This window comes from Hydra vulgaris, chromosome 12 (assembly GCF_038396675.1).
Source record: "Hydra vulgaris chromosome 12, alternate assembly HydraT2T_AEP".
NCBI classification, from domain to species: domain Eukaryota; kingdom Metazoa; phylum Cnidaria; class Hydrozoa; order Anthoathecata; family Hydridae; genus Hydra; species Hydra vulgaris.
The window spans coordinates 3,627,554-3,699,642 of NC_088931.1; the positions used below are offsets into that span (position 1 = coordinate 3,627,554).

The 72,089-nt window shown below is 29.1% G+C and overlaps 4 protein-coding genes and 2 long non-coding RNA genes across 11 annotated transcripts in view; 3 read left to right on the forward strand and 3 right to left on the reverse strand.

The window, feature by feature from the left end:
- Window positions 1–5,776, reverse strand: part of LOC100208405 (DNA-directed RNA polymerase III subunit RPC1) — a 122,025-nt gene extending 116,249 nt beyond the window's left edge. The window contains exons 1-2 of the mRNA XM_065811256.1: window positions 5,559–5,776; window positions 4,752–4,887 (exon numbers count right to left, since the gene is read on the reverse strand). Of these exons, the coding sequence (XP_065667328.1) occupies window positions 4,752–4,887; window positions 5,559–5,602 (180 nt within the window). The 5' untranslated portion in view covers window positions 5,603–5,776. The remainder of the gene's footprint in view (window positions 1–4,751; window positions 4,888–5,558) is intronic.
- Window positions 5,777–24,953: 19,177 nt separating this feature from the next.
- On the reverse strand, window positions 24,954–28,158 carry LOC136087886 (uncharacterized). The gene is made up of 3 exons (XM_065811505.1): window positions 27,874–28,158; window positions 27,489–27,564; window positions 24,954–27,372 (listed from the first exon to the last, which is right to left on the reverse strand). Exons 1-3 carry the CDS (start codon window positions 28,103–28,105, stop codon window positions 24,954–24,956), a joined length of 2,727 nt encoding a protein of 908 aa, XP_065667577.1. The 5' UTR covers window positions 28,106–28,158.
- A 4,028-nt stretch (window positions 28,159–32,186) lies between these two features.
- LOC136087781 (uncharacterized) lies at window positions 32,187–36,306 on the reverse strand. Its single transcript, XR_010642061.1, has 3 exons — window positions 34,152–36,306; window positions 32,663–33,322; window positions 32,187–32,356 (listed from the first exon to the last, which is right to left on the reverse strand). It is a non-coding gene; the product is annotated as an uncharacterized LOC136087781 (long non-coding RNA).
- Window positions 36,307–37,190: 884 nt separating this feature from the next.
- Window positions 37,191–45,013, forward strand: LOC100203148 (clumping factor A). Of its 6 annotated transcripts, XM_065811260.1 has the most exons (11): window positions 37,191–37,423; window positions 37,597–38,386; window positions 38,480–38,556; window positions 38,638–38,916; window positions 39,477–39,893; window positions 40,454–40,675; window positions 40,784–40,893; window positions 41,114–41,172; window positions 43,270–43,332; window positions 43,443–43,582; window positions 44,166–45,013. In XM_065811260.1, exons 3-11 carry the CDS (start codon window positions 38,481–38,483, stop codon window positions 44,927–44,929), a joined length of 2,130 nt encoding a protein of 709 aa, XP_065667332.1. In that variant the 5' UTR covers window positions 37,191–37,423; window positions 37,597–38,386; window position 38,480; the 3' UTR covers window positions 44,930–45,013. The 6 variants fall into 6 exon arrangements, with proteins under 6 accessions (XP_065667332.1, XP_065667335.1, XP_065667330.1 ...); XM_065811263.1 differs by lacking the exon at window positions 39,477–39,893; XM_065811258.1 differs by lacking the exon at window positions 37,191–37,423 and having other exon boundaries at window positions 38,252–38,386; window positions 38,626–38,916.
- Window positions 45,014–50,570: 5,557 nt separating this feature from the next.
- Window positions 50,571–51,539, forward strand: LOC136087887 (uncharacterized). Its single transcript, XM_065811506.1, has one exon. It carries the CDS (start codon window positions 50,571–50,573, stop codon window positions 51,537–51,539), a length of 969 nt encoding a protein of 322 aa, XP_065667578.1.
- Window positions 51,540–51,591: 52 nt separating this feature from the next.
- On the forward strand, window positions 51,592–58,695 carry LOC136089035 (uncharacterized). Its single transcript, XR_010642729.1, has 3 exons — window positions 51,592–51,856; window positions 58,095–58,163; window positions 58,513–58,695. It is a non-coding gene; the product is annotated as an uncharacterized LOC136089035 (long non-coding RNA).
- The last annotated feature ends 13,394 nt before the right edge of the window (window positions 58,696–72,089 follow it).

Here is a 72,089-nt window from a genome sequence, read left to right on the forward strand (position 1 = left end):
GGAAAACAAGACTCTGATAAGCACTTGTTAAATAGTTTTGAGAGTATAAACGACAGCTCTGAAGAACACTTCTGCAAGACAATAACAGGTATGTTGTCCAGGCCACAAGCTGTAGAAGAGTCTAGGCAGGAAATCACTTTAGATACAGATGCTGGAGTAATATGAATGTCAAGCAATGGATCACCCTATTTGTTGGCAATATCAGATAGAACGCAACTAGTGGAATCAAGAGATGATATTGATGAAAAGTTTTTAACAAACAATTCAGCTTTGTCTTTAGATGAGGTAACAAAGTCTGAACCATACAAGAGAGGTGGAACTATAGATTTGCCCTTATTATTGATATTATTAAAGATTCTCCAGAAGTCACGAGAGCCTAACTTTTGAGATGAGATACGAGATTTCATGACCTGAGAATAGCGAGTTTTGGCGTTAGACAAAACCTTTTTACAATTGTTTCTTGCAGTAATAAACAGATGTCTGTTTTCTGGAAAATTGTTTTGCTGATAAATATGGAAGTAACAGTTTCAATTGGCAATTGCAGCAGCACAGTGTGAGGAAAACCATGGAGGAGAGTGAGGCTTGACCTGGAATCCTCGAGAGGGAATAAAATTTAGTGTAAACATTAAATTAGATCATCTTTAAAAAATGATACAAAAAAGCTTCAAATTGAGAATATCTTTTTAGGATGTGTCAACACTTATGCAGCCCCGACCCAGGCTATATTTTATCAAAATATAGCCTGGGTTGGGGTTAAATTTGACCAGCCCAATCCCAGTCATATTTCAATCCAGGTTGCTTAAATTCCTGAAGCCATCATCACACTATCAGGGGTGTACCTTCCAGTTTTTTACCGGTTGCCCTGCAGGCAACTGAAATAGATTTTATATCTTACTAGAATAGTCCGTTATAATAATTAGTAGTCTGGTATAATAATTTTAAAGGGAAACTTTTTCTTAGGTGAAAATACTAAAGAAAAAAAATTGCAACGTCTGACTACTAAAAAACGACTAACAAGAAACGGCTAAATTAAAAGTAAATTAATTAATAAAAAAAATTGAAATGTTATAAGCTGTTAAAAATATTGGTAAGTAAATTTAGTTAAAAATATTGTTAAGTAAATTTAATTTTCACGTGCATTATAAAGTGCATTCTAATAATGTCTTTTATTAGCTTTTATTAATAATTTTGTTTGACAAAGTAAAAACAAAAATTTATTTTACTAATGAAAAACAAAAGATATTATGTTATTGATGTTTCAACTGCCAATTCACGTGATTTTTAAATTTGAAAAAAAAATAATTTAAAACTTATTTTAATAAGAAATGTGCTTTAAAATGAAACAACGTTTAAAAAAACAGTACAGTTGCACTTTGAAATATTAAATTGTGTGTCAGCTTTTTTCTATTATGTTTAGTAAAATTATTTAACGCATCGTAGTGCACTAATGCTTTTTAAAGGTTTCTTTTAAATAATCAAAAGAAAGAAAATCTTCATATTCAAAGTATAATTTTATTAATAAACACTCTTTTGTAAGTAAAAAACTGTCTGGTCATCCTGCCAGGCTACTGACAAGCATTTTTTTAAATTTCACCTTTCAAGAAAATGAGTCGTCCTGTGCCACCGGACAACCATGACGGTACACCCCTGACTATATGAAAAAATCTTGATGCTCTGCAAATCAACTAGTACTCTTGGGAAATCAATGCAGAATACAATAAGATGGCTTTCTTGCTTATAAATATACTTTTAATTTGAATACTTTCTGTATCTTTAGAATAGTAGAACAACCTCTGAAAACTTCAACAGAAAGTACTGGGAGCATGTAGTGTAGTGAATTTAATAGAAGGCTTTATTCTTAGAAGGCTTTATTCTTAGAAGGCTTTATTCTTAGAAGGCTTTATTCTTAGAAGGCTTTATTCTTAGAAGGCTTTATTCTTAGAAGGCTTTATTCTTAGAAGGCTTAATACTTCATATAATAATATGTACACTAAAATATACAAACAGATTAGTTTTAGTATACATATAATTTAACTCAGCAAGGATAATAAAAATTAAAAAAATCAGTACATTCATACTAAATAAACAAAATAAGTAAATGAGTTCAAATGGTTCAAATATAGTCATTTAAATACTTAGGAGGATTCCAGGATCTCCATAAACAACGAGGGACTGACTCTTCCATAGAAATTCCATTAGGATTTGTTGGAGAGAGAGTAGAAAAGTTTTGAGATATTTTCGGATGAAGAGGCTTAGGTGAAGGGATTGTATCAGGTTCATTAGAGTTATCTTTGTAGTTATTATTTCCACCATTATCACTGATTATATCAGCCATAGGTGCAAGATTTCCTGTAGCAACAGTAGTCTCACGTTTATCAGGCATTCTTACATGAGAATATTTACTATTAGCCTCTAAAAGCTCAATCTCTTTAACCAGAGGTTCATATTTGCTGTGCTGAACATGCCTTTTTAGCAATACAGGGCCAGAATTAGTTAACCATGTAGGAACAAAATGTCCAATAAAAAAAGGTTAACTGAAACCGAATAATCGTTTGTGAGGTGTTGCGTTAGTAGTAATTAGTAGTAGTAGTAAGTGCAAAATAAGGAACGCATTGAATGAAAGACATCGGGTAATACATGCTCCCAGCTCATAGTAAGTAAATTCTTCGATTTGAGAGCAACAAAAATTTTTCAAACAATGCCATTATATCTTTCACATTGACCATTACCCTAAGGATTAAAGGAGTAGTTCTCCTCTTGGTTGACCCCTCTAGAATTAAGAAAATTGTGGAGCTCTGTTGACATGAAGCAAGTGCCTCGAACTGAATGTATTTAAGCTGGCATACATAACTACGGTTAAAGTAGAGATATCACGACAAGGAAATGCAAAGGAAAATCTTAAAAACCCATTAACAACTGTTAAAAAAGTATTTGCTGCTAGATGAAGACGGAATAGGTCCTTAAAAATCCATGGTTAGTTGCTCAAATTGCTTACATAATACTTAGGTTTTAATTCGGCACAAATTTGACACAAAGAAATGTTTTTTTTTACAGCATCAATTAAAAAAGGAAGATTTTTCAATTTTATAAAATATTATATTCTGGTGATTCCAGGGTGGCAAAGAGATTCATCTAGTTCCTTAAAAGAGGGTCCGTTTATAGTCATAGAGCAACAAGATCTAGAGAATGTATCAGCAACAAAATTGTTAAGTCCAGGGCAATAAACTATATCATAGTTGTACGAAGCGAATTCTATCCTCCATCTCAGAATCTTGTCATTCTTAGTTTTTCCACTCTTGTTATTGTCAAACATGAAAGAGACAGAGCGCTGGTCGGTGTTGACCAACAAAGTAGTGTTTCCATTTTCGAAGTGATTTATCAATGACCATGAGTTTCTTATGTCTTTTATTCCTGGTAACAACTATTTGTGATCACCCAGGAGAGTTACTGGGTTCAATTATATCTAGTTCCAAAAGCTTTTTAGTTTCTTGCTCAATAAATGCTTTGCCCTCTAAGTTGTATCACATAGAAGGTAAAGCATCTACATCTAGACCGATCTACATTCTGAATATAGAAAAGAGTGCTAATAGATTTTTAAAGAATCTTTTTTACCACCATGATTGATATAAAGACTTTTGTGCAACTGCTTATAAATGTGTCAGAGCTTCCAGTATCAAGAAGAGCTCTTACCTTGACCCTAGCAATAATGAAGTTGAGTGAGTTGATAGAAGAGCAAGTAATCGAGGCTAAACTTGGTGCATGGAAGTTAGCAGCAGCAGATGTGACAAAGTTCTTTGATGATTTGCATACTTTCTTGAAATGTCCTTTCGTATCACAATTATTACATTCTGCGTCTCTGACAGGACATAATTGTCTAGGGTGACATTTACTTCCACAGAAATAACAAAGTCCACTAGGCTTCTTTACTGAGTGTACATAAGGCCTGCAAAAACTTATCAATAGATTCTCCGATGATTGTTTACGTGAATTAACTGATGTCTGGAAAATAATTCATTTTTAGGTTTTACAAATAAGTTTTCCAGGATTTCTATAGCGCCCTTAAATGATTTAATGTCAGCAATATAGTCGAACACAAATGGAGATGAATAGTTAATAAGGACATCTAATTTATCTTATGTTTGTATAGTTTTCATGAAGTTTGTAAAAGTTCTAAACCAATGTGACCATTCTTCAGAAGCTGATGCAGAATTGGGATTGCTGTCAAATCATTCCAGTATTAAATATTTATCCATTAAAACATGAAGAATAAATTGTAGTGTAGTGAATTTAGTAGTCTATAATTAATTCTAAGCCAACATAGAAGGCTTTATTTTTCATATAATAATATGTAAGATAAAATATACAAACAGGTTAGTTTTAGTATACACATAATTAAACTCAGAAAGGATAATAATAATTATAAGAATCAGCACAGAGTTGCAAAGAGATTTAGAAGTCAGAACTCTGGACATCTTGTGGAACACAAGAACCACTTCTTGATCAAATATCATGCTTATGCAGTCACTATACATAAGGCTGGGCTTGATAAAGTAACTTTTTAAAGATAGTTGGCAATGGCTTTTGGATTATTTATGTTAATGAAAAACTTCTTCCAGTTATCTGATGAATCAGAGAAAAAAGAGTTAGTCACAACTTTAATATTAGATTGCAATGTAAAAATTGAAGTTTATTAAACAATACAAATGTAATTTGTATCCTTAACTTCAACTAAATATGTAATAAACACTTACAAGTTTTTTATCAAGGACACCATAAGGAACTGGTGTTCTTGCCGCATCTTGAGAATAAAGAGTTTTGGTAACGCATTGTACAGTTGACAATTGTTGAATTTGATCAGCAGAGAACAAACCAAAACTGATGCTGCCTCTGTAAAAATTACAAAATTGTTTCAAACAAAATATAAAACTATATCAATATCAATCAATCAATATATTTTTATAATAAAAGATCTTACAATTGAGGTCATTAACAAATATTTAAAAACTAATCTTAAGTAAATACCTTGAAATTTTATTAATAATACAAATAGTAATGGTAATAAAAATGATGATAAATTAACAATTATAAAGTTAATAAGAAAATTATATAATAATAAACCAATATCAATTTTAAAACAACAATTTAATATTAAGCACAGACAGGAAAGTTAGAAACAGTTATATACCTACAAAACGTAACAACCTACCATATAACTAAAACAATTAATGCATAAAAAGTAACAATGATTTAATAAATATAATAATCCTAATATCAATAACCATAATAAAAACAATAAAAGTAATATAATTATTACATTAAAAAATAACAATAAATAAATCTATAATTTGATTACTAAAATTATCTCATTAGTAAATAATAAAGATAATACAACAATAAATTTGTTCTTAACAGATAAGAAATTCTAATATTATTAGTAACTAAGTATAAAAGTGAAACATTCTTTTACTTCAAAACTAATTACACATTTACTTCACAACCAATTTTGTATGTGGATAATTTTCACCTATACAGTAATATAAATAAAAATGAAAATGTACATTGTTTTGCCAACAGCTGCTTCTCTATACTGCTCTTTTACCATTCTCTGAGGCAAAAATTTAAAATTTTATTACAGTAAACATAAAAGCATGGCCAGTTTTTGTTCAGTGCAAAGCGGAATTGCAAGCACCATTGCAAAAATAATACCGCGAGTTCAAATATAAAATCGCGAGTTCAAAACGTTTTCGGAACGCATTCGTTAAGATTTTTCATTAATGGACTGACTGAGCCACTGACAAAACTAATAACTTGTCATATAAAAAAGATTTATGAACCATTTTTCCACTGTTTACTAATTTGTGGATAGCGGTTTCAATAGTGACATTAGTTTTAATTTGGGGTTGCTAGGGATAATAGAGGCAACCACCTATTTTATTAATTTTTATTTTTTTATTTTTTTTTATTTCGTCATTAAAAAAAGAAAACAATGCCGTTATATATAAATAAAATTTACATGACCGGGGCTAAAAGAAGACAAATTTGCCATATCACTACGCCCCGACGCACAGTGAGTCAGAAAGGTGAAAAACGGCAAAAATTATATAACTATCATATATAATTATGTAATAGTAATAGTAATAGTAATAGTAATATATTTAAATAAGTCCTCGTAGATAAAATGACAAATAATTAAAAACCAAACAAACAAAATTATACAAAAATTTATGGTTTGTGAAATATAAACTTTAAGTAAAAAAAAAAAGCAATTGTTGTTCATAGCAAGTAAGTTGATATCAAAATTGGGAAAAGGGAAAAAAGATTGCTTTCATTTAATTCAAGTATCTATGACAAATAGTATCTAAAAAGCCAATATTTGTAGCTGCTAAAGCACGAATTAATTAATAAACGTGTAGCTCATCTTCAGTAAAAGATGTACTGTTTGCAGCTGGAGAAAAAAAATACTTGTCAATTCTATTCTTAAATGCGTTAACTGACGGAACCTTTTTGCATGCTGACGGCAAGTTATTCCAATCATTGACAATACGATTTGTAAAAAAATTGTGACGAGCATTATTATATGTGAATTCACGCATTAGGACATTGGAAGATGATCTGCGAATCGGTGGATTATGCAAAAAAACCGTTTTCTAGCTTAAACTGTTGGATTAAGTCGCCACGTCTCCTGCGAGTTTCCAAAGTAATAAAATTGAGCCGACGACACATTTCAGCGTAAGGTAATCCTATTAAATCATGAGGCACTTTTGTTGCTTTGCGCTGAATTTTTTCGATTTCTTTGATGTCACCTTTTAAGTAAGGACACCATACCGGAATAGCGAATTCCAGGTGCGGCCTAACATACGTAGTGTATAACTTACTCCAAACTTCCATATCTCTTGATCTAAATGTCTTTTTTAATAGGCCAAGTATCATACTCGCTTTACGTGTTGCAACCTGTATGTGTTGATTCCATTTTAGATCATTAGATATGAAGATACCCAGGTCCCTCTCAATATCCGTTGCCTCAAGAGTAAGTGATGCATTTCCATCATTTATTACATATTCATGATTACTATTTCCATAACCAAGGTGCATAACTTTACATTTTTGAACATTTAACTCCATCAGCCATTCCTTTGACCATTCTGTGACAATGTTTAAATCATTTTGTAGGATCAGGCAATCAGCATCGTGAAACTCAGGTCTTATTTCTTGTAACAGTTTAGTATCGTCAGCATAGATTTTATGAACTGATTTTAACTCATCCGTTAAGTCATTTACATAAATGATAAATAATGTTGGACCAAGTACAGACCCTTGAGGAACTCCGCTTAGAACATCGGTCCAGTCGCTAGAGTGTTCACCTAAAACAGTTCGCTGTTTTCCACTAATCAAAAATGACTCAATCCATTTTAGAACATTGCCATTAATCCCATATGCTTTCAATTTATGAAGTAGTCTACGGTGAGAAACTTTATCAAACGCTTTCGCGAAGTCCAAAAATGCAATATCGACAAAATTTCTTTTACTTAACGCTTTCGTGATGTAGTCGACACTCTCCAATAAGTTAGATGTGCATCCTTTTTTGGACATAAATCCATGTTGATTATGTGAGATGCTGCTCGTTTTTTCAAGATATTTAGTTATCTGTTCTCTGATAATCTTTTCCATTACTTTGCATGGGGCTGATGTGATAGACACTGGTCTGTAATTAGCGGCATCAAGACGACTACCTTTTTTTAACAACGGTGTGACGTGTGACTGTTTCCAAGCTGTAGGTGTTGAGCCTTCGGACAGTGCTTTATTGTAAAGTAAAGTAAGAGGGTAAGTCATTTGAGCTGCGCATTCTTTAAGTACCTTTGGACTAATGTTATCAGCACCAATAGATTTATTCGGGTTCAAACCTTTCAAATAAGCTAGCGTCGCTTCAAAGTTAATAGTTATATCGCCTAAGTCTTCTTGATAATGCCTTCTCTCAAAAATAGGTAACTGACTACTTTTACTATCATCTACAAAAACTGATTTGAAGTGCTCGTTAAGTCTGTTTGCGATATGTATTCCCTCTGTTAACGTTTCACCTTTTGCATTAGATGTAGCACTAATAGATACATGAACATTCTGTTGCGCCTTAGCATAAGCGTACACCCTTTTAGGATTACGTTTATCTGATGCTATTTGTGCTTCAAATACTCGAACACGACGTTTACATGCTTTCTGCACTTGACTTCTTAGTTTCCTATATTCACGAATCAGTGTCGCTGATCGCCAGTTAGTCGCAGATAAGTAATTGCCCAGTTGTTTTTTTTGCTTTATCATAGCCAGTACCTCCTTATTCATCCACGGCGCATTACGGGTGGTATGGACTTTTTTTAACGGAATAAATTGCTTGCTGAGTTTATTATATTTATTGCAGAAAAGTTCATAGCACTCATTAGTGTTTTTATTTTCAAATAATTGCTTCCAGTTAGTTTCCATAATCTTTTTACCGAAATTTATATAGTCACCTTTATTAAAGTCATATTTTTTGTTTGAGAAAGTAGTCTCATTTTTAGAAAGGACGACATAATCCCAACTCAGTATGCGATGACCTTGTGACGAATTACCTAACGGCAGAGAGCTAGATAAGTTGATTACTCTTGTTGATAAGTCTGTAATAATTAAATCCAAAATGTTTTTTGCTTTACGAATGCTTCGAATGTTGAGAAATCAACTAATTGTTCTAGGTTATGATTAGCCAAAGTATCAAGAAAAACACTTGCCGCACTATTTTGACCACTTAGTAATTCGATCCTGTCATCATCGTGCCATTTGATTTCCGGAAAGTTGAAATCACCTGCTAGTAACATACAACTATACGCTTTTCTATCAACAGCTTGCTTAGCCAATATAATTGTTTTATTTATATCATTTATATTCGATAAAGGTGGTCTATAGACACAACCAATAAGAACAATTTCGTTACCGATTTTAATTTCACACCATATTTGTTCGGAGTTGCTGTTGTTTAAGATCTCTCCTAGATGACAATCAGATACCTCATTCACGACTAGATCACGCTTGATGTAGATAGCAACACCTCCACCGTGACTAATTCGATTTTTCTTTACTAGTGAGTAGTTGTTCAATTGAGAAGCAGATATTTCAGTAAACCATGTCTCAGAAATAAAGATTAAATCATACATGTTTATGATACATCATACATGATACATGTTTATGATACATCAATATTATCGTATTTTGGGTCAAAAAATTTAAATTTTCCATTAAAAATAATTTTTACGCGTACCTATGACGCGTAAGGCGCGCGCATACGCGTGTAACTGTCTTTTACGCGCGTAAAATATAACCTAAATAAAAAAATCGAATTCCTTGATCCAAAATACCATATAAAAGAATACCACATATTTTTTAATCTAAATATTTCTTGTGCCTAAGGCTCGTACTACTTACGCGTATACGCGTTAGAGACTTTTACGCTTACAATGACTGACTTAATTTTAAAAGATTAAATTCCTTAAACCAAAACATTTATTAATTAAAAAGAAAAACTGGTTCGAAAAATATTTTAATATTATATAATATTAAAATATATTAAAAACAAAATAAATATTTATCTTATCTAATTTTTCTTTCAAGAAAACAAAAAAAGAAAACCTTATACTAATAAAAAGGCTTTATTTCATTATTACAGCATTAACAAAGATAAAACTTCAGGGTTAACTGTTTTTCCATTTTCAACCTTGCATTTTTTAAAACAAGTGTTTGATATTACAGGATCACTTCTAATCAACAAGTATTGGAACTGGTTTTTCATAACATTCTTTCTAGATATCTTGGCTGTATGGTTTAATCTAGCTTTGCGAATTTCTTTATTTTAGAGCCTCTTGTGACTCTTCAGAGAAGTAACCAATTGGCAGTTCTAATACCTCAGATATCTGCACACCATGTTCCAAGATTTTATGAACAGTTGGGGAAATCACATACCAGCAATAGTTTTTGAGTATAAGAGCTGTAGTTTCATAGCAATACTGGCCAAAACTTTCAGAGTTCAACTCATAACAGGAGCATACTGCTATTAGGATTGTCCTCAATCTAATAACTACATCTACTGCCACTCCCGTTATATCAGCAAAATTTTCAGCATTTTCAAATGCTCTTCTGGCAGTGTTTCCATCGTTAGTGTTGCTAAAACTCTGTTTGGGCATATCAACTATAAGACTTAGCTCTTCTCTAAACCTCAGTTGAATGTTCGTTTTTTTACTTTTTACTAATGCTTTTTCAGCATGGGATTTGGCAAAGTATTTTTTAATGTCTAATTTATATTCTAAATGTAAAATATATTCAAAACATCTGAGCCAGCAATGCAGAGTAGAAAGACCCAAAGATAAAGCTTTTTCATTGATTGGTTTAGATCTGATCATTGCTGGGTTATTAAGTTTACTGGGCTTAGCTCCGCAAACATTACATGATTGCAAGGACAGAGTGTTAGTGAGGGCATTAACCACTTTACCATCAAACATGGTTAAATCTAGTTTGAACTTAAATGTGATAGTCGTATCCGGTTTGCCTTCCACTACTTCTAACTTTACTTCAAACTTGACTAGTCTTTTTATTTCTGCTTTTAAAAGTTCATATTCATTTTTTATCAATTATTCCGTTTCTTTTTGATATTGGAGATGGAGGGGTCTACAGTAATGTGTACTAGAGGGCTTTTTATTTAACCATACGTTTTTGTTTATGATGGTTAATTTAAGTGGAACAACAGCTGTCTGGAAAAGACTTTGTTCATTAACTTGGGCTTCACCAATATTTGTATTTTTTTGTTTATAGACACTTTGACTCGAGGCACCATCAAAACCACCTTTAAAATGAAGTAGACCTTTAAACGTCCCCCCAATTTCAGCAAACATTCTCATAGAGTCTTGGCATTTCGTAAAAGTTAATATCCTTGTCAGAGTATGATTAAACATACCCTGTAGCGAAGTTGAAGCAGATGTTTCTGTCACAATTAAACCCTCAGGATAACATTTGTGTCTCTCATTCTTAATTTCATGAAGTGAAGGATTGATATCTGCATTACGTATTATCGATGAATTTCAAATAATTTGATACTGTTCATCAGAAAGGTCACACTGAATTTTAAAGCTCAATGCATCTTCGGTTTTTATTTTTATCGGAAAATTTATTTTTTTGATTTTATATTTTTCAGAGTTTGTAGCACTTTTCACAAGATCAACGAAGTCTTTTTTGCTAGGATCTCTAGTGGCTTTTTTTATTGAAGCTAATGCCAATGCTTCAGCAGGATGTTCAGCCAATTTGGCAACCTTAAACAAGATAATATTTAATATTTAAGCTTGTAAACTATTTTTTTAACTGGGTTGAATTTAATTTATTTATTAATACCTTAGATCTTCTGCTTCTATCACCTAAATCTTCTCAGTTCTTGCACTTTCTACCTGAACTTGATGCAACATTTTTTTTGTTAACAGTAATATCTTTGTTCAACCAAGTTCGCTCGTGTTCTAAAAGTCTAGAGAAGGTTCTTGCATAATTCCGCAACTTTGATCGGAATTTACATTTAAATATTATTAGAGTTTTCTTTAGATTTATCATTTCAGGTTTTTCAATACTTTCATAGTATAGACCCTCCAGTTTACAAAACTCACGTAGAAGAGCCTCGAGTAAGTTTTCATGATTAATTCCTAACTCTTGAATTATAGGAACTAAATGTATTCTTTTCATGTTGAATGTAAGCAATGAACTATTTTAAGTTATTTTATACACAAGTTTTAATTTTAAAACGTGCACTATGCCATCAAACGTTGCATATATTTATTATTGGTTTTTGAGGTTTGATAATTAGCACCATCTGCATGAGCATGAGTTTTTTTACTAATAGGAACTAAATGTATAATTTGTGTAATGAATGAAAGCAATGAACTAATATTCGCTACTTTATACGACAAGTTTTAATTAAAAACGAAAGAAAAAAACACAAAAAAATCGAAGTATTTGAAAGGTCTTATTTTAATTAGGGCAAGTTTGGGCAAATGATTTTTATTTTTTCTGCTTTCATATATACCTATTAATGGGAAAATATTAAAACTCATAATTAAACGAATTTAAAAAAATCAATTTATGACACATTTTTGAGATCTCAGTAATGAAAAACTAAAAACAAAATTTATTGTCAAAAATGTTGTTAGTAGTTGCCAAACATCTTAAACATATGACTTCAAATTAAATTTTGAACTGTTTTTACCCATGTCAATCTTAAAAGAGTGACACAAAAGCTAGATTTTTTTGAACGAGTTTTCCGATAAATAAAATAAAATAAATAAGTCTCGGAAAAAGGCGTATAAATTGGTGAAATCTTGAAAATTGTTCACAAAAAGGTTAATTATTGACTTTTAGTGGTATTTAGTAACATTATAATTAAATTAATTAATTTCCAGCAATACTTTTTTTATGGGGGGTTTTTTGCCGTTTTTTATGGATTTTGACTCACTGTGTGACGTCCCGAAGATAATGGAATGGGGGGGGGGGAGGTTGAAATAAGACTTTTTGCCGACTAGATCGACATTTTATTAGAAAAAGATATAAGAAAAAAAGCCCTCGTTTATAAATATTTGCCGACTGAAAGTCTACATTTGCCGACAAGGTAGATATAGCCAATATTTGCCGACATGTTTTTTATTGTCGGGGGGTTAGACACCCCTACGCCCTCCCCCCCCCCTTCTTCCTTAGGACGGCCCTATTAGTAACTCAAAAAATATTTTTTAAATAAATAAAAAACTTTGAAAATTCTTTTAAAAAAAAGTTTTTTATTCGACAGCTTTTTTTTTTCAATTTTTTTTTTTTGTTTTTTTCTTAAATATTTGATAATTTATACAATGAGATAGTTAATATAAAAATCGTTATTCAATAAAAAAATATAACAAAATATACAGGTATAAAAACAAAAATAAAAAAAAAGGAACGCGGAGACTCGCAAAAGACCTTCAGGTCTTATCATTAAGAAATATAAAATAAAAAAACAAATCAATGTTGCAGTAATAAATAGCGAGAACATAAATTTCGTAAGAGTATATAAATAAAATTCTTGATACTTTTATATTATCATACAAAAATATTTAAAAAGTACTGTTTATAATCACATAAGTTCTGGATCAGATATACTATTAAATATTTCCTTATGTAATAAGGTAATATATAATGAGCTTCATATTCATTTTCAGAAGAATTTAAAAATGTAAAAACTTGTCTTAAAATGATAAAATAATTTCTCTTAGTTTTTTCTTGAATGAAAGATAATTTCATTCATGGGAAAAATTATAATTTTTCAAAACTGTTACAAAGAAAAGCTCCTCGAAATGAAATACATGACTTTCCAAAATTTGTTAGAGAAAAAGGTTTGCGAATTAGATTATTATTTCTTAATTTATATTTATTTTAATATTTTAAAGTATATAGATTATGAAAAGAAACAGGAGAGGCGTTGGTTTTACATATGTACATATAGTAAAGTATATAAAAAATATTCAGCTGATGAATATTAAGAATTTTTATTTGAAATAACAATGGTTTGGCATGTGCAAATCGATCTTTATAATTGATAAGACAAGCAACATGCTTCTGTTGACGGTAAAGAGGTAGCAGTTTAGATTTATTGGTACTACCCCATGCAGTATTTGCATAATTTATATGGCAATGGATTAAAGAGAAATATAAATATGTTAAATATGTTTATTTAAAGCATTTCTAGCTTTTTTACATTAGAGTGTCCCCAAAAAAAAAGTTCTCTACTGATTCCCATTCTATATTAGCTAAATAAGTCCTAAATAAATTTGACGGTTTATTTTGACAGGAAGTGCTAGATGTAAAATCTGAGTTTGAATGTTAAGCTGGCTCAACATTAATAGAAAACACAATTTTTTTACATTTCAGAAAGTTAAAACAAAACAATTAGATGCGTATAAATCATTTTCAATTGTTTTCGCTACTATTTAACTTAACAGACTATATTTATGAATATGTAAATACCAAAAAAAAATAGATGAAAACTAATACGTATTAGCAAATTTAAGACTTTATTGCGGTGAAACATTTCTCAAAAAATACAACTTAGAAGCTGAAATAAAATCTTTAATGAGCTTAATGTTTCTTTCTTACCCATCATTTACAACAGATGTTTTTGATCCACACAATAAAATCTCGCAACTGAGGATGGTTAAAAACATCTATAGCATTAAGACTATTATTGAGCCATTTTTTTAAACTTGCTCTTGATATTTTGAAATGTTTGATGAGAAGGTAGCTTTGCTCGGAAATCAGCTCAGGTAGCTCTGTAGTCTCTCCAATTTGTACATTTGATGGTACTGAAATCATTTGGCTCTTCGAACTCAATCAGAGCTAACAGCATTTTTAGCTTTGTTTTAGAAGGAACTTCATTATCCCCAAAGGACAAAACACAGAGTTGCGGAGTTAAGTACCACGTATGGCTTTCCATGCTGAGAAGTAAAGCATTTCCAATCTTCTTACTGACTTTTCTCAATGCATAGGCTGTCTGAATAGCTTTCAAATCATTGTAGGGAGCCAGAAATCCTAAAAAACTTTTCAAAAACCATGGAACATAGCAAATTGCAATCAACAAACTTGCATTCTTCAACTGCAGCACTTCTTTATCTGTCAAGATGTTACTGATATTATTGGTCATATAAAGAGTAAGGAAAATCGCATCAGCAAAAAACTTTGCCTTATGGCTTAAAAAAACCATATCAGTAGTTGCATAAGTCAAAAGTATCTTAACTTCCTTTGCAACAGTGCAAAGAATAGAGCCAATCTTCAGATCATCTCTTTGTCAGTCCAATTTACATAAATGTTTCACTTTATTAACTTTCTTGCAGATTTCAGGCCACTTGTTCTATAGCTTAACATAAAGAGCTTTTCTTGAACCTTTAGTTTTCTCACCAGTAAGAGCAGCCATATAGTAAGATACATGTACTTCATATATGTGTCTCCTACACATTATTCACAATATTGGTAATTTTTAAATATCTGTAAAAATTTGGACTGCTTCATCGACTCCGCCTGTATTGCTTGCTGTTGTATCACAGTATATGCAAATGATCTGCTCTTTACATTCATAATGTTCTAAAAAATTGTGCACTTGTTCTGCTTGGTCAACTCCCTCTGAAGAGAAACATTAAACAACACCTAAAAGATGGTCTTCCATAGTATCTTCATCTGGGGAGCTCACTGAGACTGCAATTTGCTCAATTGTTTGAATAATTTTAAGCCCAGTGGTAATTTGTTTCAACAGTTTGGTATCAAAATGAAAAATAAGCCGTCGGCCTTTAAGTTGGTAAAATCTTTGTTCAAATCTCCTTCAAGTTCTACACATTTAAACTTTTTTCTATCAAGTGTGCTTTCTGAAAGCGGTATATCATTAATTTGTATACCTCCAGCTTTAAATATTTCAATTAAAATTGCCAGATGAGGTCGTACACCAACATTGAACCTTACTGCTGGAATAGCAGTACATTTAATGACCCTTTCAGCATTCACTGCTAGAACTATTCTTTCTCCAGATTTGTACCTAGGAACCTAGGAGCCTAGGTACCTAGGAACCTAGGAGCCTAGGTACCTAGGAACCTAGGAGCCTAGGTACCTAGGAACCTAGGAGCCTAGGTACCTAGGAACCTAGGAGCCTAGGTACCTAGGAATCATTTTTCAATACTTTTCTACCTATTTATAATTACTTTTCAATAAAACTTTATTTTGTGAAAATTACAACTATGCTACTAAAAAAATAATATACCTGCGTTACCTAGGAAATCTTCTCCCTCGCTGATTTCAGAGTCCTAGTTTGACTTTTCTTCCTCACTGCTGAATTGAATCTCTTCTGTCATGGAGTTATGTGACAACAAAACATCATTGATATCTTTTAAGTTTTTCTTTCTCTCTAATTCTTTATTTCTCAAATTATCTAGCTTGCTCTTTCTCCTATTTGCATCCAGTACTCTCCTACTGTAGTCTCCATCAACTTTTGTTCCAATATATCCTTTCCTATCCAACTTCTGGTATTCATAAAACTAAAAAATATATTTAAATTTGTTAAGACATAAATAAATCAATAATTATTCTAATTTTTCTTGGAAGATGACCAAACCATGGAAAGAGTTAAACGTAAATAATTGAACGGAAATAACATGCTATTACTTAAGTTACTTTATATCGGAAAGAAAATCTCACTACTCAAAAAGTGTTATTTAATGAACTTACTTTATATCTTCCAGCTTGGCATCAATTGTTCTCAATCTATCAGCAAGAATATCTTGGAAATGCTGAAAGGATTCTGTGAGAAAATCTTTCTTTAACTTTGATTGCTTATCAAGACTGCTGCCCCAGTTTAGAGAAGACAACTTAATCAATTTCTTGTATTTTAAGTTAAGTTTAATGACTTTGGTCTTTATATTGTACCCAGAAATCATAAATATTTGGGTACAATATAAAATGTCAAACCCGGCATTATCCCAAATTTTTTTAATCCTAGTTACCAAGCAAGAGTTATCGTTATTCCCTCTCATAGCATATTTTATCTAAGTTTATCGTTACGGCTTTTATAAACGTTTACACAAGAATTCCTTCATGCACAAACTAAAATTCCTTCTTGCACAAATAATTCCATTTATAAATTTTTCCCTTCAAAAAAAATTTTTTTAATGGAATTATTTGTGAAGCAATCCATGGGGAATTATACTAACTAATAATATTGTCCAAAGGGAATTATTTCAATCGCTTACAATGTTCATAGGAAATGATGCCAATCTTTAAAAATGTCTTATGGGAATTATTTGCGTACCAATTATTACATCATATTAAATCATATTGAAATACTAGATAGTGCTGTTTTTATGCAAGTACACATATGCGTACAAAACCGTAAAACTATGAATTTACATCACTTCTAGTTATTAAAAAATTTAAAAAAGGTTTTGCATTTAGGACCTATAGAATGGGAATCAGTTGAGAGCACATTGAAATTTAAAATAAAGTGTTTTTTGGGACACTCTATTGTTCATTACTCTTAAGTTTCGAGCAACTTTGTTGCACAACAAATCAATGTGGTACTTCCAATTAAGGTTTTCATCAATATTGATTCCTAAAAAGTTAGTAGTTAGTTCTCGTTTCATTTGAATTATGAAAATAAAAAGTAAGGGCATGACAGGAGGCAGTAGCTTTTTTTTTGAAGTTTGATGAAAAAGTATCCATTTAGTTTTCCCAACATTTAGTGACAGCTTACTCATTTTAAACCAGTCAGAAACTTTTGTTAATAAAAAGTTTAGCTTAGAAGCATACAGCATAATAATTAAACAAAAATATATACATTTTATAAAAGCTGAATTTTTAAGCTATAAAATGTAATATAATGTAATTTTTAAAGATGTTTTTTTTTTTTTTACTTTTGTCCACAACTTGGCCCACAGTGCAACGTTATGAGATTTTTGGCGCATTCCGTAAGCTGTGAAAAGTTTAAAACCAAAAGAAGTTATGGAATATTTATAATTGTTTGTAAGTGTTTTAGTAACAAATTCTAATCTAGTGCTTTCCTCCCTTTTAAAAAAGCAAGCATATTTAAAGATAATATAAACTAAATCACTAACAGATTTAAAATTTTATTTATAATCCTTTTAATGTTCACAATTTTATGAGGGCACCTAAATCTGCAAATGGGCCCCTTAGATTTGCTGCCCCCTCCCCAATTGGGGGTGTGGAATAGCCTAGCCACGGCTCTGACAATAAGTATACAGACTTAGTGTCATAGTGACTGTATAACTGTTAAAAACGTGGCTGATTAAGTGCGAGTTTCATAAGTGAAAATCTGCCATAAGCACAAAGCAGTTGGAAAAACTGGTATAAATGCATATGTTTTTGGTATAGCTGCATTGCATTTATGAAGAGTCACACTTATGCCAGTGTTTGCAACTTCTCTTAATGCACTTATGCCAGTTTTTACAGCCAACACAAGACCAACAACTAAATTTAAGTACTATGTTTCAGGCTAAACATAGTACTACAAAAGCGTATCATAAATGTTTTCAGTTCAAATTTCAATTTCACTGCTGAATTTATATTTTAATTTTATTTATTAGTTTAGTTCCATACTCAAATTTGGTATATTAACTAATGGTAAGATGCAGTTATCTGGCTCAAATGTTACCACTGGAAGCAGCTCACATGCTTTTAAAGATTTTTCCAATGTAACCGGTGTAGGAAGTAGGTACGGAAGTAGGACCTTCAAGGGATTCAAACAAGTGGCGAAGAGGCAATTCGTTGAAATGCAGTTGACAAACAACCCATTGCATCGATCTCCCAATTTTCAGTTCAAGACAACGCAGTACCTCATTATGAACTCCAGTATTTACAACCGTTCTATCACACCCTATAACAAGAACATTGTTTAAACCTTTGTTCAGTTTTTTTAAAATTAAAAGTAAAATTGGTAAAGAAATAAATAAAACATCTATTATTAAAAAATAACAAGAAGCGCTATTTACTTAAACATATTCTTCTAAAAGCACGGAAAAGTTTGATTTTTTAATATTATAAAATCATAAAATTAATTTTTATTATTATTATTTTCCTTCTAAATATTAAACTTCAGATCACAAAACCAAAGTCTAATGATCAAATGTAAAAAAAGAATAACAACACATATTAAACAACAAAAACATAAATAAATTTGAAAAGTTACTTTTCATTTAATTGATAGTTCAATCATAAAGATATTTTGCATTTTAAGAAAAAGTTTTGTGGTAGATCATTTTTTAGTAATAACTGACTAAGTTTAGCCTTAAACTCATTTAACATTGTAAGAGTTTTAAGTTCAGTTGTGAGTATTTTATTCCATGCCATTGGTCAGGTCTGCTGTGATATAGTTATGAATACTTTCAGCAGTGGCTAGACTTGTTCCTGATGCTGGAGTAACATGGCCTATGTAGCTAGATCCTGGTTCTTTCACCAGGAATAGTGCTTCTCTATAGTTTCTCTATAATCTTCTATGTATTTATCCTTTTCTTTTTCTGTTGACAATGTTTTGTCACGTCGGCCGTCGAAGTAAAGACCTATTAAATGATCCTTATCAGAGTTTGAACTTTCACTTTTAAGAATGGTTCCGTGGTTTGATACTTTTCTCTAGCCATTTTATTCTTATCAATCACTAAAGATGTATCTAATTTATTGACTAGGCCTACGTCGTGTAGTACGCTAGTAGTTATGGCAACCATGGCTTGAAGCCATACCCTATTTCTTTGACTTATTGAGGCGATGTTAATAAGTTTTATTTTAAGCGCTTATATTATGCGCTTTGTTCTCTGATTGGCAAGAAATGTTTGTTCTTTAAAAGGGATCTTGGATTCTTTTGGGCTTTTGCAGTCTATAAACGTAGAACACTTACAGCCTACTATATCAAAAAGAAAGCGTGCTTCTTCTTTAAACTTCTCAACTCGTGCTTTAGTTGTCATGCTTTTCTCTATTCTTTTATAAACAGGCTTGATATCGATATAAGATTTGTGATACGCATCAATCATACCAATAACACGTTTCTTTGAAATTGTCGGAATGGAAGCATCAGAATACAGCAGTTACAGTTTTTCACTAACGAAATGTGATATGGAAGAAAATGTGGGTTTCTTATTACCAATTGTTTCAGATCCAAGACGCCACCTTTCGTAAATTAAACATTTAATAACATCTTTTATTGTTGGAAGTATCCGAGCAAAATCTGTCGGTGATCCGACAAATGAGGCAGTCTAATGCTCTTCGCTTTGAAAACTTTTAAGATTTTGCCAAGTTTTGTTTCTGACTGCTGTTTTCTTTCTTACTCACAACCTGAAGCAATAACTTATAATAATTTATTATTTGTGAATAATTATTGTTTTATTAATTAAAAATAATAATCTGAAAAATAATCTGCTAAAATAATAGTTATTACCGTATATACTCGCGTATAAGCCAAGAAAATTTCAAGACAAAATAGCAACTTCGACATGTGCAATGATCATAAAAAATACAAGTTAATTTTATAACTTTAATTTTATAATATTAACGTGCTTTATACTTGCGTATAAGTCAAAAAGCTACTGTCTCAAAAGATTAACAATATTAGAACAAAAGAAATCGAAAAAAGAATAGAAACAGCTGCACTTATTCCAATTGAAATATGTACTTGGTATTGAAATCGCGTTAAAAAAATTGACTTTAAAAAAATAATAGTATAATAAAATAACAATGAATTTTGTGGGTAACTTCCACTGATCTATATTATAACTGGATAGCGCATCTCTGATATCGAAATTGAAGCCGAAAAAATATTTTGGCGGCCATATTGTGAGGACCCACGATTTGTTATGATGCGCTTGAAATTCTAAGAAAAGAAACCAAAAGAAAGAAGAAGAAAAGAAAATGATTGAAAGCATAGTCATAGTATTTAAATAGTCTGGAAACGCGGGTCGTCTTCTATGGATTTCCTTAAATAACTTGAACATTTAAGGGTGACCGGACTGATCAATCAATCAATCAATCAATCAATTCATATATATTCTGAAATAGTTGTTACATTCACGGAAGTTTACAAATAGTACATGTACTAATCTTAAGTAAAAACCTTGTAAATAAATGCTACTAAATATATTGTTAATGTTAATAGTAATAATCGTCCACAGCTGTAACAAAGCAAACATTAAAAGTTAAAGGAGTAAAATACTAATAATGATAATAATAAGAGTGGTAGTAGTAACAATACTAACAATACAATGATAAGAGTATAATGATAATAATAAAAATAAAATGACAACAATAAAAATAATTACAATAATCATAAAAAGAATAATAGTCATTTAGTATTAGTCACACACATACACCTTTTATTAATGTGATTTATATTATTATCATATTTTATTAATGTGATTTATACTATACTGTGATTTACAAACTCAAATAGATAATCAAATATATTAATAAAGTTGGTTATATAAAAACCTTACACGACAGTAATTATGAAAATATTAGAATATAAAATTATGTTCATACACACATTATGTTACATACACACATATATAGACACATATATATATACACACACATACATACACATATACATATATATACATAGACATACACACATATATACACACACACATATATACATGCATATATATATACATACATACATACATATATATATATACATATACACATATATATATATATATACATACATATACATACACATACACACACACAAATATATATATATAAATATATATACTTACATACACACGCACACATATATATACACATATAAATATATACAAACATATACATACACACATACACATCCATGTATACATATACACTTACATACATATACACTCACACTTATTCACATGAGCTTATCACAAACACTTATACATATATACGCATATCATTGGATTTATAAACTGTATTTGATTAGGAAGGAATGGAATAGGTTACTCTTAAAAACATAAATTGAATGAAGAGCTTTTAGGTCATAGGGAAGGTTATTCCAAGATTTTATACTTTGGTTTTTTATGGACTTATATCCATAAGTAACAGAACGATGATTTAAGACTGCAAGATTGAGATTATCAGTTGATCGAAGATAGTATCGGTTATTTGCATTTTTTGGGAAGAAATTGTTGAAGGTAAGCGGTAGGTTTTTGTGTTGGTGGTTCCAGACAAACTGGCAATTCAAGAATTGAACAAGGTCACATAGTTTAAGGATCTTAGAAGTAAGATAAAGCACATTAGGATTGGATTTGTAATTCTGAAAATGTATTATTTTTAAAGCTTTGTTTTGAAGATGAGATATCCTTAAAACTTCTTGCTGTTGAGATTGTCCCCATATTTGACAAGCATATCGTATATACGAGCCAAAAATGGCATGATATATGTTTAACAATGCTTTCAGATTGACATAATGGCAAACTTTAGCCAGCATTCCATTTGATCTGCTCAATTTTAAGGCTAAGTCTTTGAGGTGGGATACAAACGATAGGTTGGAATCAATTATAATTCCAAGATATTTGATTGAGTTTACAGGAATGATTTTCTGGCCACTTAATCTGAAGTTTAAATTTTTATTGATTTTTGTTTTTTTAGATTTGAATATGACCAGTTCAGTTTTGTTACAGTTGAGGGAAAGCTTATTTGAGCGAAGCCACTGAATTAAATTGGCAAGATCATGATTAATGTATTTGTTAATTTTTTTTAAAGATTTGTTGATAATGAGCAAGTTAGTATCATCAGCAAAGTGGTAAGGAGTTGCATACTTAATTGAGTTATTGAGGTCATTAATATAGAGAAGAAAAAGTAGTGGTCCTAATACTGAGCCTTGAGGAACACCGTTGGAACATTTTATTTGAGTAGATTTTGAGTCACCGACTGAGACAAACTGAGATCTGTTGTGAAGATAGGAGGTAAACCATTTAAGAGGTATTCCTCTGATTCCATAATATTCTAATTTCTTGAGTAGGATAGAATGATCTACTGTATCAAAAGCTTTTTGTAGATCTACAAAGACACCGCATGCAAAGTTTTTATTATCAAGAGCTTTTCTAATTGACTCGGTTATTTTTATAAGTGAGTGAGTCGTGGAATGATTAGCACGAAACCCATACTGGTGTTTGTAAAGGCATTTAAATTTATTCAAAAATGCATAGAGCCTCTTATGCATAGCTTTTTCGAAGAGTTTGCTTAGGTTTGAAAGAAGAGAGATAGGTCGGTAGTTAGACATATCCATTATAGAACCTTTCTTAAATATTGGAATGACTTTAGCAACTTTGAAAGCATCTGGGAATAAACCTTTTTGAAATGAGTTATTTATAATAATACTGAGAGGTTTAGAAATTATGTCTGGAATAAGTTTAAGAAGGAATGTAGGAAGGCTATTAGGACCAAAGCTTTTTCCAGTTTTAAGAGTGGTTTTAATAAGACCAGAGATTTCATTCTCTGTGACAGGATCAATAAAGAACGTATTAGAATTTGGAGAGTTGAAATAGTCAGTAAATTTGGATGTTGAAGGTATGTTTTTGTTTTGAAGTTTGTTTTGGATAGTAACAAAAAAGTTGTTTAATATATTTGATACAGTAGTTGGATCTGTTATAATATTTTCTTTCAATTTAAGTTTGAGAGTTGAACTATAGTAGGAAGGTTTTATGTTAATGATTTCTTTTGAGAGTGCATCACTGAGAGTGAGATCACTGAGAGTGAGAGACTGAGAGTGCATCAAATAATTTTAAAATGACTTTTTCTGCCGCAGTTTCTAATAATTTAGATGAATTTGATGCTGTTTTAGCTGCTATTGATAAAGATTTGTTGGAGACTGATCCTAATTTTAGTTCAACTGTTGAGTTAGCTGTTGGAAATATTTCTAACGCAAATGAAGAGCGTGTATTTTTGTGTTTATATTGCGAAAAAAGATGTTTATCACAAGGTGGTTTAACTCGTCACCTCAATGCCAAGCACAAGGACAAGCTTATTGATAAACAGTTTAGTAAAGAGAAAAAAATAGCAGAGCTTATTCTTCATTCTAATTGCTTTCAAAATTACTTGATTCAGAGTGCAGAAAAGCTTGCCATAGATGAATGCTACCCTACTAAAATAAGAACTGAATTTAAAAATTTTAAATTGACATGTATAGAGGAGGTCAATACAGCTTATTCTTTAATAAAAAGTATTATTGAATCATTTGATGGAAATGCTGAAAATTTTTACCCAGCTTTCTACAAAATATTTTCTGAAGCACCAAGTCCTTTTAAAAATCTTAGCCAAAACTGCACTCTTCTTTTAAGTTTTGAAGTTGCTAATCTTGTCTTGGCTCATCTGACTGGCGCCTCCTTTAATAATGATGTTTTAACATTTAAACATGAATCTTATCAGTTTACTGAAAAAGAAAAATCTATTATCGCTTATCTTAGTGGTTATGTTTTTGGTACCTTTAATTGTAGAATTAGATTTAGTTCTAACATGTCTAGTTTGTATCATAAACAGTGTTTATCATTTTTGCTTGCTGGTAAATGTACAGGAGAAACGATTTCTTTGCCAGAGCATAAACATGTTAATTTGCATGATAGGGGTGGTTTATGGAAAGTAAGTAAAGAGGTTATTTGTATCTTTACTACTGCAGAGTACCATTTTATTTCTATGGCAAAAAAGTCATCTCATACTATCAATTGCAAAGAAATAGTGGATACGTTAATTAAAGACTCTTTTGTGCTTGTTAACTTTTCAAAAATTATACATAGTTCAACTGATAAAGTTCAAAAAGAAATAGCACTTAATTTATTAGAAGATCTTCTAACTCTGTATTTACGTGTTCGTACATTTTCCTATGTGAAAGATAAGTTGCAAGCTTTCAAGATTTCTAAAAGTCAAACTAAATCAAATGCATTAAGAACAGCAATTAAAAAAAAAGTCTCAACTTTGGAACAGGGACATTAAAGAATTGGCATGACTTGGACTTATGAAAACGGCTATTTTCATAGCCACATATCTTTTAAAAATATTAATGGCATATTACTAACTACTCCTGAAGTAGTAAAATGAATGCTTAATGACTTACTTTTATGATGTATAAGTTTATGATATATTTCATATTGATATTGTATAAATCAACTTTGATATATACAATATCAATAACAAAATTAATATAATTGTTTTTTCAATTTTAAATCAGCAATAACACATCTAATACTTTATAGTGTTACCATTTTTTTAAATTGTAAGATAAATTTTGATATAGACAGATCTTTAAAATTGATTATTTTTGACCAATACATTTATACCAAAAAATATTTTTAAAATAGTGTACTACATTTTTAAAAAAGAAAATAAGTCGAAATCTATATATGTTAAATTTTAAGTGAAAAATATTAATAATTGAACTCATCAAAAAATATTATCTTATGTTTAATACAGTTTTTACTTGGTTTAAATTTTTTTAAACACGATTTAATACTATCACTCGTATTATCTATATAGCTAATTACATTTCCAGTTACAGGAAGAAATACTTTCTGATTTCTTATCATGTTATCATTGTAACCAAAGTCATTAACAGATGGATTATCTTTTCGTGATCCAAGTGATCGTTGGCGTCCAAAATAATTTTCAATTGGATCCTGACAAAAGCGTTCAGTTAAAACATATTTTACATTTTGCTGCAGTAAAAACTGAACAGATTCTATAATTAAATGAACTGTAATCTTCAAACCTTCATATGTTTGATGGGCAATGAACATCTTTGATTTTGAAATTTTTGAAATATCTCCAGGATGCTCTTCAATAGATTTTAACCAATCTTTAAAATATTGCAAAAAAACACTTTGTACCCAAAAAAACCTACCATCATTTAATGATGAGAATGGAGCTAGATTTGGTTTTAGATCAAATTTATGACCATTTAAACTTCTTATATTCATTATATCAAAGAAGCTATCCATTAAGGCACAAAACTTAGCAGTGCCTTCAGCTTCAGGTGGTCCGTAATGTAATAAAACTTTTGATACAGTAGAACTTAGCACTTGAGCAGCAAGTTTAACATTCATTATTGAATATGGCGTCAATTTTATATGTTCAAAAGTGAGTTTAGGCAAAATATGTAAGCCACATTCTCTGTCCTCATAAAATATATCAGCAATATGATTCCACAATATGAACATACCACCATTCCACATATATCTTGTTCCTTCTGCATTTTTTGAGTTAGATAAACAGTTACGAACTGTCTTAATTAAATGTGGTGGGTCAGATATAAAATAAATAAATCGTTTTTCTAAACTAAAATAGTTAAGGGTTCTATATGTGACATCAACATGTGGATTCATATCATCATTGCGTGTCATGGTAAAATGCATTTTAAACAACTTGCGATTTGCAGAAGCTCCATCACAAGTTACAGCAATAACTTTTAAGGAATTTAATTCACAAATTCCAATTGCTTTCCAAAGCAATGGAAAAATTTGACAAGCGGTGGCTCCAGTTGTTGCAAAGTTAGCTAAACTAAATTTAAAAGGATTGACAATACTACGAACAAGAAATACTAAGCAAAAGGTAGCAAAATCATCTACTTTTGGCAAAGTTGCTATGTTAACACCAGCATCATCAAGATCAACATAACCCACAATCTCCCCAGTGTGCTTGTCCCAAACTAAGTTTTCCTGAATTTTCATTTCATCCATTAGAATGACAATAAATTTTTCTTGCTCAGAAAAATCTTTGGTTTTTTCTTTTAATTCATCAATTATTTCCTTATTAAATCCACGTTTAGGTTTAATGTAATTTTTATAATCACGTAAGCGACGACGACTTGGAAGGACAAGAAAACCTGTTCCTGATTTCTCATTGTAACGTATATCATCATACATTGCAGCAGACTTTGATGCCAGTGAAAGACAGTATCGAATTATTATAGGATGATATCTTACATTAGTTGGAGATAACCTCAAATATTTTTGCTGCTCCTCCCAAAATAGCTTCATAAAAGGTGAGATTTTGTTTTGATCTGCATTTGACATAATTGATATTAAATCATCACTTAAATTTGAACTGATAGTCAGGGCAGATTTTGAAATTGAATTTTGTAAATCAATGATTTTTTCTTTCAAATCCTTATTTTCAATTCTATAGTTTTGAATTGTTAACTTTAGGCGATCTGGAGAAGTCAATGATATTGGTGCATCAAGTTTAGCAGGCTTTTTCGCTACACTGTGCTTTCTTTTTGATGATTTGGAAGACTTAGAAATAAAAGTTTTTTCATTTATAATACAGTTATCACAACATTTCAGTTTGCTCAAAACTGAACATGTACTTGATCGGAAATACTCAGTTTGATAAGTACCATGAAAGTTAAATTCTGTTTGATTATATATTTTAGGGACACAATGTTTGATGGCAGACTTTTTTGCTTCATCGAGTGAGACTCCTAGACAAATACTATAACTTGAAATAACTTTGATCAAGTTTGACAAAGTGATATTTTTCATTGAACTGTCATAACTTTTATAAACTTCATGGGTTGATGGTAAACGCCAGGCATAAATGCGAAGTATAAATGTTAAAGAAGCATCAATAAATATGTCTGTTTTTGTAACTTCATGAATTTCATCTTTTTCAAAAATATGAACATGAGAAATATTATTATTTATATTCCAACCAGAAGGAAGATTAAGATGTATTATACGCTTAGTAAATTCTTCCATTGATTTGTAACATTCCTGGATTGAGTTTGGTTGAGTATTTAAATTGGATTTCTTATCAACTATGATTTCTGCAGATTTACGAGATGTTGTGCTTAAAATAAAATTATCAATTCAAGTAGTTTATTTGCAATTATACAACAGTATAAACAAAAAACGATTTTCAAGCTTATATATTCTTTATTATTTTTCAAAATAATTTTATTTTACCTTGAAATAGAAAAACTTTTTTGCGGTAAATTTATTTTTGGTATTGATCCAGGAATAAGTGTAGTTTTTAAATCATCTAAAATTATAAAAATGTACCTGAATTTTCTTGTTTCCAGTATAGATACCAACACAATGTTAATACTGATATAATATTTGTCAACTAATCCAGCTAAGTAAACTTTATATAAAATATAAAGTTTATTAGGCTCTATTAGCTAACATTTCAAATAAATATATTTTGAAGATAACGTATTATATCTGAAGTCATCCATCTAATTATACAGTCAATGAAATGCTTCCATATATTATAATTATATGGCATATACAAACCAATTTCTTGAAGCAGCAGATATATTGAATATATAAAATATTGCAATTTACTCACGACGAAGAAGTTGATCCTTTGTGTAATGACGTTCACAAATATAAAGATTTCTTTTTTCGATTTGAGCTTTTATTCCTTTGTCAATCACTCTGTCATGTGTAATTACACTTATTAACTTCTGTCTCCAGTTTGCGCTATATTCGTCATCTTTTGTTGGAATACGAAATATAGACAATCCAACATGATTTCTTGATACTGAACAACCAAATATAGCGCAATTGGCTCCTGGCATTTTTAATATTTATCACAGAGTAAATGAAATTAAATAGCAGCTAAGTACTATGTTTACAATTTGATGCACTCTAAAGTAGTCTGAGCACTAGTATTGAAAGGAACTTAAGTGTTATGAGAAAACGGCCCGCGTTTCCACACTATTTAAATACTATGACTATGTTGAAAGTACCTACTAATTAGAAGGAAAAAAGGCAATATCAACAAAATAGTAAAAATCTGTTGTAAAATGTCTAACGAATGATCGTATTCTTTAGATAATTTATCTAGATTCTTATGTTGATATTCAAAAACTATGATTATAAGTACAAGTTGAAAATATAATACTCCTAAAAGTAAGTAAACAATCTTTTCAACTTTTTTAATAAAGTATATAAGTTGAACAGCACTCTATTTATTGTTGTTAATAATAGATTATATATATATATATATATATATATATATATATATATATATATATATATATATATATATATATATATATATATATATATAATCTATTATTAACAACATATATATATATATATATATATATATATATATATATATTTGTTAACTCAGACAGTTTACGGCAGTCTCCACAGTTTTTTATATGGAGAGCTGAGTTGTATTTATAACACTGTTATTTCTTATCTTTATTTTATTTAAATATTTTGTTTTATTCTAATCCACTTTATTTTACCCATTGTATATTTATTGTATTGGGCCTTGAGCCTGTCAATAAATTTTGATTGATTGATTGATTGATATATATATATATATATATATATATATATATATATATATATATATATATATATATATATATATATATATATATATATATAATGTTACTATTTATGATATAAGATAGTTTTGTGTTTGTAAAAGTTGTAGTTATTGATGATTAAATAATACCAATTTACTTAATATTTTTCTATTATTTTTCTGTGACATTTTCTCAGTGGCTTTTTTTCCCAGATCATTAAGTCTGACTTTGCAATAACATTGAGAAATTATTTTGATTAATTTAAAAACATGGTTCTCATTAATACAGTATCAAACATATGTTCATGCAAGTCTCTAAATATAACAGATCCTAAACTTTCTAAAACTGAAATAGATATAACTTCTGGGATATTTTTGGACTGTGGCAGTTTTTCAGGAATTGTTGCTAGCATTCTTGTAATTTTTTTTTCTGTTTCTTCACAAACAGTAATAATATCTTTTGTTGGTTTCATAAGACCACCATTGTCCTTTACTTTAAGAAAATTGGATTCTGGAGCATGTTTTTTAAAACCAAGTTTACAAGTTTCAGATATAAATATAACTTTACAAAATATTTTAACCTGTTTAATACTTTTTATAGCTATTAAAAATCCAATGAACCCAGTTTTTCTTGTCGTATGCAACAATCTATGAGATGAGTCTTGTAAGTTTGAAATATAATCATATGCTTCATCAAGAAATTTATCCCATATATGCTTATTACTCATTTTTAGTGCGGATTTATAACCTTTAGCAAAAGGATTTCTTGAGTTCAAAATGTCAAACAATCTATCAAATATTCTAATAAATTTAACTGTTGCATCATCTTGAAACTGCATTAATTTAAGGTCTTTGCAACAGAACTCTATTGCATTAGCTACACTTGAACTAATTGCCTGAGCAGCATGATTTTCTTTTAATTTTTGCTGCCTCCAAATAATATAGGCTAGTCTTAATTTATTTCCAAAGCGTAATCCTTCATCTTCTTGCAGTTTTTGAAGATAAATTATATATTTCCATGATATTGCATTGTTTTCGCTATCAAACAAAACAACTTTAGATCCTAACTTTTCAGCTTCTATAGCCTTGTATTTAGGCGCTGCAAACGCTGGCTTTGGAAAACCTGGTTCTGCTGAAACTTTTCCATACCATTTCCTAATTTGTGCTTGATGTGGTAAATTAAAGTTAAATATTTTTCGCGCATAATCATAGGCTTTGCTTGAATAAAACTGCAGGGTAAGTGCAAAGGATATGGTTTCTTCTGAATATTTAAATCCTTTATCATGATTTTTACACATTATCATTCTTCTGGTTAGAGCTTGAGGAACTTCTAAAATGTTTGTAATAGCATTTCTTCACAATTTGATGATATTTTTTGTTTTTGACTTTTTACAACTGATTTAAGAGATGTTATCTTTTTTTTCATTTGAGATTTTTGCTGTTCTGCTTATACCTTCTTTTTCAAAGACACAACTATCTTGTTTCTACGATCTGTTTTTATTCTGGAGTTAAACTGCAATTATATATTTTTTTGGGTGAGCCAACTTTCATGGAGATAGGTATAACACTAGTTTCAAAATCACTTATTTCAGAATTTTCAAAAGTTGATCTATTAACAGGAACTTTTCTCTATTTCATTTTCTAATATTGAAAGAAACAAATATATATATATATATATATATATATATATATATATATATATATATATATATATATATATATATATATATATAGTTATAAAATTTTCAAATTTGATATCAAACTAGAAGGAACCTCTAAGTTGTGTTTACTCACAGAGCTTAGCTAATAGTTCATGCAGCATTTATAAAATTAAAGCATACAATAGCAAAATGGTTATTATATGTTTCAGCTGCTTACCATACAGTTGTGTTATAAACCCTCTAGCACACTGCATAGGGTAACTAAGAACTAAAAGGTACATATTGAACAAACCTGTACAATAAATAAAAACATAATTGATTATATACCTTTTTTAAGTGGTCTGGGAATTTTTAAAATCTTTTAGGAAAAGAATTTTCCCTTAACCTAACAGTTTTTCCAGTTCTGTCGATATCTTTTTCTAAAAAATGATCAGAACATATCAAACTGCAACTACTTGGACTTCATTCTTGACGGTGTATTTTGGTCCATTCTTTTTTTTTTTCAGTGTTTGAAGGAAATCTGAATAAAATTGGTAGCAAAAATAACGTTTAATATTTTATTAAGTTTGTTATACTTTTATTTAAATCCATTTGTTCACATTGCAAGCAAACTAACAGAGGTCAATAAACTTTAAAATGTTTTTATTTTTAAAAATAATTAAGAAAGTCACCTATGAAATGTTCTAGGAAACTTTCGTTTTAAAGATGATTCATCATCAGAAATTCCATCACTATCACTTCTTTTACTGTCACAATGTTTTCTTTTATGGCAACCAAATACAATACAGTGTCCCTCGCTTTTGGGAATTTTCTCCAGACATTTATAGAATGAACATTGTAATTATTTTACTGAAAAATATTTATCATTATTTGAAAAAAAAATAATAATAATTTTCCATACATTCTATCTATGTTAGATAAAAAAACATGAAGTTAAACCACCAAAATAAAGAAATAGCTTGTTCACCTAACAATATTTTAACTAAATAATATTTCTCCGTGGGTCCTCCCAATATGGCGCTGGCGAAAATATTTTGGCTTCAAAAATTACGATATTTTATTAGGAGATGCGCTATCCAGTTATAATATAGATCAGTGGTAACTTCAGGCTCTTTACACAGTAATTAAACATACGTAGATGCATTTTTTGCACAGGCTTGATATCGATATAAGATTTGTGATACGCATCAATTTTAAACATCACTGCCACAAAGTGTTGTGATGTTTAAAAATAATTTTAAAAATATATAATTATATGGAAATTTTAATAAATTTTTGAAATTTCATGTCATTGCTTTATATAATAATATATAATTTATATAATAATAATATATACAATAATAATAATAATAATAATAATAATTATATATATATATATATATATATATATATATATATATATATATATATATATATATTGTTTTGGCAATAGTTTTAAGCAAAAAGTTATAATACTTTAAAGCTGGTAGCAAGTAATAGTTTGTATATTAAGTCAAAATGGTTTTCCAAGTAAAAAATAAAAATTTCTACAAATCAATTTATTTCAATACTTTTATAAATTTAAAAAAATTTATTAAATTAAAAAATTTATACTTTTTTCATAGTAATATGAGTTACTAGCCCCATTAGTATTTCATACACATGCGCAAACCGCTAAAATAATATACGGAAAGATGAAAGATTAACTATATTTCTGATAATAACAAATCAGCATTAACTGATAAAGATTTTTTTTTTCTGGCTGTCTTGACCTCTATCTCGGGCGTTGGAAAACAATTTGCGCAACTCTACCCCTATCTCCTTTTGGGTTGCATTAGCTGTCAATGCATTTCTTTTAACTGCACCTAAACACAAACGATAATGATAATAAATGTTAATAAATTAAACTTAAAGGATTTAAAACCTTAAAGTTAAATTTACTAACATTTAAATAAATTGGTTTAAAGTAAAAAATAGTAAATATATATATATATATATATATATATATATATATATATATATATATATATATATATATATATATATATAACATTAATTATAAGCAAATATATTATTTTTATGCTGACATATATTAATTTAAATATATTCAAATAATATAGGATAAATATTTAAAATAATATAGGATTTATTATGTGAAAAGCAAAACTTACCGCAGACAACTTCAAATATTTGCAGTTTTGAAAAACATACTATTCCAGACTGTCCAGAGAGATTGTACAATCTTCCAAGATTATTAGACAGAACAAATTTCATCATTCTTTTGATGGCGTCATCCAATGAGCTTCCACCAATATTAGACACAATACAAGTCTTAAAAAAGAAACAAATTTGATTTTTTTTAGTAAAAAAATAAATAAATAATAAATTGAATTAAATTAGGAGATGATCAAATTAGTAGTTTTTTGACCGATTGCGTTGCTAGTCTAACATTGTACAAATTTTTTTTGGTCAAGATATAATTAAGGGAAGGAGGTCTTAATAAAAGAGGCAAGGCAGGTCTCATAAGGATTGGGGGCAAACATAGATTAAAATAAACCAATAAATTTAAAAAAATATTGTTCTAGACAAATAAAAAAAATCTTAATTATTCATCAATGTTCTCATGATTGATTGATCTTTTAGCTGCTCCTCCAAATCATTCATATCTTTGATACTGGAAATTGGAAGGTGAATGCCTATAGGCAATTCATTATCTTTTTCCACCTGAGTTGTATTTATTTGTCGCAGAATGGATTGCAACATTATAGAATGAATCTTTTGATTTTCTTTGATCTCTTCAAGGGTTGTTATCAACCTCTCCAAAAGAACAGCTAAAACATATATATATATATATATATATATATATATATATATATATATATATATATATATATATATATATATATATATATATATATATATATATATACAGAACTCTTATATGTTGTCCGAAAGTTTTTTCCATATTTTGTTGACAAAAAGTAAAAATTAAAATGCAAGACCGGAATTTTTTTTTATTAATTGATAGACTGCTTGCCCCAACCAAACCCTCAGTCAATGTAGCAGTACTCCCTTGCGAGTCAGACTATTTGTCAGTCGATATAGCAGCACTCCCTTGCGAGTCAGGCTATTTGTCAGTCAATGTAGCAGCACTCCTTTGCGAGTCAGGCTATAAGATAGTCGATGTAGCAACACTCCGCGAATGACTTACAGTAAAAAAAATAAAAATAAAAACATTTTATTAAAAAAAATAAAAATAAAAACATTTTATTAACAAAAATAAAAATAAAAACATTTTATTAAAAAAAATAAAAACATTGTTTATATTGTTAAAAACATTCAGAATGTTTTAAAAACATTCTGGTCAATTAAATTTGCGTTTTTGTGGTTTTTTTAAAAAACGATTAATTTGTAATTAAATTAATGGTTTTAACACGCAAATGTTGGACGAAAGCCAAAAGTAATTAAAAGTGACGTATGTGTTGGCGTAAGAATCACTTTTTTCCTTCCGTGTTTCCCAAATGCAACAAACTATAAATCTCCTATCTACCATTATCAAAGCATTTTGTATATGACTAATTGATAGTCCCTGAAGGACCTTTAAATTTCCTGTAAAAAAAGAGAAACACTATAAATCTCTAAAAATTTAACAATACTTACTTGCAGTTCCCAGAATTCGTACTTTGTATAAGAGCCAGTGTTCTTCTGGATTGTTGCATATTTTTTTGGCATTCAACACTTTGTTTGCTGATTTTACTGGTGGATAATAAAAATCTAATACAGTTTTATTTTTGATTAAATTACTAACATCCCAGTTGAGTCTATCAACCATCCATTTGATCGGAAGAAAATCAACCTCTTGAGTCTCAATATATTCGAGAATAGCATACATTTTTGAAATTTTATTATTGTAAAAAGTACTGCAGAAATTAAATAAACAATAATAAGTCATGTAATCATTACGCTTATAACTTACTCTTTCTTTAATTTCTTAAAATCAAATGAAAATAATCTAAAATAATTTCTGTCAAAATAGAAATTTTTGTATATTTATTTATTCATGGAATAACAAATCGTATATTAAACATTCACACTGTAAACTATATAAATATGAAAAAAAAATTGAAAACAATTTTGTTAAAAATTATGAAAAATACATTTGAGGTAAAGCAACAAACCCTTGTTTAAAAAGGAGTAGAATATACTTGGTCACTAGACTAGCAATAGGAAAGGTTCATCTTATGCCAGTAAGTTTGGTAACAAAGTATATTGAAAGCGAAATGGAACTAACTGCATCTGAAAAAAATAGTTCCATATCTTCAAACTCTTCAAACACAACTAAAGCTTTATTAGGCTCAGCAAAGGTGGAATTATGCATAATATTTTTTACAATTCCTAACTTATTTTCAACCTTAAAACAATTAGCTCCAATTAATGTGGAAACAAAATAATCAGGTCCATGGTAATGTTTGAACTGGATATAAATTTGGTATTCAACAGGCATAGGACCATCTAAATGAATTTTCTTCAAGATTGGTTCTTTTTTAATGGAAGTGTCTTGATTGATGTTGCAGTGCCCTTCAATAATTCGGCGTACAACTTGACCAGTTGGATTTCGAGGCTTGTGAAGGTAACTTTCAAATCTAAACACAGACACGTTAACAAGAACACCATAAGGTTTGGCATCACTTAGTAAAGGTATTAAAGAATGAATATTATATACAAGTTGATTTTCACCACATAACTTTGAAAATCAAAAAGTATTTTAATAGTTGTTCAGCATAGTCAAGGTTTTTTGACAAGAAACTTGGGCTGAGCAATATTCATATGGCAACAGACAAATCCAGGAAATTTGAATAAACTGTGTCTTTTAGAACATTTTTTAAGGCAACAGGCCCAGTGTACAATAAAAATTGTCTTAATTCAGTCGCTTTCCTTTTTTTATATTCTGAAAGAGATTGTAGTTTTCGTGAAAACTCTCTAGGGATGTGTTTACGAATAACAGCTAAGTTGTCAGATATCATGAATAATTGTAACTGAGATAGCTTACAATCCCCTCGCGATCCATGAATCCATTGAAACAAAGTCCTACGCATAACACCTAAACACACAAGGTGCATATAATCTAACGGAAATTCTGTAACCATACCACAACCCAACTCCTCCAATGGTGAAGTACCTACATGATGCTCAAAATATTGGCGCTCAGTAAAGATTAAGTCTGTAATTAGTGGTGCTACTATATTGGGTAGTGTGATTTTGTTACACCATTTGCTACGCTGCATATATCTCTCACTTGAATTATAACCAGAGTGAGCTTTAATACATTTAATGAAAGCCCTTGCTGGTGCATCGCATATTATAGCATCAATTTTCACTATGTAAGTTTTAATTTTAAATAAAAAGCCATATTGCTTTAAGCTCTTTATTTCTGAAACAAAGTCATTCAGATATTCATCAAGAGAAGTAGGTTTTTTTGTACTACTATATATAACAATAGGAAAAGTTCCAACTAATACACACTCTTTCAGTGAACCAAGAATTGGTCAAAAAGAAATAGAATTGCTGTTAAAAAGTGGTATACCATAAATGTTAATATTAATATGTAAAAGTCCAACTTGAGAATTGGGGAGATTGAACTTAAAAATATTTTGTATCCAATACTGCACCCCAAAATAATAATATTCTCCACCTGCAACATCCTTGATATCAATATTCCAAGGAGTATTTAAAAGAGTTCTTGAATCAGAGTTCTAGAGTTCTAGAAAGGTCAGAGTGTAATGGACTCAATATACGTAATAAACCTCCTAAAGCTAAATGATATAAAAAATAGATTATTGCCCAATCTTGCAATATATTTCCTAATGTACAGTCATCATTTTTATTATTATCATCAATATCATCACTTAACTTATCATCAATATCATCACTTTTTGTTCTATCTAAACACATCTTGAAATTAACGTTAAATATTGCCATTATAATTTTTAATTGTATTTAATATTTTCTGATAACAGCTATTCCTTAAATAATAAATATGTAATCGACATAATTTTTTATTTGTATTATCATTACCATAATTTTTTATTTGTATTATCTTTACATTGTAAAGATATTACAAATAAAAAATTATGGTTAGGTAAGACATGCAACAGCTATAATTGTTTCAGCAAGCCATAATTTTCATCATCATCAGGTAATCTGTTGCATGATTCATCAGATATATCTAATAAAACAATCAACAGATTACCTAATGAAACACGAATTTTTACGTAATAAATAAAATAATATAATTAACATACAATGATTATTATAGCAAGTACATGGGTTATACAAAATAGTTTAATTATTTTGTATAATGAAATATTTCATTATACGAAATAGCATAAATAAAATTTAAATGTTTTTATAAAATAAACACTATATATATATCATAGATAATTCTATAAATTAAAACCCTAAAATGTTCAAGTCGCTAATATAAGTATATTTATATCTAATTTAAGTATACTAATAAAATTTATTAATATAAGTATATTTATAAAATTTATAAATTTTAATGTATTTCTATAATGTATTATATAAGTTAGCGTTGAAATTCATGCTCACGATGGTTCGAGATATCTACACGGGATACACACTGAAACCGACGTTAAAACCTCGCTGAACCCAGGCTGGGTAACCCAGACTAGCCCAGACAAAAACGGCGCGGGACCCGAGTGTCATGGTTTGCTGGAATGTGATTTCTGGCATTTTTGTAGTTAACTTAATTCGTTGATTTATTCCATTACAAAGCCACGGTCTCCTCTTATGTAAAAATCTTTAGATATCACGTTTTTTACGTATATTTAAAAAATCTTTTGACTTATGGCTACCCTAAAGGATATAAAAAGTTGATCAAACGCATTATAAAAAGAGTGTGCACGTTGATTGTAAGTGACTAGAAAAGCTAATATATTACCTTTAGTTTTGGTCTTTTTTATAAAAATCATGTATCGTTTTTATTATATAGTTTTACTGATAAAAAAAAACCTTTGATTTTAATTTGCTTAAAGATTGAATGTTTATGTAATTTAAGTAATTTTCATTAATTATTTATTTATAGAATCATTGATCACCTTGAATACATGACCATAGCAGGCATTGAATCTTAGACCATTTAATTCCTAAACCAACTTTCCAACCACGAATCCGATTGAAATCAACCAAAAGTATACGATGTTCTTACCGGAAAAGACGTAGTTATAAAGTCTATCAAAAAACAGTCGACCAAAAACACGGAAGGTTAAAAATTCAGTAGATCAAAAATAAATGAGGTTGAAAATTCAGCCGATTGAAATGTTGGAAAATTAGTAGTTCATTTTTAAATTCGATGAAAGAATGAAAAATAAAAAGTTATCTATTGGAGATAAAAATTGTCATATTCTACAGTTTTTAAAAATTTCAAAATTAGGTAAATATAATCCAATAGCAGTAATTAAATTCCTACAAAAATGAAAAAATGTTAAAAAAAATTTAACGGATCATCTTAAAATTTTAGTTCGCAGACAAAGATAGCGCATAAAACTAAAACATCAAGCCGATTATTTATGTTAGGTTATAGGAGAGACATCGAAACAGTCTGTCATTTCTCTAACTCGTTTAGTCACGTGCTTTTATTGTTTTTGTTCACCTAAGTTAGTTCGCCACAAAAAATTAAACGCATAATGCGCATAATTACAGAAGCTCGTAGCGCGTTTAATTAAAGAAATGTTCAGCTTGTTCATTTGATATTCATCAAATGGCGTTCCAAGCGCTGCCAAGCAGAAACTAACGGTAAATAATTTAATTAAACATCCACACTATCCAAATTTTACTTATTGGCTGTGAAATATCTTTGGCAAGATTTTATGCAAGTTAGTTTTTATTCCGTCAAAATTACTATTAGAAAAAAAAACGCTTCTTTTTTTTTAAATTCAATATTTTTCATAAAATAATTTTTTTTTTAGAATGAAGATCAAGTTACTTGTTGGTTTGATTTGTCTAAGTGTGGTTTATACTAAACCATTAGATGATGACAACCAAGGTAAAAGAATAAAACAAATTTTAGATACGATAAAATAAAGTTGACACTATTTTCCTATTATTTATAAAGTTAATATTTTAGCCCAAGAAGGCGATGACAAACCTGGAGAAAAGAGGGATAGCATAGAAAAATTATCAAACGACAACAAAGCAAACACTACAACAAACACAGAAGAGACAGCAGGATCCAACAACGTAGATTTAGTTTCAGATGCCTCTGAATCATCTCCAGATCAAAAATCAACCATTGGCGTCACAGACACAACGCTTTTGCCTTCACCTACCTCTTCCGCCCCATCAACAAAAAAAGTGACGACGGTACCTGTATTAACAACAGTTTTACCAACAACCGTTCATAAAGGTATCTATTTTTAAAATGAAGTTTGTTCAAATTTTAAAATGTTCTAAAATAATAAACTTCTTTTAATAGACGTTAGGATTAAAATACAAGGCGTTCCTGGTAATATTAAATGTAATAATACTTAGATTATAAAAACTAATACAGGGTTATGTTAACGTTAAATCGTCGACACCTCAAAGCTAATTTTTTAGTTCAGAACGCGGCTGTGCCAGATTTGTATATGTGAAGAAAAAGGTTTTTACTCATTTCTTTTATTGACCTTCGTTAACATTCACACATTTTTATACAACATTTTTCTAATGTTTACTTATGCATTTCTTTTATTGACCTTTGTTAACATTCACACACTTTAATACACCATTTTTCTAATGTCTACTTTTGCATTTATCCTAAAGAAAGGTATTGAGAATTTGTTCGTGCATTTATCACAAACACAATTTATATCTTGTTAACGCAGTTCAAAAAAGTTATAAATTCACCAACGTTTTTAAAACACATACATTAACCACTTACCAACCATAAATACATTAGCTCTATTTAAAGATGTGTTTTGTGTTAAGTAGGATCAACTGTTGCTGGTACGGTTAGTCAAGTAACCGTACCAGCAACGTTCAGCAGAATGATTGATCTTGAACATGAGGACGAAAAAATTACAAACTCTATTTCTTCAAGAGAGCATCCTATGACTGCAAAATACTCAAAGAATGAAGATACTCCATTTACCACCACTCGTTCTAAAACCGTATCAAATAATGAAGATACTCCTATCACTACCACTCGCTCAATGATGGTATCAACAAAACATGCTACAAGTCATGCATCAACAATATCTACTCACAAAACAACCACCATTCGTAAGACAACACCAACAAAATCAAGTTACTCTTCTACCAAGATTCATCAAACTACACTAAACACCAGAACGTCGACATCAACTTTGACATCAACACATTCAATTAGAACAACTAAAAAGAAAGGTAACAAAGAATATCTTTAAATGGGCTAGTTATCGTATTGTTGATTTTACGTTTTAAAACTCATATTTTTTACTTTCATATCTTCAGGGCCGATGATACAAATCATTAAATAAAGTTTAACTATGCACAAGTAAAAACAATAATATATAAAAAAAATTAAAATTTTTTTATATTAAAAATGAAATGCTTTAAAAATTGTCTGATTGTTCACATAAAACAATGTTAGGCTAATAAAAAGACTATTTTATGTCATTTTGTAAATGGTATTTATTTCTGCAGTTTTTAGATACATTTTATATAAAATTGTATATATAAAATAATATATATATATATATATATATATATATATATATATATATATATATATATATATATATATATGTATATGCTTTTTATTATTGGCCCACATGTATCATTAACTTATCTTAAGTAAAACATTTAAATAGCTAACTTATGATAAATACCTTGATTAATGAGCAGAATTACGCAAATACATACAGAAGCAGGTTTTAAACAACGAATAAAATTCTATTTTTTACTATTGCTTTAATAACTATTAGGGGTAACTACAAAGGCTCCAGTCATCACCACAAAACCTGCCACTACAAAACCAGCTACTACAAAAAGACCCACGACAAAGTTGGTCACTACAAAAATGGTCACTACAAAGATTGTCACTACAACTCAAACAACAGCGATGCCAAAGATAACTACTCAAAAAACTACGCCACCAACACCACAAACTGTTGAAAACTCAAGAAATGATACGTACACAATGAGTGGTAAAATTTTAATGTTACTTGGATTATTTTCATTGCATTTTCAATCACAAAAAAATATTAATTTCCATTTTAACTTCTAACTTTTAATTCCAATTTTAATTTTTAAAGCAACAACGTTTCACGTTGCAATTCGCCTTCTGGCAGAAAAGTATGTTGAAGATTTCAATTTTGTTACAAGCCCGGTTTATCAGAGTTTGAAAAAACACGTTATGCAAATGGTATGATAATGATTATGGTATTGTTTGAACTGTGGTATGCTGATATGTGTTGATGTTGAAATGTGTTAACGTTGATACGTGTTGATGTTAATATGTGTTGATGTTGATATGTGTTGATGTTAATATGTGTTGATATTCATATGTGTTGATGTTGATGTGTTGATGTTGATATGCGTTGATATGATTCGTTGCCTAAAATATACAATAAATTTATATGTAGATTGCCGCAGTTTACTCCAACTACCCTGAATTTAAGCAAATCGTAGTGATTAAATTTACGTAAGTACGATTATGTATTTAAGATACTTTAAACTCTTAAAAATCAAAAATTGAATATTAAATAAAAAGTAAACATTATTTACTGTACAAGCTGGGGAGGATTTATAGAACTTTTATAGAACTACTGAAATATAGTGTATAGTAAACTCCAAAGTTTTTGAATGTTCAAACAAATGATAATTTTTTTTCGAACAGTTTTTTAATAAGTTATATAAATTTGAATAAGTTAAATAAATTTTTGTCTATTCTAAGATACTGAAATTTATACTTTAAAAACTTAATTTCTTCCACATTTTGGTAAGCAGTCTACTTTAGACGGTGCTTTCTTTTTATCCATTTTTATTATAGCCTTTATAGCTTGAAATGATGACCATATTTGGTGTTTTTATTATTGGATTTATTTATTTTATATGATGTTTTTTGTGTTAAACCTAACATCATCATTTAAATTTCATAAAACAAATTATAATCAAAAAAGGCGTTATAAAAACATGGTTTTTAGCCAACCTGTACAAAGCTTAAAAAATATAACTCAATTGAGCATTGATCAGAAGTAAAACATTACTGATAACGGTTAATGAACATTCTTTGAACATTGCTCATCATGTTTTATAAAAATAAATGTCGTTTACAATATGTTTACCATATAATATATAGCATAATATAAAAACAAACAGAATTTTAAAGAGTGTTTAGCATTATTTAGCAAAACTTTAAAGTATGTTTTGCGTTATAAAAATGTCCCTATTCATGAACAAATTTTAAATAAAAAAATTTTTGTTGAAATTTGACAAGTTTCAAGAAGTAATTTACAGGATTAATACGACCCTGAGATATAATACGTTGCACTCAAATGTCTAACTCATCACGGATTCCATCGGTTCACATATTAGTTTATTCAATTGTCGGACTTAATTATTATCTTATTTTGCACAAGTTGGGTAATTTCGGTAAAAGAGTTTATAACGGTGGTTTCCCATAAATCTTTGCTGACTTAATTAAACAAAAAAAAATTATTTAGAAAAAACTTTTATTTGCTTTTATAAGTTGAAAATATATTGGTAAAATACAAAAGTTTGATTTTTATTAGAATTAAAATTCTACCGTTTAAAAAAAGAAATTTGAAAAATATTAAATAATCTTTTTTTAATTAGGAACTACTAACCTAATTCTGTAAAGAAGTATTCAAAAAATTATAATTAGAAAAATCCTAAAATCCAAAATTTCCTCGAGAAAAAATCTCCTCAAAAAAAAAATATTTTTAAAAATGTAATTTATTTTTTAGACTGCCTGCCCAAACCAAAGCCCTCAGTCAATGTAGCGGCGCTCCTTGCATGCTCTATCTACTTGTCAGTCGATGTATACAAAAAATGGGTTATAATAAAAAAAAGGGGTTTTCACCGGGGAATTTTTTCAGGGGGATATTTTCTTGGGGGATTTTTTCTCGAATGATTTTTTTTCGTATGATTATTTCGAAAAGCGGGAATTTCTTCCTGCCAATGTTTTGAAAACAAAGTTTTTTAATTTATATAAAATATACAATACATTTTTTAAAGACATTGTGTATGATTGGCTTATTTTATTTATTATAGCTACATAATTTATTCTAGAATAAAATGGCTAGACAGCTGTTAATATCACTGGTTTTTTCTTGGTATTTTTATAAACTTTTATAAAAATCCCATGAAAAAACTTGGACCCTGGCAAGGTTGCTGCATTGGTAATGCAGGAATACAAGATTGACCTTGGCAAAGCTGATCAGCACTGATTGAACAGCTTGGACCCTGCTGAACCAAGCTTGAACCAAGAAAAAACTTTTTTTTTTTGTAAACTTTTATAAAACAATCCTAAATTCTCGAATAACTCTCAAAAATACTCATTATTAGAAAGATACAAAACCAAAATTTTTATTAAGAAAAAAAAGTTAAAAAAAGATTAAAAAAACTTTCTAAAACTTATTTAAAAATAAAAACTACACTTAAATAAGTTGTATAAATTATATATATTATAATAGTTTATTTATAACTCTATAATAATTACACTCTTTTGAAATATAATCAAAATTAGAAAATATAAAAAATATATGTTTTGCTTTAGAAACTCCAAAGCATTAGGTGTCACTCCTCTAACACGCGATATGAATGATGATAAAAGAGACATGTGAGGTTTTTACTATAAATAAACGTACTTTATAAATAAGTATGCTATATGTTATAAAATTGATAAACCGTTTTATTACAAACGTTAAGTTTATAGGTAAACGTTTTTAGAATAAATCCAGTCGCAGGAGTTATCGTTGACTTTTATTTACGATTTTACTCAAATGGACGACATTTAGTGCCGCTCACAAGACAAGTTCTTAATGGGAAAATTGGCACCATTCCGGTTTCTCCACAATTTGTTAGAGCCTGTAAGTTTTATTTTCAGATAAATTAATAATTTATTAGTAAAAATTAGAGTAAGTTTTTAAATAAGTAGTTTTGAAGCCTCTTTCAACATTATGCTGCTACCTGTATCCAAACGACAGTTCTTTTATGGAACTGCAGCATCAACATAACATTACAATAATATTAAAGAAATTTTTTTTTTAGAGATTCGGGTTAGGGTTAGATTCGGGTTACATTAGAAACTAATGCTAATAACAATTTAAAAAAAGATGATCCCCTTAGGATTTTTTGTAACTGTAAGTAGAGTTGAAACAATAAAATTGAGCCAAGATCTTAACTAACTTTTAATGCTCATTGCTTCAGTCAAAAAATCATCTTTAAAATAATTCAAATTATCACAAAAATAATTCTTTATTTTAGTCATAACAGTTGTTTTAATTATGTGTGTTATTTAAACAGATAAGTAGTTTTATCTAACTATTTGGTATCTTTATAAGTAGACAGATAAGTATTTTTATCTACATGATATTTTTATATGTAGTTTAGTAAAAATATCTTTTTAATTACTTGTGAAAAAAACTCACAATTTATAAAAATATGGTTTAGATTCTGCGGAACCTAAAGGTCGGGTTTGCACTCCTGATTGCAGACTGCAATGTTATTCTTACTGTGACTCTGGATGTTGCCATATTAATGTAGTACAACATCTTGATGCTCCAACTCAATCACCGGTAGATAGTTTAATTCAGCAACAACAAGATGAGTTAAGAAACCCTCAATTATGTCAGGGTTCAACATGTGATACTCAACTTCTCCAACAACCTTGTTCGGGTCAGTCGTGTTTAACTTCAATACAAACTCCATGTCAGGGTCCAAGCTGCTCAATCAGTGCTGATCAGCCCTGCCAAGGTCAATCTTGTATTCCTGCATTACCAATGCAGCAACCTTGCCAGGGTCAAAATTGCGCGCCGCAAATGAGTATGCCTCAGCAATGTCAGGGTCAGTTATGTCAACCACCAGTAATTCAACAGCAACCTTGTCAAGGTCAATTTTGTGGTAACGCAGTACCAATGCAGCAACCCTGTCAGGGACCAACATGTTCTTTGGTAATGCAAAATCCTTGTATTGGGCCACAATGTTCAATTCCACCACCGATGCCAGCATCACCTTGTCAAGGTGCAACGTGCGGTCAACCAGCCCAATTTCAAATGCCGCCACAATACTTCAGTTTACCTCAAATGAATCCATCTTCATGCCCGCCACTATGTTCTCAGAATTGTGGGCCAATGTGTCCTACACAGTGCTGCAATAATAGAGAGCAACAAGTACCGATGTATCCACAAATAAGATGCGGTCCACAGGGGTGCTAACTTTTTAATTCATCATACACAAACTTACATTGTATATAAAAATCATTATGTATACATAGTTTATATAATAACAAATTTAATAAAGTTTTATAAAATAATATATATATATATATATATATATATATATATATATATATATATATATATATATAATATATATATATATATATATATATATATATATATATATATATATATATATATATATATATATATATATATATATATATATATATATATTACCCAAAGTTTGCGTAAGTGGGTACCATGTTCAGGAATTTCACTAAAGATAATCAGAAAGAGTTTTTCATAATTATCTCCAACGATGAAAAACGGAGATTTTTTAAAGCGAGACTGCGCTTGTCACATTCAAAACAAATGCATCGTTAGCAATTACTTTGTAAGGTTCGGCGCAATGAAATGCAGAATTTTCTTCATTTAGTGAATCAAATTTAACCTTTAATCAGTGTATTATTATTTCAAGAAAAAAACAGTTACTGCTGAAAAAAAACAACTACTGCTGATGTTTTTTTTGTTGTTGTTGCAATTAGTGTTCTTGTGTCGGATATTGATATTTGTTTTCATCATTTCAGTTTTCCTATTTTTGTTTTGTTATTTGAAATTTGCTGTCATTAAAATCATTTTTTTTTATTGATATATTTTTAAAATAATTCAATCTACTATATTTTTAGTTATTTTTTGAGTGTGATGCGCAGAGCCTTAAAAAAAAAAAGGGGGGGGGATTATCCCAGGTGCCAAGCTTGAAGGGGTGCTGAACAACCAATTGGTTGTGGTTTTTTTTACAATCGGTATTCGGTATTCGTAATAAAAATGCGCTTAAAAAAAACTTTTATTTTAAATTCTATGATTATAATTAAACTATTTTTTATGAAAAAATTAGGATGTAGATGTAGTTTAATTAGATGGAACCGGGCGTAATCCGTAAGCCCGTAAACAGTTAGCCGTGCTAGCTCGTGCTCGATTGCACGGAAGATGATGCGGTGTGGTAATTATAATGTTACCTGAACGAACTTTGCTTTGAAGGAGTCTAAACTGATAGCACTGCCAACTTCGTCAGTGCTACCAGTGAAGACTCCTTCAATCTGTATAAAATTTTATAAAGTGAGGCTTTTGGTTTACGGTCAAAAAAAAAAGTGTTGATGTTGATTATTAAGTGTTGATGTTGATTAAGTAATGATGTTGATTGGTAGAAATAATGAATTATATTTTGTTTTATAGTTAGTAATTAAAGGTTAAATAAGTTGATTGGCAATTTAAAATTTTGAAAATTTTGTATATAAAATTTTATTAGATACATGTAGCGCACCTCGGAAGCATGAGATCGGTGGGCAAGTTTTGCAAGATTGGTTAGGAGTGAGGTGCTCTATGATAAGATCGTAATGACTTCTTGGGGCACCAAAAAAAAAAATTATAGTTTTTTGTTTTAAATTTTTTATTTTTGCAGTTACCAAGTTAGGGGTCGTCCATAAAAAACGTACGCCAAAAATTTTGAAATTTGACACCCTCTCCTCCTGTTGCCATGCGTACTTTTAAGTCCCCACCCCCTTAAAAAGTACGTACGTTTTTCAAATACCCCCCCTAACTTTTTTATTTTTCAATAAAAAAGTTTATTGAAAAAAAAAAGGTGAAGAAGGTACCTTAGATAATTTAAACGACCCAAAAGTCCTTTGTTTGCGGCACAGGATCCTTATTAAAAAAACGTCTTTAAATAAATATACAAATCTTAATTTAATAAAGTTAAATTCGTTGATGATGCTGCGTGTGATTAGTTGAGAGGTTTATGATAAAAACCTCTACGGCGGAGACAGGAGTTCGATTCCCGGGCAATGTCATGTACTTTTTTTTTGTTTTCATGACACCAAACTATACTTAAGGCAGACGATTTTATCAGACAGCCCTCTTTAGTAAGTTTGTAAAAAACGATCCTTACGCGAGATAATATTGAAAAAACGAGTCTTACGCGAGTAATTTTGAAAACAAACCCTAAAACCTAGTGCCGAGGGTAGGCTACCCATAAATTGGGGGAGGGGTGTAGAAGCAGCAAATTTTGTGCTCTTTTGTGCTAATTTAAATAGCTTTTTTATTTAGCAAAACCTAGTGGTAAAATTTGGAAAATTTGGAGACCCTAATGACATGTTTTCTTTAGGGGCCTTGGATCCATTAGCCGAGGCACTGCTAAAACCTGTTTTTTGTTGACTCAAAAATAGTTTGTCTGAAATACGCCTTACTCAGTCCCTGTATATAAGGAGGTGGCATGTGTGCATGGGCGCCCCCAGGATTTTTTGATGTTCCAGATAGGACACTTTCACACATTGTGCAAACTCCAAATTTAAGTATGTTTATGCCTATGCCAAATGAGGAGGCCAAATTTACACTTTCTTCAATTTGAGTGGTCGAAAAATTTGCATGGTCATGCGTTTGGGCAGGGGGAGAAGAAAACGATTTAGGGCTATTTTGTTCCCAGGCCTCCGCCATCCCAATTTTTTGCAAGGCCTTCTCATTTGGCATAGGGATAAACATACTTAAGTTTGGAGTTTGCACAATGTGTGAAAAAGTCCTATCTGGAACAACAAAAAATCCTGCGGGCGCTCGTGTATGTGTGTGCATAGAGGGAAACTATACCCTCTACTCCCTATACCATACATCTTTTTATGTTTGCAAACTAGGATCTTTAGTAAGAATTTTAACTTTTCTATTGATTAGCCGCTTAATTGTGATAAATTAGAAAATCGATGTACGTACTTTTAAATTGAAACCTCCCCTACCCCTTCCCCATACGCTTTCGTACGCTTTTTGAAGACCTCCCCCTCCCCCTATGAGCGTTCGTACTTTATGGACGACCCCTTAAGGAAAAAAAAACAACAAAAAAAACAAGCTAGTATTTTGTGTACAACGGAGTGACAAGTAGGCAACAAGCAAAAAATAAAATGATTTTACGTCGCTAATCTGGAACATTAACCACATTTTTTTCTTCTAATAACCTTTGGGATAATAATCTTTGCTGTTATTACTAAATTTTTTCTTTAAGGTTCCCTAGAGTAATGACCATTATTCCTAGTCTGTCCATGAGGGCTAAGAAGAATCAATAAGTTCTCCATTTTCCAGATCACCTGCTGCACTCAATATGTGTGATTCGAAGGACTGTGGATCAGTGGGGGCTTTAAACAATTCACCTAAAACTGAGCTAAAAGAATTTCAAAGGGACTCATCAAAGCCAGAAGGAAGAACTTTATCCAACAGTGGAGAGTGTGATGCTCAACCTGACTTGGTAATAATTAATGCTGATTCCATATTGTGGTCAGTTGTTTTGAGTCAAAAGTATTAAGATGAAATAATATTAAAAGGATCACCTCCACAATCTTTGAAGCAACGAAATTATCCCCTGAATTGAACATGTACACAATATGAATCAAAAAGTTGCGGTGTTCCGCAAAGATCAATACTTGGAATTTGCTGTTATTAACTTGTATAAATTATGTTTTTTTTAAAAAAAAAATACTTAATTGTATTATTTTTGCTGATGACACTAATGTCTTCATTTCAGATTCAAATTTAAAAAATATTATTTATTAAGTAAAAGCAGAACTAATATATCTTAATGAGTGGTTTATAGTAAATAAACTTTCATTGAAGACTTACAAAACGAAATATATTTTGTTGCTAAACCAACTAAATCTGAGAACCTTCCACTTAAACTGCCAGAACTAACAGTTGACTATATTAAAATATAGAGTTTTTAAATAAAAATACTAAAAATATTTTTCGATGAACATTAAAATGGAAAAGCTAATTAAAGTTATTCAAGAATAAAGTTTCAAAGGCTCTGGGGATTATGAACAAGACGAAACATTATTTGAATAAAATATGTTTAAAAAATTTATACTATTCATTCATACATAGTCATATTAACCATCGTAGCATTGTCTTTGCAAACAATCATTCATCTTGATAGGTATACGTTTAGAGCATTTATTTCCTTGAGTGCTCAAGGAAATAAACTCTCTAAACGTATACGAACTAAATATCGATCATAACTTGTTTTTTATGTTTAAACTTCAAAATGAAATAATTCCAAAATATTTTATAAAATTTTCACTATCTTTATATATATCTTTCTTGTTGTTTTTGTTTGACTGTTTCAATTTGTACAAAAAATATAAATAGATGAATTTAAATCTTCAAAATGTTACATATATATATATATATATATATATATATATATATATATATATATATATATATATATATATATATATATATATATGCATATGTATATAAATATATAAATATCAGGAAGAGTTCCTGATGATCCAGCAATGGTGAAACTTAAAGTTGAAGAAAAAAGTTAGATAAGTGTTTTTCACTAATTTATTATTGCTCTGTTCTTTAAGAACATTGAGCACTCTGTTTGTACATTACACTAACATAATTTACACACACACACATATATATATATATATATATATATATATATATATATATATATATATATATATATATATATATATATATATATATATATATATATATATATATCAATAAGAAAACATCAAACCATACGAATTCTCTTAATACAAATAATAACTTATTTTGAGAAATTTTCACTGGATTATGGACACCAGCATCATCAGCTCGTAAAATATTACAAAACTTTTTGAACGTTAAAATAACAGTTTAATAAGTTCTTTAACTGGCGTCAGCAGTTGAATGGCTTCTTTTTTCTTTACCTAAGAATATAAAAAAACGGAGTCCAAAATTTAGTTGTGACAAATTGCCCATTATCGAAATTTATTGCGCCACTCGATTGAAAACATTGGTGCCTCTGTATTTCGAGTGCTTCACGTACTTTACGGTCGAATTTTTTTATTTCAACTTTAAGAGTTTTAGTTTTCTCTCAATTTATTTTTTCAGAGCAAAACTTGCTATGAGTGGCAATTGCTGATTGATAATGTTTGCCATCATTTAAACTCTTTTGGTGTTGTTGAGTTCTTGTTCTAATTTGTAACTTTGTTTCTCCTACATATTTTTTTGAGCAATTACATTCAACTAAATATGTTCCAGATTGGTTATTTTACAAAAAATTAAAAAACGGTAAATTAACTACGCATACTAAGAATGCTGTTTTAAACCTATGCAGTACCGAAATTCCTAATAACCAAAACAATCTTCTTAATCTTGGTCCAAAATTTGTAATTTCTTTAAAACATATCCCTTATATGGATATTATCGCAACAACAGAGTCGTTTGATTTAAAGCTGGAATATAACAACAAAATTGAAAATGCGCAGGATTTGAGAAAAAATGTTTTAAAAGAACTTAAAATGGGTAAAAAAATTAGCCAAAACTTAACAAGAGAGCAAAAAAAAGCTCTAAAGGAAATTAAGGAAAACAAACTTGTCGATATATATCCGTTTGATAAGGGTAATGGGTTTGTGAGAATTGAACATGAAAAAGCTTTAGGAAGAATTCGCAATCAAATTGGTCAAACAAAGGTTTAAAGTGAAGATCCTTCTTCTAGTTATGCAATAAAAATTAAAATCTCTCACAACTTAATTAAAAACAAAGATTTTCGAAAACAGCATAAGACTGCATATATCCAAATGATCCAATCCCACCTCGTATGTATGGTTTAATTAAGGCTCACAAGCCTGAAAAAGCTTACCCTATGAGAATAGTTATATCAACTATCGGCGCACCTAATTATGGAATATCTAACTACTTAGTTAAAGCAATACAACCTATCTTAAATAGAAATAAAACACCTTTGAAAAATTCTTTTAATTTTATTAGCAAAGCAAACTCATGGAATGTTGACGAAAACGAAGTTCAAGTTTCATTCGATGTAATAAACCTGTATCCATCAATTCCACTTAAAGAAGCCACTTTAATTCTTATAGATCAATTAAATAAAGATGAATCCTGCAAATTTTCTACCAAGCTTACTATATCAGAAACAAAAACACTTATAGAGCTTTGTTTACATCGCTGCTTTTTTTTGTGGAACAACGAGATCCATGAATTGGAGAATTCCGGTCCTATTAGTCTTTCATTCATGGTTGTATTGGCAGAATTTTTTCTACAACATCACGAAGAAAATGCTTTCAAAATTGCAATTACATTAAATCCTACTCTCGACTTAAAATCCTATCTAAGATACGTCGATGATAGCCATGCTAGATTTTCAAACATCCAAGAAGCAGAGAAATTTAAAATAATCTTAAATAAACAACACCCTGCAATACAATACACAATTGAGACAGAAAGCCATAACAAAACTCTGAATTTCCTAGATATAACAATAATAAATAACAGCAAAGGTAAGTATAAGTTTAAAGTCTACAGAAAAGAAGCCATTACAAATATTCAAATAAAACCGCACTCGAATCACGATTCCAAAATTTTATGCGCAATATTCAAAGATTATGTTCACAGGGCACACTCCATATGCAGTTTTACACATTTAAAAAACGAGATAAACTTTCTTATTCAAGTTTTTATTGAAAATGGGTACACCGAAAACCAACTAAAAAGTATTGCAAATCAAATTCGGAAGAAACGGTCCGTAAAGAACAATCCCAGTGAAAAATAAAACCGCGTCCCACATGGGTTCCGCGTGGGTTCCGTGTGGGATTGATGGGATTTATGTGGGACGGATTTTCCCATGTGGTATCCGTATGGAAATTTGTCACCTTAAACCCATGTGGGTAATCCCACATGGGTTACATGTGGGAACCATATGGTATTTACACACATGGGAAATTTCACGTGGGTTTCCTGTGGGATTTGCATGGGAATTAATTTAAAAGCTGGAAACTAAAAAAAAAAATTTAAATCAACATTGCATTGCGTTACGTTTATATTGTGTGAAAATATTTTATATTAATAAAGAGAATGGCAAGCAAGTATGTAAGTACCACGAATAATTTTTATCTTTCTTTATAGAAATAAGATTAAGATTTGTGCAAATAGACGTATTATTAGGATAATATAATAGTTATTTGAATATAGATCTTGAGTAAATTATTTGCAAACAATTAACTGATGCAAGTTGAAATGATGTCAAAAACCAATCTTGCATGCAGTGTCCCACAGTACCACAGAACCACAGAAAACTGAACCCAGAGGCTTTATTCTCAATAATACTGGAGTACCACAGTGTTATTGAGAATAAAGCCTCTGGGTTCAGTTTTCAAATTGATATGATCTAAGTAATGTTTAAATAAAATAATATGCTTTAAAATGCATATAGTTAGTTATACATATAACTCCTGATAGTTAACTATATGTATAACAAGTTATACATATAATTTGTTATAAAAACTTATTTTTTAAGGTTATGCTTGAACAAATTAGTACCAATTAATTAAAATTCAAGATTTAGTTAAAGTTCAAGTTAATGTTCTTATTTATTCATTGTTTTTGTTAATTTTATATTTATTTGTTCAAATTTATCAGTTAGTACTATATTTTACTACAGTAAGAATGTTTATCATTGTTGAACGTGATTTTATTAGTAACTTAATTTTACTATCAACATATTTTGACAACACCCTTTATACTTTAAATGATGACAGCTTTACTTTTCTATTGATGTTAAATTTATTACGTTTCAATAACTCAGATTGAATTTTAACTGAATTATTGTAAGCTTTGTAGGGGTTTGTTGTATATCAAATGTTGTTGTAAATAAAGTAAAAATAATATATATATATATATATATATATATATATATATATATATATATATATATATATATATATATATATATATATATATATATATATATATATATATATATATATATATATATATACATATATATTAACGAAGAAAAAACAACTTTTTCTATGGTACTTTAAGTTTCATGCCTATACGGCAATCATCAAAAATTAAAAAGCACTTCGTGAAAATTTTTAATAATAATGATCTTCATATATCCATCAGCTGTAATTTTAAAAATGTTAATTATCTGGACTTAACGTTAAATCTTAATGACAGTTCTTTCCAACCTTACTGCAAGCCTGGTAATTCCATCAGTTATATAAATGCTGCCTCTAACCACCCTCCTAGTATACTAAAAAGCCTTCCTCAAACTATAGAACTAAGATTGTCAACCAATTCTTCTAACGAAAATATTTTTAAACAATCCACCCCTCCTTATCAAGATGCATTATTTAAATCAGGTTTTATCTGCAAACTCACCTACCATTCAAATAAAAAACAGATCCCATTCAAAAATCACAAGCGAAACATAATTTGGTACAACCCACCTTTCAGTACCAATGTTGCAACAAAAATAGGAAGTCGTTTTTTGAACATGGTAGACCTGCACTTTCCGGTTGGCCACAAACTTCGTAAGATATTTAATCGAAATACCATTAAAATAAGCTACTCATGTATGCCAAACATTAAGTCCATCATTAATTCGCACAATCACAGGATATTATATAGCCAAGGTAAAGATGAGGGAAAAACATGCAACTGTGTCAATAAATCCATCTGTCCCATGAACAATCAGTGCTTGTCGAAGAACATCGTTTATCAAGCGACCGTGTCGTCAAATGAACCTGACTACAAAGAAAAAGTATATTTTGGCTTATGTGAAACTCCATTTAAATTTCGGTATGCTAACCATCTAAAATCTTTTAACATTAATAAATATAAAAATGATACCGAATTGTCTAAAGAAATTTGGGACATAAAAGTCAAAATGTTTACACCCTTAATTAAGTGGAAAATTGTAAAACGTTGCAATCCTTATAACACTTCGTCAAAAATTTGCAATCTTTGTTTATACGAAAAATTCCTTATTTTAACATATAAAGGTGATAACTTGTTAAATAAACGAAATGAGTTGATTTCAAAATGCAGACACAAGAATAAATTCCTCTTATCTTTTTTTGACACCGGTGATTAGCTGATATTTTGTTTTTTCTTAGCGACGTTAAGATCCCACTACACAGTATTTTGTAATTTTAGCGGTTTTTTTTTGTTTTTGAATTTGTATTCAATGGCTGATGATTGCCGTATAGGCATGAAACTTAAAGTACCATAGAAAAAGTTGTTTTTTCTTCGTTAATATATATGTATATCGCTCTATTTGAAGTATCTTTTTAATATTGAGCACTCTTTTACGACTATGAGTTTTGTTTTATTATTATAATACAAAACAGCCTCAAATATCAATATATATATATATATATATATATATATATATATATATATATATATATATATATATATATATATATATATATATATATATATATATAAATATAACATTAAAACAATAAGATTGATACAAAATTTCACTTTAAAACGAATATCATTAACATTGTGATGATAATAGCATTAGGAAACTAGTATTTATGTATTATTATTGTACTATAAATAAATAGTTTTTTAATTCATTTTATAAAATGGAGACTGACAACTAATAATTAGTGGAAATAAATACAAATTATAAAAATCATGTAAACTTCATTTATTATTACTAAATACTATATTAATGTTAGTCTACAAAGTTAAAATCAATTTAGAGCATTGTTATTAGTTTTTTTGCAATTCGCACTTCCACTTCTGTCTCTCAAATTTATAAAATAGGTGGTCAAAGCTTGCTCAATAGGTAGGTTCTCAGCATAACAATGCTTTTTTCTTACACTTTCTAAAGAGAAATATGGCAAATTGATTACTTATTTTACCTAAATCGTAGGATCATCTATGCATAATGATGTCAGATGATGACCCGGTTTATTGAACAACTTCACCCTTTATCAAACTCAGTCAATTTTTTGCCATCTCCCATTAAAAATGATGCCAGTTTTTGTTATCGTATTATGATGGTATATCTGAATTGTTAATATAATATAAAAAATGCATATACCATCAATTTTTTTCGGGTTCAATTATACATTTATTCTCAACAGTACTAAAAGTAAAAAAAAAAAAAACATAAATTATTCTTTCAGATAAGCAAGCTAATTTCTGAATTTAAATTGTTTTTCCTATGATCCTCTACAGTTTTAAGCAACAAAAGCAAGAAGTTTTTAGACCACATTGTTGGTGTAAATACCTCTAAAACATGCTCATAGCTAGCATAAATTGTTTTACTTTTTTTTAAAATAAAATATTTTACTTTTTTTTTTTAATTCAATTTTTTAATTGACATTATTTTGGTCTCAACATCCCCTCCCCATTGTCAATTATTGTTAAACTCACACTGCCCCTCTATCTACTGGCATCATTTATGGATGATCCCATAGCCTAAATACTATATATATATATATATATATATATATATATATATATATATATATATATTTATATATATATATATATATATATATATATTTATATATATATATATATATATATATTTATATATATATATATATATATATATATATATATATATATATATATAATATATATATATATATTATTTTTACTTTATTTACAACACCATTTGAGATACAACAAACCCTTACAAAGCTTACAATAATTCAGTTAAAATTCAATCTGAGTTATTGAAACGTAATAAATTTAACATCAATAGAAAAGTAAAGCTGTCATCATTTAAAATGTAAAGAGTGTTGTCAAAATATGTTGATAGTAAAATTAGGTTACTAATAAAATCACGTTCAACAATGATAAATATTCTTACTGTAGTAAGAATTAGTACTAGTTAACAAATTTGAACAAATAAATATAAAATAGTGAAAAAACAATGAACAAATAACTTGAACTTGAACTAAATCTTGAAATTTGAATTAATTGGTTCTAATTTGTTCAAGCATAACCTTAAAAAATAAGTTTATATAATAAATTTTATGTATAACTAGTTATACATATAGTTAACTATCATGAGTTATATGTATAACTGCATGCATTTTAAAGCATTTTATTTAATTTATATATTAATTTAGATCGTATTACTTTGAATACTGGACCCAGAGACTTTATTCCCAATTACACTGTGGTACTCCAGATTAAAAATTTAAAAGTTTCTGTAAATATCATGTTTTTGTTCCTCAATGTACTTTGTAAGTCCCTTAAGTTTTATGAACCTTATTATATATAAAGTTAAAAGTTTTGGAGCCTAAAAAAAGTTACAGAAACCTCCCTATCTCCCCCCTATTTTAATTTTTTTTTTTAATAAAAAAAAATTTAACTTTCAAACCTGCATTTCTTTGTGAGACACTGCAGTGTCCCATGCATGCATGCTTGGTTTTTGACAACATTAGAACTTGCATCAGTCAATTGTTTGCAGATAATATACTCAAATATCATATGAACATGTTAAAGAATGTTCATATGATATTTGAACATCACAAATTTAATAATATTGTTGTGATATGTTATATAAATAATTCCATAATAGATTATGATATGAAAATAAGATAGGATATGAAGTCAATGATCAAAGAATAATTTTACTTATAGAAATTTAGATGTTTGTTTATTAGTTTCAGAATATTATATTATATGTGACCGCGGCCTTCTATAATAAAAAGGCCTTGACATCGCGCAACAAAGTTGTTAAACTGAAGGCCAATTCCTAATACTTTGTTTACATTTTCATCTTTTAACATTAGACGAAAGTTTGTGTTCACGCTTTTTTAATAAATCTTTAAAATGTGATTGGCTTATAAATTAGATAGCCCAACATCAAGACGATAACGTTGTAAGGTTCAAGGCGTTAACATTGTAAGGTAATAATATTGTCAAACTAACGATAAGTTTTTTTAATAATTAAAATGCCTTAAAAATGCCTTTAAAATACTGTGTATCTTTTTGCAATTCGAACTATCTCAACTACAACAAAAATATCAATTTATTCAACTACAACTACAATATCAATTACAACTACAACAAAAATATCAATACTCAACTACGACAAAACATCAATTTATAAATTCCCGAAGAATCTAGAGGAGAGAAAAAGATGTAGTGAAGCTATCCCAAAAACTGGTTTTATTGTTACAGACTATATAGCATTATGTCAACTGCATTGGCCAAATGAAGCACCTTTTGAAAGCAAATATGGGAAGCAACGACCTTTAAACCCACCATCTGTTTTTATAAATATTCCGCCTAGTTGTTTAGCCACACCAGCAAGTAAAGTTAGAAAAACTGTAACTTCAAGCGGTTTTCGAAGCATTTTACCAGATGAGTTAAATGATTTTCTTAAAGAGGATGAACTTATATTTGACGATATTCAATCTTTGTTAAGTGGTAATAACAATTTTATTGTTTTCCAGCCTAATAAAAAAAGTTTGCACATACAATCAAAAATGTACAAACTTGGTGTTCCATTATTTATTTTAGTAATTTTCAATGATTATTTATTTGTAGCTAACCATAATGGCACAACTTGTAATATTTCATATTTAGCTGTAAACAAATTAAAGTTAATAAAAACAAAATCAGCTTTATTTGAAACAGTTAGATTTTTAAAAAATAAAGAAAGTTCGCTTCTGTCAAATATTCTATTCGAACACCTTAATGCTATGAGAAAAAATGTTGGTGAAGTTTTATATACTTCAGATATTATATGTAGAGTATATGAGTATTTTGCTATGCGACGAAGTTTATATGATTGTTTGTGTATTGACTACAAGTTGCCAAGTATAAGGACTTTAACCCTGTTGAGATATATTGATAAAACTTTTTTTTTGCTTGAATCAACTTTTGTTGGTGTTTTTTATTGTTGGTGATTTTTATTGTTACCATTTTTAGCAAAAAAAATTAAAAATACAGTTATCTTTCTAATATATAGATATATACTTAGTTATGGTTCTGCTTGTTATTGATACTATTTAATATTACATAAATATTCTTAATGAAATTTGAAATACGAAAAGCATAATTATCTTTTAACAATTTTTTGGTTTTCTTTTTATATTTCCGTTTTTACTAGAGATTATTATTAAAAAACATAGACTGCCATTACACCCTACCTAATATAAAAATATGTCAGTATAAGTAAAAGTGAAAGTTTAATCGGCCTTCAGTTTTTACGGCATTTTGCGCGATGTCAAGGCCTGTTATTATAGAAGTCTACATCATTGAAAAAGTAGGTTTTTACATTTTTGTTTTTGTTTTTTTGTTTAACTACTTATCCTTATTGATCACTTTTTTTCAGGATTCTTCTCATGGGTTCAAGCTCATTACGCATAATATGTGTTCAATTACGCATAATACGTTAGTCATTGTAAGTAATAAATTATGAAATAATTATTTGTGAAATATTGTAGTCATTAATGACTTCAAACTGGCTAATAATTAAAATTGCTCGACTAATAAGGTTCCTTATTAAAATTGCTCTCTTTCTCTCTCTCTCTCTCTCTCTCTCTCTCTCTCTCTCTCTCTCTCTCTCTCTCTCTCTCTCTCTCTCTCTCTCTCTGTCTCTCTCTGTCTCTCTCTGTCTCTCTCTTTCTATATATATATATATATATATATATATATATATATATATATATATATATATATATATATATATATATATATATATATATATATATATATTTATATATATTTGTATTTATATATTTTTTTTTTAGAAAATGTTTGAAGAAAGTTAGAAGATACTAAAAACCTTGGTATTATACAAGCCGAAGAGATTTAATTAATTCAATTGACAAAAAACGGCGTGTAAATCGCAAAAGAAAAAATAATATTTTTAATATTCGTTTTGGATGTATTGATTAATAGCATTTATTTTTAAATAAATTCATTTTGCAACACGTTTTTTAATTTTTTAAAATTTCGTCATAATAGTTTAAGGTAAATCCCACATAGGTTATAGATGGAAAACATCACATAAAAAGATCAAAAATGCTACACGTTTTGAATACCAAATGGGATAAAGTAGCAAATACCAGATTAAGTTAAGCCTCTCTGAAAGCTTCGATGATTAATTTTAAATTACTATTTAAGTAATTTTTAAATTAAAAGAATTTTAAAAATTATCATAGAAGCATTCGGACTTTCATTTGTCTAGTATTGACTACTTTAATACCATTTGGATTAAAATATGTGGCATTTAAGATCTATAACGTAGTATTTTCCACCTATATCCCATGTAGGATTTACCACATAAAACCCATGTGGGATTTACCATATGAAACTCACATGGGACAAAATAATAATCCCCATATGGGTTACATATGGTAAAAACCCACGCGTATCCCATATGGGATTTACCATATGGAATCCATGTGGGATTTACCATATGAAACCCACATGGGACAAAATAATAATCCCCACATGGGTTACATGTGGAAAAAATCCACGCGTATCCCATGTGCGCTTTTTCACTGGGATAGAACTCAATCAAAGAACAATGCTCTCCCAACAGTATCGTTTAAATGATGGCAAACATTATCAATCAGCAATCGCCACTCGTAGCAAGTTTTGCTCTGAAAAAATAAATTGGGAGAAAACTAAAACTCTTAAAGTTGAAATAAAAAAATTCGACCGTAAAGTACGTGAAGCACTCGAAATACAGAGGCACCAATGTTTTTCATCGAGTGGCGCAATAAATCTCGATAATGGGCAATTTGTCAAAACTAAATTTTGGACTCCGTTTTTTATATTCTTAGGTAAAGAAAAAAGAAGCCATTCAACTGCTGACGCCAGTTAAAAAACTTATTAAACTGTTTTCTTAACGTTCAAAAAGTTTTCAGTTTAAAAAATTTCTCAAAATAAGTTATTATTTGTATTAAGAGAATTCGTATTGTTTGATGTTTTCTTATTAATATAACATACAATCTTATACACGATGTCTACACTCAAATCATATATATATATATATATATATATATATATATATATATATATATATATATATATATATATATATATATATATATATATATATATATATATATTGTCGTATATTAATATTACAATAAAATAAATCTTGTTAATAAATAAAAAAAAAGTTACGCAGTACAATTTCTCTGATTCGAATTTTATGGGGGAAAATAAAAGTTCCGATTATTGAGAGATTTTCGAGTTAAAGAAATTGACTTTTTTTCAAATATTCTTTTCAAAGTAACGAATAGAAATCAAACAAATAAATAGTAATTCTTAGACTTAAAAGTAATATATATTATGTGTTTTTAACTTTTAAATTTAAAAAAAAGAGTCAGTAATTGTAGATTGTCTTTTATGAGCTAGTAAATTCATGTCAGAGACACGATTTATATTTTTAAGGGCCTTTGTCAAATTATCTCTAAAGTTGTTATTCCGTTAGTTGTTACTCCATTAGTTTTTTGTTTTTTTAATTAGTTAAGCCATCCATCTGAAGCTTGAAAATTTTTGAAGCATAAATCTATCGCAATATATAAAGCTTTTTATTTTACCAGCAAGCTACTAATTGGTAAATTATCAGCTCTCATTCGTTTGAACCATTTAAGAACCGCTTTGTTTACTAGGTAATACGAATCAACTTTCATCAAAGTTCGATTTACAGCGAGAATTTTACTGACGGGTCTAAAAAATCTTTTCGAATTGCGGAGGTTTTCGAATTATAGAGATTCGAATTATAGAAAGTTAAACGTAGTTTCTTAAGCGCATTTCGCGGCGACTTTGCATATAATCAAATTAAGGGGACTTTCGAATTAAAAAGATTAGAATTAGAGAGATTGTACTGTATACAGGAATAAAAAGTATAATACATAATAAAAATTTTGTATGCGTTTATTTACACGTGTTGAAATAGAACGCAATGTATTAACGATTAACAAGAACTTAAATGTAATAGTAATTATAGTTAGCATAGTAGCTCACAAAAAATTAAATTTAATTAAAATTGCAACAAGTAGGAAAGTAGTGTCAACAAATATTGTTTTGATTTTATTTTAAGAGGTATTTTAATTCAAAGTTTTTATTTAATAACTCTTAGATTCTTTCCTGAACTGACCAAAAAGATGTTTTAAACATTATTCTTTTTTTTTGTAATAAAATTTAAAAAATGTTTCCATATAAACGGTCGACGGTATTAGATTTGGTGAAAGCTTAGTTTTAAATTAGTTCTTGGAACAACAAAGTTATTTATTGAAGATTGAGTAAGATATTTGTGCGAAATTTCACTAAACTGCTACTTAAATACAACAGAAAAAAATCCATTTTTGTTTTAAACATGATTTGTAGAATTCGGTGTATATTAAGTTTATAAATACCTAAGGCACAAAGTTTGCTTAAAAGAGGTTTGCAATGAAAAGTTCTGTGAGCACCACTTGTTTCGCAAAACCATTCATTTATTTTGAATAGTTTTTTATTAAATATATTAAAGAGAACTTCTATGTCTTTATTGGAATAAAAAAGATTGGAGTCGTTTGCAAACAATATAACATTTAAAATATTTGAAGTATAAATTATTTAAATACAATAAAAATAATAATGGACCAAAGATTGAACCTTTGGGCACACTACATATAATGTTTTTTTTTTATAAATAATGCATTGTGACCTATTCCTGACAAACAACCTTTCAACCAAATTAGGTTTTTCTTTTTTTATTTCATAGAGTTCTAATTTTTTTATAAGTAAGTTAAACAGTGTCAAAGATTTTTGACAGATGAATAAATAAACTCCTAAAGTAAAATAATCATTATTGAGTCCGTCTAATATATAATTAATCAGTTCCACAACAGCATGATTAGTTGAATTTTTTCGAATTATTTTGAACCTTTTTAAATTCTAAATTTCTTTTAATTATTTAAATATATTAAGATATGTATTAAGTATTGTATTGAATATGTATCCTTATATGTACCGATTTGTGAATTTTTATATTTACGTTATATAATACGTTATATTTATATTTACGTTATATTACGGTATGTATATGTAAATTTTTGTAATTTTTTTTTTTAAAAGATTTTTTCTTTTTTGTTAACTTTATAATTTTTTCAAACTTTTTAATTTCACTCTTTTGTATAATATTAGAACTTATACTTTATTAAATATGATATTTTAGTTTCTCGATTTTACGAAGGGTGTTAATGATAAGACATTTTGTCTTCTAACTGCTCTAGTCAGGTTGTAATTATATATATATATATATATATATATATATATATATATATATATATATATATATATATATATATATATATATATATATATATATATATATATATATATATATATATATATATATATATATATATTTATTAGAGCTTAAATATAATACTATAAAAAGTGTGCATATTACCGAAGAAAAATAAATAAAACTAGTAAAACTAACCCCCGTGATTATAAGAAAATAATTTTTCCTTAGAATGTTGTTTATCAATCTTTACTTAATAAGGAAAAAGTTGAAAAAGATTTTTTGGCTTGGAGCTCCACCAAAGCTCTCTATTGTTACCCTTGCTCTTTTTTGGGCACAAAAGCAGTCAATTAAAGAAAAATTCCGCCAGGGAATTCTTTGTTGAAACAGCGGAGCTGGGAATCAAAATGATTCATAGCTCCGCTGAATTTTAGATATGACATTTTTCTTGGCTTCTTTTTACCTTTTTATTAGATTTTCAAGGTAAATTATTATAAAGTTCTCTCAATATCAGTTTTAATTATTTATATAATAAATGTAAATAATTATTTATACCATTAATTATAACTATTATATATAACTATGGTTGCAGGTGAAATTGCACTCGTGAATAGTAAAGAAAATGGAAACTTTTTTTTACCGGTATGGAGCTTATTGGTTGCACAGCCCTCTCATTGCATCCCACTTGAAATACACCATCAATTAGAGGGTTCCAGAATGAGTGCCATTACCTCTCTCCGTCGTCTTCAAATGAAGACTGTTCATCAGAGACTGTTGTGGTATCATCCGAAGTACAGCTGTTGAAGAAATCCAGAAGGGTATCTACTTCACCATTATCGTACCGACGCGATCAAAACATTTGCCAAGAGGTCGAGAGAAATATTGAAAGCTCTAAAACATGCCATAAAAAACCTGAATCTGTGAGCAGCTCAGTCAAACAAGAGCCTTAAAAAATGGTTATCGTCTTCTGAATTTGTATTCCTATTTACTATTCCTATTTTTTTTTTTTTTTTTTTTTTTTTTTTTTTATTATTTGTTTTTTTCATTTTTTAAGTAAAAAACTCATTTTTGTTGGCACCCTAATTTCATCTACAAACCGGGGGCAATAATAAAAAATATTTATAAGTATCACATTTAAATCCAGCTGATATCCTCATTTGATGCTGTTCTCTTTTCTGTTGTTTTAAAATAAAATGTAGAAATGATTAGAATACAAATAAAATTAAATCAGTCAATTAACGTTTGCTAAGATATTTCTTTACATAAAGTATGCATTTAGTTTTTATGCGTGTAATACTCCAAAACGTAATAAAAGTATCAACTATGACATAAGCTGTATCTTCTTTTTTCACATTACTTTTAATGTATTATAGCCAGTTATTAAGTTTGCCAAAAAATAATTCAAGGGTGGAATGCAAGAAGCGAACTTGAGTCAAGTTCGACTTGAACTTTTCATTGTAACTAATAGCGGCAGAGTATGGGTTTTCCCCTCAAAAAATACTCTGCCGCTATTGGTTACAAAGTAAAGTTCAAGTCGAACTTGACTCAAGTTCGCTTCTTGCATTCCACCCTAATTTGCCAAAACTTAGGCAATTTTTGCGCAATGCACACGGAAGTAAGCTGACACGTTTTTTTCACGGCAAAATTTATATATATATATATTTAAATATAAAAAACAACAACAAAAAGGTTTGATAAATACGACAGTAACAGTGGTTAAAATTCAAAAAAATGGTAAAAGAAATATTTCTTCGATATTAAAAAGAAAATGCAGCAATGTTTTCAGAATATAAAAATGAGATGGCCATTTAATTATATTAAAACAGCAAGAACAAATTGTTTTCGAAATTTTAAGTGCAAACACAAAGATTACACAGGTCAACAAAAAAGTTTTTTTTTTCTGGTGCCGAGCAAACAATTTGTTTTTTGTAAAGCATTTCTCATTTCGATTTCAAATATACAACTCTTTTTTTACCATCAGGTCAAGTTGTAAAGATATTTAAGTTCAAATCTTAAGTATTTAGGGTAAAGTCCATAATATTGTCGAAAAAAAAGTTATTCAAAAGTATGTCAACCTGGGTCTCAAAAGAAGCGTATTTTCATGGAGCTTTTAAAAATGTTATTCATTTGTAATAAAAATAAGTATTTTGTGTATTTTTGGTGAATAACATTCTGTTGACTTTTTTTTAAGAGTCTTTAGCATTTTTTTACATAATTTTTTTGTCAATAAATTTTAAGGAAAAATATTTATGTTTTCTAAAATCTCTATGAAAATACGCTTCTTTTGAGACCCAGGTTGACATACTTTTGAATAACTTTTTTTTCGACAATATTAGGGAGTTTACCCTAAATACTTAAGATTTGAACCTAAATATCTTTACAACTTGACCTGATGGTAAACAAAGAGTTACATATTTGAAATCAAAATGAGAAATGCTATACAAAAAACAAATTGTTTGCTCGGCACCAGAAAAATTTTTTTTTTGTTGACCTGTGTTATCAACGACTAGAAAAGGTTGAATAAAAAGTTAATGAATACTCTAACAAAATAAAGGTATTAGTTAATGGTTTAGAAGATATGAAGTTTAAATTTCCACGAGTTGTTTGTTAAAAAATCTGAGAACTGATGGGTGTTAGTACTTAAAAAAGAAAACTGGAATGAAACAGAAGAAAAAACTAACTCGCTCTTTGCAAATTAATAAAGATTTGCTGGAATAGATGTATGCAGGCCTATCGCAAAGAACAAAAGAAATGAATGCTTCAGAAACAATTGTTATTAAATTGCTAAGATATAAATAAAAAAATTCTTAAGGGATCCTAAAGACTCAAAGGAACTAACGTGTACGTGAACGATGACTTTTCCTGCCAAATTGTGGGTATAAGAAAAAAGTTATTGGTGGAAGTGAAGAAAAGGCAAATAAGGAATGGCGAAAATGTTTACCTTAGGTATGATAAAATTATTTCTTCAAAAATCTATTTACTTAAATTTGCTAATAATATATCAAATAAAAATAACTATTCTTTTTTACTAATTTATTTATTATTAGCAAATTTTAGCAAATTTAAATTTAAGTATTCACTTAAAAGACATTATTTTTAAAATAATGTATTTTAAGAAAATGTTTAAAGTACACTTTTATATAATTTTTCTAAAAGGCAGAAAACAATTTTTTAAATGTTTTCGATATACTTACTTGAGAAATTATGGTACTTTTAACAAATAATTTTGACCTCGACGTGAACTGTATTGATAACTTTTCAATAGATACTGTTTATTTTAATAAAAGTAATGCTTCAAGTTGTATAAAATCTTTATCACCCAATTTTTTATTCTTAAATTTGAACATCAGAAGTGAGTAAAAATAAATCCCTGAAAATATTTTTAAAATACTTAAACTGCAATTTTAGTGTAATCTGTCTAACGAAAACTTGGTGTCAAAATGGCGATAATTAAATTCTAAATTTTTCTACTAGGTTATAATAAAACATACCAACTCAGGAAAAACAAAAGTGGAATATTAAAAACTGATATTAGCGATCATTTTCCAAATTTTCTTAAAAATCACTCTTCAATTCTTGCTAAAAATACCTTTGCAACATATTGTCCCCTCAGTATTATCTTGTTCTATGTCGCTAAACTATGGTTTTGAAAAAAAGGCATTTAAATTTTCAAAAGTCCTAAAAATGTTCGAAATAAACTTTGCACCAAATTTTGTTATTATAAAATTGTCAAGGTCAATATATAATACCCTTATAAACCATTTTTAGAAAATCATTGTGTATTTAGTGTTTAAAAAAATGATTTTTGACTTTTGAGATTAAATTTGAGACAAATTACTGACAAACTTTACAAAATACAAAAATTGTATAATGTTCTATGTCAATTTCTTTGGGTTTTTTTAATTATAGTTTGTCCAAACATGCACAAATGTCTTATTTGGTGAATGTTTTGAATGTATTTAATACCAAGGACGGATACAAAGATGGGAGTATCCCCCTCCCCCTCCCCCCCCCCCCCCCACTATCTTAAGAATTATCAATCTTCAAAATATTATTGATAGAAATTAAAAAAAAAATAAAAATACAAAACATTATTTTGCAACATTTGAATTTTTGGCAAAAAAAAGTTAGTTATATACACATTTAATATATTTATTAGTAAACTAATTTATAAGCATTTTTTACGCTCTTCGCGTGCATCTTATTTTTGTTCAATATGACTTAGATGCTGAGCCCGTTCACAATCATTTAAAGTACCTTCAGCACTTTTGATTTTAAAAAATTTACACTAATTACACCTATCTTTTTTTCTTTGCCGGAAAGAATTATTGAACTTAGTTAGAAAAATGATCAAATGAAACAGTGGTTTTAGCTGAAAAAATCATTTTTTTTGGTCATATAACCCCCTCCCCCCTAAGACAATGACCTGGATCCACCCCTGTTTTAGACATTATTTGGTTGTGTTCAAGTAAAACATTTTTTTTTTCATGAAACAATTATATTAAGACATAAAAATAATTAAGAAAAGTACATGGGAGATGCACATGAATTACTAAACACAAAGAGTTGCCATATAATTTCTATCAATCTCAGGCATGTAGGGCATCATTTTTTTAATATCTTCATTCTTTTCTTTTGAAAGTAAGTAGCTTTTTTTGGTCTGAATTGACAGTTTTGGTGCAGTTATGGGATATGCTGTAGATTTCTTTTTTCTTAATGATTGGGCAGCTGCAAAACCTGAGGTGAAGCCGTCTGCATGTTTTGTTTTAAATGAAACAGTAAAAAGATGATTGGAATAGTATTTTAATTGCTTTACTTGAGTAAAGGGCACTTTGGCAAAGTTATAGCTTTTAGCTCCAGCTTGAATATTTAAAAAATCAACATCTTTCATTTGCAGGATATTGAAAGATTTCTGTCGCCTAACAGACTTTAGTATTCTGATCAGACCCAGTGGACTGTATACCTCAGTTTTTTTTAATTTTTGGTCAATGCTGCTATGAACCGCATCAACCTCTTGAACACAGCCATGTCCGCTTGCAGAAAACTTTTGAGTGATAAATTCAACATCAGGATGAGCATTTAAAAAATGCTTTATTGCCGTGCTCATAATACTGTTCCTATTTTGCGGAACGCAAGAATCTGACCATAAAATGAGGTTCTTAAGTTGTGGATGGGTGGTAAGCACAGATTCTAAAATTCGTAGGATTGCAGATGCCAAATCATTTCTGGCTCTGCCAAATTGGCTTTCAGACCAGATACAACAATAAACATCTTTATCTAAAGAAAGATGTGCTGTCATGTTATAAACAGACAGCTTCCTAAGATAAAAGAAGTTGGATATCTTAGCCTTGGGAACTGTTAAAACATTTTGTAAATCAAAACAGGGAACAGGATGTCCTGACTGTCTGTCTTTTTTGCGCTCTTCGCGTGCATCTTCTTTTTGTTCAATATGACTTAGATGCTGAGCCCGTTCACAATCACTTAAAATACCTTCAGCACTTTTGATTTTAAAAATTTCACACTTATCGCACCTATCTTTTTTTCTTTGCTGGATAGAAATATTGAACTCAGTTAAAAAAATTTCAGAGTATAAGTGCTTTTTAGCCGGTTGAAATCGTTTTTGCTGACAAAAGTCTTGTTAAAGCTCATACAGTCGACTAATAGACAATTCAGACTCAAAGTATTTTCTATTTGTATTAGCACGGCAATAGTGCGAGTCTATAACCGGAATACTATATATGTGTTTCCTAACGCCATCTCTGACCGCGTCAGGTATTTTCTTTTTTGTATGTTTACCTTGTTTTCTTGGGGTAAGCGTGTTTGTATCTGTTTGGAAATGTTTATAAAAATATGAAATTCTTTGTTGGCTTATGTCAAGAGTGTTTAAAAAGAAAGGTTTGCAAACTCTGATGGGAATCCCTGCCAGGTGAAAAAAGTAGGCAAATGAGTATTGCCGCCTCGATGAAATTGCAAGTGTTCGTTTAGTTTTTTTCACAATACGTGTTGTATTTTCACTATAAAAGTGTGCTTTGAGGTCATCATTGAGTCCCCAAAATTTGTTAAATAGTAACTCCCGTTGCTCTTGCGGAAAATAAATGTGGCATTTAAATTTACAGTTAGTATTGTCCTTCTCATTATTGATCTCTCTCTTTCTTCTTATCACTTTATTCCTGCTTTTATACTCCTGGCCAGCTTGACGCCTTTTTTTATTGACATTGCATTTCCAGCTATCTGGATTTCTGGTTCTTTTACGTCCAACTTTTTTTTTGTCGAGAGTTGCTCTATTGGCACAACTATTTCTAAATCCGTATGTAGTAGCTTATTGTGGAAACTTGAATCGACACTGTAGAAATAAAAAGTATAAACTTTAGCTACATTTAAAAACAACGTAAAATTGTAATTAGAACAAAGTCAAATTGAATAAATCTTGACGAAGCAGAGAAGGTAATAATTCATTGATAAGTGGAAATAATACATTATACTTTTTTAAACAATAAAAATTGGTTTTTGCAAAAAAAAAAAATTTGTAGATAGAACAAGATAATACTGAGGGGACGATAAAACCAATCTATTATAAAATTTCGTGAATTATTAATATAAATTTATTGCGATTTTTTAAATGAGTAGAATCTCATTAAAAGAAATTCCAATCAATTTAAATAAATCTCATGGATGTTAAAGATGCATACAATTGTTTTACGGTTGTTTTCTAAACAAAACAAAAGATCCTTTACAAAAGTTAAAAAAAATGCTGATTCCAAAAATTTAAATAACCCATGGATCAGAAATGGTTTTAGAAAATCATCTAGAAAAAAACAAAAACTGTATGAACATTTTTTGTAAAAATAAAACTTAAAACAATGAAGTTAAATACAAAAAATATTAAAGTTATTTTGAAAGATTAAAAAAGCAAATATTAAAAAGTAATTACTCTAATCTCTTAAAACATTTAATAGGAAATAGTAAAAAGACATTGGAAGTAGTTAAAGAAGTTACAGGAAAAAGACAATAACCACTTTTCCAAAAAAAAACACGGCTATTCAAAAAAAAAAAGCAAAAAAAAAAAAAAAAAAAAACACAGCTATTCCAAAAAGATCAAAGTTAAAGATGAACAAAGAAATTTGATAATATACTGAAAACATTAACCAATTTTTATTAATTTAGGAAAGAAGTTAGCAGCAGATGTAACTCCTGGAAATAAAACATACAAATTCTATTTGAAAAAAACTCACAATGTAATGGATGAGTCGGAACAGTCTGAAAATGAACTTCATGCATCTTTTAATCCACTTAAAATAAGTAAGAGTGCAGGGTTTGACAATATCGATTTCAATGTTTTAAAAGCTGTTTTTGATGTTGTTAAGTTACCTCTTACAAAAACTGGTTTCTTTGTCTTTTAAAAGTAGCAAGAGTAGTCTCTGTATACAAAAATGGCGATGATTCTATACTATTTAACTACATACCAATATCAATTCTTTCCTGTTTTTTAAAGTTGCTTGAGCGTATTTTGTATAACAGATTATATAATTATATCAAAAAACATAATATCATATTTAGCAAGCAGTTTAATTTTTAAAAAGGGCATTTAACTGATCATGCAGTAACTGATATAGCCAGTCAAATTCTAGACGGGTTTGCTAACAAAAATTTTCAACTTTCAAAAATTCTCAATTCTCAAGTCTCAACTTGCGAAAAGCTTTTGGCACTTTTGATTATAAAATCCTCCGACACAAACTAGAAATATATGAAGTAATAAATAGCAACTTAAATTGGCTACAAACTTATTAGCCAATTAAGGTCCAAGAAGCCTTGAGTAACTCCAAAGCTTTTTTTTTTAACCTTGTGCATGTTGAATTTTAAGACACTTCTTGTTTTTTATTTATTAGGTAAGTTTGCACTACAAATCTTGAAAATAAAAGCAAGAAGTGTCTTTATGATTCAACAAGTACAAAATTAAAAAAAATAAGCTGTGGAGTTACTCAAGGCTTTATTCTTGGACCCTTACTGTTTCTAATTTAAGTAAATGTTACCAATCTATCCTCAAAATGCTCAACTTTTTTTCTTTGTGCTGATTACACCAATCTTTTTTATAAAATTTTTTAATTAAAAAAAAAATTTTCTCTACAGTAAATTGTGAGCTGGAAAACCTTTTATGACTGGTTCAAATCCAACAAACTTTCTTTGAATACCAGTAAAACAAAGTACATTTTATTTCGTTTCCAATCTAAATTCGATAACTTCGTCAACTTACTATAAATAACAATATAGTAAACAGAGTTGCATCACTTAAAATCCTGAGAAGAATAGTTGATGAATATCTTAATTGGAAAGACCATGGAATTTCTTAATTGGAAAAATCATTACGCAAAAACAAAGTTTCTAAAGTTATAGGCATTATTCGTAAAACAAAACACACACTAATAGCAAATGTTTAATAGATTTGTATTACTCTTTTATCCTTAGCTACATAAGAAATTTTAATATTGTTTGGGCAAGTCCTGCCCTTCAATATTAAATAAAGTATATATAAAACAAATCCGATCCGTTACTCCTGGAAATTAAAGCTCTTTACGGCTATGAGTTAAATATTTTTAATTTTTAATTTTTATAAATTTGCCGTTTAAAATAATCACAACTCTCGTATTTGTAAAATTTAAAAATAGCTGCGGCAAGAAGAAGACAAAATAATCTTATCGCCGAGCCTACAAAAATCTGTTCCAAAACTTGCAATTCGTGTTTAAATATCAAAATGATTTTGTTCCAAGATTCTTTAACAACCAATTTTTAAAAATTAATCTTAAATACTTAACGAGGTGCTCTATCAAGTCGACTCCTAAAATATCGTCAAATTTGGTAATATCTTATTATGCAAAAACAGTAATAACGTACCTAAACAAGAAAAACCTGAGTTTTTTTGAGAGAGCGTATAATCCTCCAAACTTGCAAGAATGTAAGCCAATCAAAACTTTTGGGATCATTTTAAAAAGAGGAATTTACTTTGTGATTTTCTTTGTTAAAACCTTCCACTGATGTCTTTTATTTCTCGTTTGTTTTATAATCGCCATGTTTCATGGAACGTTTTATTCCTTTTGGGTAATCTATTGTTAGACATCATAATTATGTTGCTAAAATTATTTCAAGCTTAAAATGTTTTACAGCTTGTGGTCCAGATAACATTCCTTTCACATTACAACAAAAAAATTCTCTAGAACACTTTTGATAACCTTCTAAATATTAAAGAAGTGCCTCACTGAATCTTGTTTTCTTTCAAGTTTTTGTCTAGCATGCTGGTCCTCTCATTAAGTTATCGAATCATTCCAATATCATTTAAGGTGATAAACTATGATAAACAATTTCCTTCCGTTCCAGTAATTTTTGTTTATTTTTGTGTGTAAAGCACGAAATAAAGGTGAAAGAATAAGCACGTCATTTTTTTTTCAGTGGTTGTATTAAAATCTTTTTAATTGTTTTGTGCTTTGTTTACAACGTGTTGTGGTTTCAAAAATGTTAGTTTTTGGATTTAACTTGAAATTAGTTTTAAAAATGACAAAAGAAGAAGACGTAAGAGAAAAAATTACGCACAAATATTTATAAAATCCTAATAGTAGTTGCAACTCGATAGCAAAATCGTTGCAAATACATCCATACACCGTTAGTCGTGTTATTCAAAGTTTTTCTCAAACAAAATTGATCAAACGCAAATCTGGTGGTTGAAGAAAGGAAGGTTTTAAAGATATAAAACTAGTTAGAAAACTGGTTAACAGTTTTAAGAATAACCCAAGCCTTTCACTAAGGGAACGCGCAAAAATATATGGATTTTCTCATAGTTTTGTTGCAAAAGTTAGAAACAAACATGGTTTTCATTCTTTTAAAGCACAAAAAGTGCCCAAATGTTCTGAAACTCAACAAAAAAGTGCAAGAACCCGCGGCAGAAAGTTGTATGACAATTTTATTTCTAAAAATTTTTGTATTATTGAAGACAATGAAACTTATATCAAGTACAATCATGACAAGTTCGCTAAAAAAAACTTTGATTTGGTAAGCTATTTGTAGTTGTGGCAAAAAATCAGCACCTTTCTA

What these genes read in the sequence shown, in the direction of transcription:
- LOC136087886 (XM_065811505.1), bottom strand. Translation starts at nt 28,105, where the DNA reads ATGCCAGGAGCCAATTGCGCTATATTTGGTTGTTCAGTATCAAGAAAT. An exon ending in AAAGGATCAACTTCTTCGTC is followed by an intron (nt 27,565 to 27,873) that starts GTGAGTAAATTG and finishes TTATAATTTTAG; the next exon opens with ATGATTTAAAAACTACACTT. An exon ending in AAAAGTTTTTCTATTTCAAG is followed by an intron (nt 27,373 to 27,488) that starts GTAAAATAAAAT and finishes TTTTATTTTAAG; the next exon opens with CACAACATCTCGTAAATCTG.
- LOC100203148 (XM_065811258.1), top strand. Translation starts at nt 38,481, where the DNA reads ATGAAGATCAAGTTACTTGTTGGTTTGATTTGTCTAAGTGTGGTTTAT. An exon ending in AAAAACACGTTATGCAAATG is followed by an intron (nt 40,894 to 41,113) that starts GTATGATAATGA and finishes ATTTATATGTAG; the next exon opens with ATTGCCGCAGTTTACTCCAA. An exon ending in ATCGTAGTGATTAAATTTAC is followed by an intron (nt 41,173 to 43,269) that starts GTAAGTACGATT and finishes GTTTTGCTTTAG; the next exon opens with AAACTCCAAAGCATTAGGTG.
- LOC136087887 (XM_065811506.1), top strand. Translation starts at nt 50,571, where the DNA reads ATGTATGGTTTAATTAAGGCTCACAAGCCTGAAAAAGCTTACCCTATG.